Here is a 72,089-nt window from a genome sequence, read left to right as displayed (position 1 = left end):
TTCCTTCTTGTTCCAGTCTTCTGTCTCACATCTTTCCGGCCTCCTGGTTCCTGTCTTGTTCTGTCATTCTTTACTCCAGTCTCACAGTCTTACTCCGGTCCATCCTGAGCCGCCCCTCTCGGTACCGGCTACCGTGGTACTCGAACCCCTGGGCCTGCTCCTAACGGTCCCTGTATAGGGGTCGGTTCCACCTGGCAGCTCGCCCGGGGCCCCTCGGTGCCACGGTCCAGAGGGTCCACTCCCAGGGTTTCCTGCTCCAGACCACCCACGCTAACATACAGCCACAAAATTTGGCACAGTCACACGACTGGACCCCGAGAGCGTCATAGGCTATGTTGTGAGGTGAAATTTTAACCCTGCGTGTTCCAATTCACCAAATAATTTTGCCCGTATCTACAATGGGGAAAAAGTGTGTGTGTATCAAGCCCTGCCCCTCATTATGATGTCATAATGGTTGCCATGGCGACGCTGATGTCATTAGGTTGCAAGGCCCGCCCCTCATTATGATGTCGTAATGGTTGTCATGGTGACGCTAATGTCATAAAAGGTTGCAATGGCGAGATGCTGTCACAATGGTTGCCATGGTGACGATGATGTCTTAATAGGTTGCAATGGTGACGGTTATGTCATGACGGTTGCCATGGTGATGATGATGTCATAATGGGTATTTGGGCACGGGACTATGGGATGGAGGATGTGTGATGGGTATATGGGCACTGGACTATGGGATGGAGGATATGTATGACGGGTATGTGGGCACAGGACTATGGGATGGCGGATATGTATGATGGGTATATGGGCATGGGACTATGAGATGAAGGATGTGTGATGGGTATATGGGCACTCGACTATGGGATGGCGAATATGTATGATGGGTATATGGGCATGGGACTATGGGATGGAGAATATGTATGATGGGTATATGGGCATGGGACTATGGGATGGAGGATGTGTGATGGGTATATGGGCACTCGACTATGGGATGGAGGATATGTATGATGGGTATATGGGTACGGGCCTATGGGATGGTGGATATGTATGATGGGTATATGGGCACGGGACTATGGGATGTAGGATAGTTATAATTTGTTATACAGTTGTGACCAAAAGTATTGACACCCCTGCAATTTTGTCAGATAATACTCAGTTTCTTCCTGAAAATGATTGCAAACACAAATTCTTTGGTATTATTATCTTCATTTAATTTGTCTTAAATGAAAAAACACAAAAGAGAATGAAGCAAAAAGCAAAACATTGATCATTTCACACAAAACTCCAAAAATGGGCCAGACAAAAGTATTGGCACCCTCAGCCTAATACTTGGTTGCACAACCTTTAGCCAAAATACCTGAGACCAAACGCTTCCGGTAACCATCAATGAGTTTCTTACAATGCTCTGCTGGAATTTTAGACTATTCTTCTTTGGCAAAACTGCTCCAGGTCCCTGATATTTGAAGGGTGCCTTCTCCAAACTGCCATTTTTAGATCTCTCCACAGGTGTTCTATAGGATTCAGGTCTGGATTCATTGCTAGCCACCTTAGAAGTCTCCAGTGCTTTCTCTCAAACCATTTTCTAGTGCTTTTTGAAGTGTGATTGGGTCATTGTCCTGCTGGAAGACCCATGACCTCTGAGGGAGACCCAGCTTTCTCACACTGGGCCCTACATTATGCTGCAAAATTTGTTGGTAGTCTTCAGACTTCACAATGCCATGCACACGGTCAAGCAGTCCAGTGCCAGAGGCAGCAAAGCAACCCCAAAACATCAGGGAACCTCCACCATGTTTGACTGTAGGGACTGTTTTCTTTTCTTTGAATGCCTCTTTTTTCTCCTGTAAACTCTATGTTGATGCCTTTGCCCAAAAAGCTCTACTTTTGTCTCATCTGACCAGAGAACATTCTTCCAAAACGTTTTAGGCTTTTTCAGGTAAGTTTTGGTAACTCCAGCCTGGCTTTTTTATGTCTCGGGGTAAGAAGTGGGGTTTTACTGGGTCTCCTACCATACAGTCCCTTTTCATTCAGACGCCGACGGATAGTACGGGTTGACACTGTTGTACCCTCGGACTGCAGGGCAGCTTGAACTTGTTTGGATGTTAGTCGAGGTTCTTTATCCAACATCCGCACAATCTTGCGTTGAAATCTCTTGTCAATTTTTCTTTTCCGTCCACATCTAGGGAGGTTAGCCACAGTGCCATGGGCTTTAAACTTCTTGATGACACTGCGCACAGTAGACACAGGAACATTCAGGTCTTTGGAGATGGACTTGTAGCCTTGAGATTGCTCATGCTTCCTCACAATTTGGTTTCTCAAGTCCTCAGACAGTTCTTTGGTCTTCTTTCTTTTCTCCATGCTCAATGTGGTACACACAAGGACACAGGACAGAGGTTAAGTCAACTTTAATCCATGTCAACTGGCTGCAAGTGTGATTTAATTATTGCCAACACCTGTTAGGTGCCACAGGTAAGTTACAGGTGCTGTTAATTACACAAATTAGAGAAGCATCACATGATTTTTCGAACAGTGCCAATACTTTTGTCCACCCTCTTTTTTATGTTTGGTGTGGTATTATATCCAATTTGGCTTTAGGACAATTCTTTTTGTGTTTTTTCATTTAAGACAAATTAAATGAAGATAATAATAACAAAGAATTTGTGTTTACAATCATTTTCAGGAAGAAACTGAGTATTATCTGACAGAATTGCAGGGGTGTCAATACTTTTGGCCACAACTGTAACTTACCACAGTTAGTTACTATGCCCGGGCAGCGCCGGGCTCTTCAGCTAGTATATATATATATATATATATATATATATATATTACAATGCTGTGCAAATTAATTGGGACAAAGCATTTTTTTAAGTAAAATCGTAAGCTGGCTACCAGTCAGTGATTCAGACCAGTCTTAACTGCTTTGAACAGGTGTGGGTGCCTGTTCAAGGCAGTTAAAACTGGTTTGAATCACTGACTGGTAACCAACTTATGATTTTACTTAAAAAAATGTTTTGTCCCAATTAATTTGCCCAGCACTATATATATATATATATATATATAATATATATATATATATATATATATACAGTGGGGAAAAAAAGTATTTAGTCAGTCAGCAATAGTGCAAGTTCCACCACTTAAAAAGATGAGAGGCGTCTGTAATTTACATCATAGGTAGACCTCAACTATGGGAGACAAACTGAGAAAAAAAAATCCAGAAAATCACATTGTCTGTTTTTTTTTCATTTTATTTGCAGATTATGGTGGAAAATAAGTATTTGGTCAGAAACAAAATTTCATCTCAATACTTTGTGATATTTCCTTTGTTGGCAATGACAGAGGTCAAACGTTTTCTGTAAGTCTTCACAAGGTTGCCACACACTGTTGTTGGTATGTTGGCCCATTCCTCCATGCAGATCTCCTCTAGAGCAGTGATGTTTTTGGCTTTTCGCTTGGCAACACGGACTTTCAACTCCCTCCAAAGGTTTTCTATAGTGTTGAGATCTGGAGACTGGCTAGGCCACTCCAGGACCTTGAAATGCTTCTTACGAAGCCACTCCTTCGTTGCCCTGGCGGTGTGCTTTGGGTCATTGTCATGTTGAAAGACCCAGCCACGTTTCATCTTCAATGCCCTTGCTGATGGAAGGAGGTTTGCACTCAAAATCTCACGATACATGGCCCCATTCATTCTTTCATGTACCCGGATCAGTCGTCCTGGCCCCTTTGCAGAGAAACAGCCCCAAAGCATGATGTTTCCACCACCATGCTTTACATTAGGTATGGTGTTTGATGGATGCAACTCAGTATTCTTTTTCCTCCAAACACGACAAGTTGTGTTTCTACCAAACAGTTCCAGTTTGGTTTCATCAGACCATAGGACATTCTCCCAAAACTCCTCTGGATCATCCAAATGCTCTCTAGCAAACTTTCAGATGGGTCCGGACATGTACAGGCTTAAGCAGTGGGACACGTCTGGCACTGCAGGATCTGAGTCCATGGTGGCGTAGTGTGTTACTTATGGTAGGCCTTGTTACATTGGTCCCAGCTCTCTGCAGTTCATTCACTAGGTCCCCCCGCGTGGTTCTGGGATTTTTGCTCACCGTTCTTGTGATCATTCTGACCCCACGGGGTGGGATTTTGCGTGGAGCACCAGATCGAGGGAGATTATCAGTGGTCTTGTATGTCTTCCATTTTCTAATTATTGCTCCCACAGTTGATTTCTTCACTCCAAGCTGGTTGGCTATTGCAGATTCAGTCTTCCCAGCCTGGTGCAGGGCTACAATTTTGTTTCTGGTGTCCTTTGACAGCTCTTTGGTCTTCACCATAGTGGAGTTTGGAGTCAGACTGTTTGAGGGTGTGCACAGGTGTCTTTTTATACTGATAACAAGTTTAAACAGGTGCCATTACTACAGGTAATGAGTGGAGGAAAGAGGAGACTCTTAAAGAAGAAGTTACAGGTCTGTGAGAGCCAGAAATCTTGATTGCTTGTTTCTGACCAAATACTTATTTTCCACCATAATATGCAAATAAAATGAAAAAAAAACAGACAATGTGATTTTCTGGATTTTTTTTTCTCAGTTTGTCTCCCATAGTTGAGGTCTACCTATGATGTAAATTACAGACGCCTCTCATCTTTTTAAGTGGTGGAACTTGCACTATTGCTGACTGACTAAATACTTTTTTTCCCCACTGTATATATATATGTATATACTTTAAGCCTTTTAGAGGTAATTTTACCTTCAACTTGCTTACTTGATCAAAACAACAGTAATTTTGACCAGGGGAGTCCAAGCTTTTGCATGCCATTGTCTAGTGATCAGTGGAGGAGAATGGTGACAAAAGGCTTACAGTGAACAGTGGTTTGGATGGTAACAAGAGGCTTGTAGCGAGTAGTGTGGGGATGGCAATAAGAGGCTTAGAGTGAACAGTGTGGGGAGTGATTGTACAGAAGAAAGATGTGCTGGATGCAGTGAAGAGCTGGAGGCGGAGAAGGGGTTAACAGGATTTACTGAACAGGTAATTAAACAAGGAAAACTCCACGCAGGGAGGCAAGACTAGTAACGGCAATGACGTGAATTGCACACAAACACAATGCTCGATAGAAAGATATACAAAAGCACAAGGTAACTTATCGCTTGCAGTTCTTGCAGGGGAGAGGCTGTAAAATCTCCCGACGGCGTCGCAAATCGTGGACAAAGTCTCTGGCTTTGTTACGGAAGAACGAGAAGCACTGTCTCCCAACGGTGCTGATGTATACAGTTTTGCTTGGCTTTCGTGCACTGGAACGTGGAAACAGTCCTTTGTGTGGATTCCTCAGGGATGGTGCCAAACAAGAACCATGGGCATGTTCACAGACCGTGGTAGCGGGCGGTCCTCAGGACTAGTCTCTAAGAATGGAGCAAGTCAGCTTATCTGTATCTGCAGGCATGAAAGAGCTGTCCAAGAAGGCAGGGTCAGAAGATAACTCAGTTGTATAACAGTCAATCTTAGAGTAAGTATGCTGGGGAATGGATGGCGTGGAATTGGCAGTCGGAGCAGGGGAGAGGGAGTCAACCTTCTCCTGTCACTTTCCCGCCAAGTCTGACCCGTTCCCACGCTCAGTCCTTTTTATATTCCCCGTGCCCCCTGCCGCCCAGTGTGAAGGTTCTTCCCTCCCAGAAGAACCCTCCCCCGGCAACAGTGGTGACAGTCCTGATAGTTCCGGCCTCAAAGGGCACTGGAATCTGCTGACTCTGTCTCGGCTCATCTTCTTACATGATGGTGACAAGAGGTGTATAGTGAACAGTGAGGAGGAGATAACAGAGGCTTATAGCAAATAGTGGGATTGAGATGACAGAGGTTATAGCAAACAGTGGGGACTGGTGACGAGGCTTATAGTGAACAGTGAAGGGTGGGAGAGGATGCTATTGCAGACTTATAATGAATAGGTGGGTGGAAGCCATTATATGGGGATTTATAATTAATTAAGGGGTGGGAGAAGATGCTGTCAGGGATTTACTGTATAATGAATTAGGAGGTGAGGGAGGATGCCAAGTACTGCATCCTCCAACACCCACCAATTCATTACAAGACCCTGATTACATCTTCTCCCACCGCCAATTTAATTTGATGCTATCGGGGACTTACAATCAATGGGGGGCAGTATACAGGATCTTATTAATTGTGGGGGAGTAGATAGGACAGCGACATAAGGTCTAGGATTTGCAGCAGAAAATCCTTCTGCAAATCCTGATGTGTTGACTGGAAGAACACTGCGTAAAATTCACGTTTATGATATGTGCTTTTACTGCATATTTTCTGCAACTAATCCATATGTAAAAAATGCAACATGTGAAAATAAACTTAACATGTCTTGGGGGTGAATGACAGTGACTGATTTATATTTATAGTGGAAAAAGCTTTTCGGAGGCGCTTCCCTCTAGTAGTTGGAATCCCAAATAGACTTTGATTCAGGAGCAACCTCCAGGTGGTTCCAGAGTAACAATATTACACTTGAGTGTTTACAATTAAATTCATTCTAAAAATATTTTTTAAGTGCTCATGCACTAACAGCATAAAAAAAATTTAAAATAAGTTTAAAAAAACACAACGCGTTTCTGCTCTGAATGAGCCTTCCTCAGGTGTATGAAGTGATGTGGCATATGGGGAGTTTTATCTACAATCCCGTCAGATGTGGGTGTGGTTACAATCCTGAAACCTCTTGTCTTTCCTGAATTGTTGAAAACATTTTATTGATATACAGTGGGTCCGGAAAGTATTCAGACCCCTTTAAACTTTTCGCTCATTGTTTCATTGCAGCCATTTGGTAAATTCAAAAAAGTTAATTTTTTTTCTCAGAAATGTACAATCTGCAGCCCATCTTGACTGGAAAAATCAGAAATGTAGAAATTTTTGCAAATGTATTAAAAAAGAAAAACTGAAATATCACATGGTCATAAGAAGACACTCATATTTAAGTCACATGCTGTCCAGTGGCGTAACTACAAAGTTATGGGCCCCGGTGCAAACTTTCAAATGGGCCCCCCATGCCAAAATACACGCACATCTCCGCTCCGTACACCTCGTACACCCACGGCTCCGCTCACCTCGTACACCCGCGGCTCCGCTCCGTACACACACGGCTCCGCTCCGTACATACATGGCTCCACTCCGTACATACACGGCTCTGCTCCTTACACCTCGTACACACCTCGTATAAAGCCATATAGAGACAGACCTGTGCACTCCACTGTGCACTATAGAACTGTATCATGAGAGAGAGACCTGTGCACTTTACTGTGCACTATAGAGCCATATCATGAGAGACCTGTGCACTTCACTGTGCACTATAGAGGTATATCATGAGAGACCTGTGCACTATAGAGCCATATCATGAGAGACCTGTGCACTTCACTGTGCACTTTAAAGCTATATAGAGAGAGACCTGTGCACTTCACTGTGTACTACAGAGCCATATAGAGATAGACCTGTGCATTTCACTGTGCACTCTAGAGACCTGTGCACTTCACTGTGCACTATAGAGCTATATAGAGAGACCTGTGCAGTGTGCATGTGGCGCCCCTGAGGGTTCAGTCGCCACAGAGGTACTGCACCTCCTCCTGAGGTGTGGTACTTCACCATCCAGGTAAGGTGGAGACACTTAACCACACTCCAACACCTGCATCCCACACAACATAGTAGTGTAGCAAAGCACCCTTTGGTGGCTCCCTGCTTGGAACACGAAGAGTGCTGGGAGGTTGGTGGAGCTTAGTCTGCACCAAAAGATTGGGAAGAGTTTAGGATTTAGTCAGTCTGACAGAGGAGTGAGTCTGACAGGGTCAGAAGGAGAGAGAAGATCCCCGAAGTGGGATAGACGAAGGAAGTTCTGCAGCGGACCTCAGTGACCTGGGTCTGCTGGCACAGGAAAGAGACATTGAAGGAAAGCCTGACTCTTTATAAGAAAGATAGTTTTGAACGGAACGTAAGGAGAAAAGGAGGACTGAGGATTAGGGTAAGAGCAGAACCCTTCCCAAGTTCACAGTGCAAGGCCGGGGTCCGGTCCCCGAAGTTGTATGGATACTAATGGTCCTGCAGCAGACACCGGAGGAATAGAAGTTGTCACCACTTTATTCCCACACAAGACTTGGGAGCACAACAGCAATGTGAGTGAGCTGGGACTTAGTAGCAAGGAGTCCCCGAAGCAGGCTACAGCTGTCTGCCATACAAGTAGAGTTCATAGGAACATCAGACAGGAGGAACTCCAGTGTAACTCAGTACTGAGAGTACTTCACTATAGGCGCAAAAAGGGAGACGTTCAGAAAAGGCACATGTTGGCGGAGTGTTGGAAGGGAGCACTTCATCTTGCCTGGAGGTTGGCTGGGCTCCTGACCCGGAGGACACAGCACAGATGCAGGCACTTGTACCATCACAGACTGTGAGTAAAGCTTTGAAACTACATGCCCTGGTGTCCTCTGCTTATTCCTGCGCCAACACACTCCACACTGCTACATCTCTGTGCCTAACACTGCACCATCTACGTCTTCTTACCTACACTGCCCTACCTGTGGAGGGCCACAACATCATTGCTGCACCACACCATCTGTCTGCTGTGTCGGCTTAACATCTTCATTGCTGAACACCACAGGTGGCATCACGAATCATTCCTATACCAAATTTCAACCATTGCCCACATGTGCAATGCACATTTCTACTGTCTGCAATGGGTGCCCAGGGCCACAGACCAGGTCACAGCTGCTGTGACAAAACCCCCCTCTTAGTGATCCACAGGCCCAGTACCGAGTACCCCACCAGCCCTGGGAGGGCAACCCATGCACTATAGAGCGAGACCTGTGCAGTGTGCACTACAGAGCCATATGGAGAGAGACCTGTGCACTTCACTGTAGAGCCATATAGAGAGAGACCTGTGCAGTGTGCACTGTAGAGGAAGACCTGTGCAGTGTGGACTATAGAGCCATATAGAGAGACCTGTGCACTATAGAACCATATAGAGAAAGACCTGTGCAGTGTGCACTATATAGCGAGACCTGTGCAGTGTGCATTATAGAGCAAAACCTGTGCACTATACGTTAGGCGTCGGATTTCTGTCGCTGCACAGCGAGAATCCCAAGCCTTACTTCCGGCGGTCTCCCATTCCTCTCCAGCCGCAGAGGAGCTTGCTCAGCAAACTCATCAGTCCCAGCGCTCTGCCCAGACCAGCTCCGTGGGTTTACTTGCTGCTGCCACCTCTGGCACAGCTATGGCAATGCATGCTGCTCAGCAGCGAGATTCCCCAGGGACTAAGTCCTCATGTTGGGCCACTGAGCGTGCCCGTGGTGTGATCTCCCATTGGAGATCGAAGGTCACGTGCTCAGGTCCTGCTCGCGTTTGGATTGGCCCATCCGAGAATCCAGGAAGGTCCCGGATGCTCGCGGCTATAAAAGGTTCGCATGGCCGCTCGGCCATGCGCTAGGATAGCCAGTATTTTCAGACTATAAGGAGTGAGTGATGGATGCACGTATGAATGTCTCTGGTGAATGACTCATTATGAAACCCCTACCCTTGGTATGCATGTGTTGTGCAGCCTAGCCTGCTAGCGCCCAGGCTTAGGCGTAGGTAGGACAGAGTTGAGTCAGATATTAGTCACTATCAGTGACTTGGCACGCCTCAGAGCAAGTGCTCCGCACTCCTTAGCCAGCGTCTATAGCGGCGTTCGTGGCAGCGACGCCGCACGCTCAGTGGCCTAGAAGGACTCTAACCCTGTCCCTTGGGGTGGAGTTCTGTGGCTGTTTACTGTGCGCTCTATGGCCGGGCTCTGTGAGCTAAACAGGCTCCGGCATTTACTTTCAAGCGGCTGTGCGGTTCTGTGAAGTAACAGAATCCGCTCCTGTTCACACTGGGTGACGTAACCCACGTGTGACTGTTTTCACGCCGCTCTTCTCTTCCGCCATTACCTAGCAGCAGTGGACCACCTCTGCACGGTGGACCCCGGGCTGCGAACGCACTCTCTACTATTTTATAATCTGGTGCGTTCCGCCAGCCCTAACACTATAGAGCGATATAGAGACCTGTGCACTTCACTGTGTACTATAGCGCCATATCATGAGAGACCTGTGCACTTCACTGTGCACTATAGAGCCGTATAGAGAGAGACCTGTGCACTTCACTATGCACTATAAAGCCATATAGAGAGAGATCTGTGCAGTGTGCACTATAGAGCCATATAATAGAGAGAGACCCGTGCAGTGTGCACTATAGAGCAAGATAGAGACAGGTGCAGATCTGTGGGAGTCGGACAGCCAGCAGCAGGAGGACGCAGCAGTCACACAGGACACTTGCAAATTTGAGGGACCCCACCTCACCCTTGGCCAGCAGAAGGAGGATGCAGCAACAGCTTGCAGCTCACACACTCAAGGCTGAAGGACCTGTGGACACGCCTCTCTCTGGATCACGCGACCTGGTGACTGCATTCATTCAATCCATCTTCCCCCAGGACCTGCGGTGAGGCCTTCCTGCTGCGGGTCACATGGTACGGTGATGTCTTCCTTCTCCTTCACTATTGGTGGACGGACGGGCCCCCTAAGCAGTCGGGCCCAGTCTGCGACCGCTATAATTACGCCTTTGATGCTGTCCATTTCCTTGTCATCCTCCTTGAGATGGTTCTACTTCATTGGAGTCCAGCTGCATTTAAGCAAACTGATAGGACTTGATCTGTAAAGGCAAACACCTGTCTATATAAGACCTCACTGTCACAGGGCACTGAGGGGTAGACAGGTGATGTGGAACTGAGGCCCCTGAACTGCCCCTCAGGCTAAGGGGTTGCCCTGTCTTTACTTAACTTGGGGGTACACTTAAAGGTAGTGAGGCCCAAGTCCCCGACCTGTCCCTGTCTCCTGTTTAGCCCTGAGCTAAACCCCCAACCCCCTCCCCAGGAGGTGAGACTGGTAAAATGTGTACTACACAAAAAACCCAAAGGAAAGATACAACAGACAGGGTAAAAATAAAATAAAACTTAGCTTGCTCTGCTGCAATGCTTCTTGACAGCAGAGATAGCCACTTGACAACAGCAAACAACTGAAGCACCACAGAACTCAGCTCCTGAACTCCAGTTTGGTTGGTCTCCCAAGAGCAGGTGTATAACCAACCCTGATCTCCAGCACCTGCACTCCTTTTATAGGAAGGAGGGGGAAAGTCAGCACCTGCATAAATAATTAAACACATGCAGTTTCCATGCAGTAAACCCGGTGGCTACCGGGGGCAAAAACTCATATTAACCCCGATGACCAAAAAGGAAAAAAGGTATAGATAAGAGGAGATCCAGATCTGACAGATCCAAAAAATGGATCATGACAGTACCCCTCCCTCAAAGAGGGGCCTCTGGACCCTCAAGAAAGCGTTTCACCAAAAACACCTATGATGAGGACGCCTGACACAGTTTAGTTCACCTAAGTAAACACCTGACTCACAGGTTCATGGCAAATGCGGTTATGTAGATGTTCCAGAGGCGACACATCTCCAGAGCGCTGACCTGGGGAACGAATTGTGTATGGGCATGACAGAGGGTAACTCCAGCTGGTAGGTCGCTGGGCCGAGAATGGCAGACACCCGATAAGGACCGATAACTCGAGAGTTCCAGAATCCAGCAGCACACTTCCACCGGATGTGATTGGTGGACATCCATAAGAACACGTTCACAGACAGGTCCGGACCTGAACGTTTAATACCACTCACGCGTCTGCCACAAAACGGTGAACTCTTTGATGGATTGACAACAGAGGCGTCCCCCTGTGTCACCACACTCACACCGCCACGATTTTCAGCGGAAACCACCACCCTCCGCTGACCCCTCCTACGAGGACTCCGACTACCAGGGTTGGCTACTGGTGAGGGTTGAGACTTGTCCCTACTCCGGGGCAGTACCTCTGCTGCCTCCACTGAGGGAGAAGGGAACGGCTGTAGCAGGACGGTGGAGACAGTTGCCCCTGGGCAGCAACCCTCACATGACCGCCCCCAGCTGACAACTTCCCCAGAGCACCAATTTATCACCGGGTTGTGTTTCTTTAACCAAGGGAGGCCTAGCACGATGGGTGATGGTATTCCGCCCAAGACGTAGCATGACAGGGACTCCTCATGATGAGTCCCTATACGAAGATGTATATTGTCCACTACTTGGGTAAGGCTCCCCTGGCTTATTGGGACTGAGTCAATGGCCTGGACGCTTAAGGGTTTGTCTAGCATCCTACACCTGAGGCCATGGGTCTCGACAAAGTGGGCATCCACCAGGTTGACTCCAGCTCCACTGTCCACAAGTACCGGAAGGCCTTCAGTTTCCCCACCCACCGTAACCTCTGCCGATAGGGTACACTGAGGGGAAGAAATGGAGGAAATATACGCTCCCTGGTTGTCTCCCTTCACACGACCGGGGGGGCTGCTTCTTTGGTGATACGGAAGATTTGGCGCGCACTGGGCAGTCTCCTATAAAATGGCCAGTCTGCCCACAGTAAAAACATGCCCCCACACCTCGGCGAACCGCAGGCAACCCCTTCTTGGAAACTACTACTCCAAGCTGCATGGGTTCCTCCGATTGTCCAGATGAGTCCTCCTCCCTAGCAAAGACTATAGGGGGCACATATGGTGTATGACTCTCCCTGAGGAGTTTATCCACCCGAATGGCAAGGGACATGGCGGCCTCCAGCGACCTGGGGGCGGTGTACTGCACCATAGTATCCTGCAACTTCGGAGACAGACCCTGTACAAATTGACTCCTCAGTGCAGGGTCATTCCACTGCGTGTCAGTGGCCCATCTCCTGAACTCTGAGCAGTACTCCTCAACAAGCCGGCCTCCCTGCTTGATCTTACGGAGTTGGGATTCTGCCAGGGAGACGCCATCAGGATCGCCATACACCAGTGCCAGAGCAGTAAAAAACCCATCTACTGACCGTAAAGATGGTGAGCCGGTTGGCAGGGAGAAAGCCCAGGCCTGGGGATCACCGCTAAGCAGGGAGACAATAATTCCCATGCGCTGTTCTTCACTCCCTGAAGAACGATGGGTGAACCATAAAATATAATTTACAGGCCTCCTGAAACACCATAAACTTGTCTCTCCCACCAGAAAACTTGTCCGGGAGAGAGATCTTAGGTTCTGGTTGGGCCTGTACCTGAGCTGAGGCCCAGGTCCCCACCAACTGCTGCAGTTTTTGCACCATCTCACCTCGCAACAACTTAAACTCATCGGTGAGAGACTGTAGCATTTGGGCGAAGGCCTGCATTTGGGACATGGCTCAGCAGGCAAAATGAGAGGGTTGGTTATAATGTTACGGGGCACTGAGGGGTAGACAGGTGATGTGGAACCGGGGCCCCTGAACTGCCCCTCAGGCTAAGGGGTTGCCCTGTCTTTCCTTAACTTGGGGGTACACTTTAAGGTAGTGAGGCCCAAGTCCCCGATCTGACACTGTCTCCTGTTTAGCCCTGAGCTAAACCCCCAACCCCCTCCCCAGGAGGTGAGACTGGTAAAAAGTGTACTACACAAAAAACCCAAAGGAAAGATACAACAGACAAGGTAAAAATAAAATAAAACTTAGCTTGCTCTGCTGCAATGCTCCTTGACAGCAGCAAATAACTGAAGCACCACAGAACTCAGCTCCTGAACTCCAGCTTGCTTGGTCTCCCAAGAGCAAGTGTATAACCAACCCTGATCTCCAGCACCTGCACTCCTTTTATAGGAAGGAGGGGGAAGTCAGCACCTGCATAAATAATTAAACACATGCCGTTTCCATGCAGTAACCCCGGTGGCCACCGGGGGGCAAAAACTCATTAATCCCAATGACCAAAAAGGAAAAAAGGTATAGATAAGAGGAGATCCAGATCTGACAGATCTAAAAAATGGATCATGACACTCACAGCTCACAGTGCATGTCAGACCAAATGAGAATCATGAGGTCAAAGGAACTGGCACAGAGCTCAGAGTCAGAATTTGGGCAAGGCACAGATCTGGCTAAGTTTACAAAAGAATAACCTTAGATCTCATCTCCTGAGATCTTGGTGCTAAGATCTCCATCTGCGCATGCGCCGCCCCAGCAGTTTTTTATGTTAAAAAAATAATTTTAGAATAAATATAATTGTAAACTCGCAAGTGTAATATTGTTACTCCGGAACACCACCTGGAGGTTGCTCCAGAATCAAGGTCTTTTTGGGATTCCAGCTACTAGAGGGAAGCGCCTCCAAAAAAATCTTTTTCCACTATACAGCTCTGGCAAATGTAAGCGTCTTGTCACCATCTCTGCCCCTACTGTCACTATACACCTCGCCACCATCCCGCCATTGTTCACTATAAGCCTCTTGTCACTATCTACCCCACTGTTCACTGTAAGCCTCTTGTCACAATTCCCCCCACTGCTCACTATAAGCCTCTTGTCACCATCCTCACTGCTGTTCACTGTAAGCCTCTTGTCATCTCAACACCCCCCACTGTTCACTGTAAGCCTCTTGTCACCAATCCCTACTGTTCGCTATAAAGGCCCTTTTACATTTAGCGATGCACCAGCGATCCGACCCGGTCAGGATCGCTGGTGCATCGCTAAATGATCGCTAGTGAGCTTTCACACAGAAAGATCTCACAGCGATGCAGCAGCGACACAGCGCACGATCCTCACCTTTCACACACAGCGATCCTGACGTCCTCCCGCCAGCGTCGCTCGTCGTCACAGCAGGAAGCCGACGACGAGAAATGGAGCCGGACATTCTCGCGCGATCAGCGATAACCAGCGGGGGAGCCGGTCAGAGGTAAGTATCACACATAGCGATATTGCTAGCGATATCGCTATAACATCACAAAATCGGTGACGTTATAGCGATATCGCTATGTGTAAAACCCCCTTAAGCCTTGTCATCTCAATCCCACTATTTGCTATAAGCCTCTTGTCACCATCACTCCCCACACTGTGCACTCTAAGCCTCTTATCGCCATCCCCTCTCTGCCCGCTTCAAGCCTCTTGTCACCATCCCAACCACTGTTCACTATAAGCCTCTTGTCACCATTTCCCTCCACTTATCACTAGACAATGACATTTAAAAGCTTGGACTCCCCTGGTCAAAATTACTGTTATTTTGAACAATTAAGCAAGTTGAAGGTGAAATTACCTTTAAAAGGCTTAAAGTTAAAGATGACACATTTCCTTGGTATTTTAAGCAAATACCGTATTTCCATTTGGAGCAGTGAATGGAACAGGACTAACACTTCTCCGTCCTATTCGGATGGTCAGCAAGCCACGAAGTTGGAATCCAACACCAACAAAATCATTGTTAGAGTTGTACCTAGTCTGCACAAACCCTACAGGTGAGCATATACATACGCATCACCATTGTCATTTTAAAGTTTTTTTTACTGCGCTTAGGTGGGGCTATCTTGTTTTCTCTCTCCCCCTCTTCAGCTTCCTCCAATCATACATCTGATTTATATAGGAGAGTGAAAATGTTAGTTAATGGGGTGCACAGCGCTGGCTTATGCATTTATATTTTGAGTGGTGCATAGTTAGTATATTTATGGTGGGGCACCTACTTGTATTCAGGAGCGCAGTGCGGGTTTTTTTTGTTATTCAGTAGATGCAATATATAGGACCTTGTTATCTTAAGTGCTGCGGTACTCATCATGACAAGGTGAGTCGTGGCTGGGAGATGTTGACAGGATGGTGACCGACTGCAGAGTATGTCCTATGAGGAATGAATAAAGAATCTGGGAATGTTGAGCTTGCAAAAAAGAAGACTAAGAGGAGACTTAATAACTGTCTACCAATATCTGAAGGGATGTCACAGTGTAGAGGAATCATCCTTATTCTCATTTGCACATGGAAACACGAGAAGCAATCAAATTAACCTGAAATGGAGAAGATACAAATAAGATATTAGAAAGCTTTTTGACAGTGAGGGTGATCAATGAGTGGAACAGGCTGCCACAAGAGGTGGTGAGTTCTCCGTCAATGAAAGTCTTCAAACAGAGGCTGGACAGACATCAGTCTGAGATGGTTTAGTTTATCCTGTATTTAGCAGTGGGTTGGACACGATGACCCTTGAGGTCCCTTCCAACTCTAACATTCTATGATTCTATGGCAAGAAGGTCTGACCAGATGGAGAATAAACAATAGAAAATGGCTTTAATCAGACAAAAAACGTCAGCAGTCAATGGATGTAAGTATTATTCTTTATCTGTACTGTGTGACTGGGAGTAATTCTGTTGTTTGTAGAACAACCTCCCTTAGACTACATTCAGACATTTGCATCGTATGTTTGTGTGCTATCATATTTTTTTATCATACTGCATACAGACTCAGAGTTACATAGATCCATTCAAATATTAATGACAATCACGGCTCCGAGAATGAGATCTGTGACACTCAGAGCATGACCATTTCTGATCCGATTTTGAGGATCAGAATATGACATATTCAATAAGTCTGTGTGCTGAGGAGAAAGAAATCAGGCAGCACAAACATGCTTCACCCAGATACAGGAATGTAGCCTTAGGGCTCATACCAATTTGCGAGAAAAAAAACGGTCCGATTTCCAGACCGATAAAACAAATGAGTGCTATGCGAGTGTCATGCGAGTATAATGCGATTTTTAAATGCAAAATCCATATGACATTCGTATGCAATGAGTTTTTTACGGAGATAGAAGGCACAATCAGAATTCATTTGTGCTAGCTCTATATAAAGCCATTTACCAACATGTGTGATTGATTGCTCAGATTTTTTTGGTGTCTTTTGGCATTACCACCAAGCATGGCTGCTACTAATCTGAGTCTTGATCCTACTGTGGAGCTCCTCGGCAACTGGGTGTTATCCCAGGAGTATGGTGTGGGATATTCCCCTGTTGTTGGCGGTGTAGATTTTGGGTGCTTCCACTCCTCAACCAGCGTCCTATAAAAGGGCATTTTGTGCGACTGTATGGAGATCTACGGATGCATCGCAACTAATTTTTTTGCATACACGAGGATGTCACTTGAGACATTTGACATTCTACTGGCTGAACTTCGTCCAGCCATCACTTTTCAAATGACACATATTCGCAGATGCATTTCAGTGGAAGAACGGCTTCTGTTAACCTTGAGGTAATTTTTTTTTAATCACATATGTGAAACATATTAATGTATATATTGAACATAGCAAATTAACATTGTTTTATGTACTATGCTAATATTGTTTGTGATAATTCTTATCACAAATTTAATTAGAAAGTTTGCCATTCCTCTACATCAGGTGTGGCCAATTAAATATCCCAAGGTGCCACATGAGACACCGTGACTGTTGTGGATGGCCAAACCAATTGTCACGGTCCATTTTTGGAGCCGTGGCAGATTGTGGATTCTTATAGAAACCTGTTTCCTTTTTCCCCCGGTGGCCGCTGGTGTTTACTACAACTGTAGTTGTTTTTGGTGCTGGTTTTGCCCCAGGTGGCCGCTGGGATTACTACACGTGTGAATTAACCAACAGGTGATGACTACTCCCCCTCCTTCCTATAAAAGGTCGTCATGTGCAGTAAATCACTGTTGGTAATATTGTTCATTTTCTAACCAACCTTGGTGAAGACTGGACCTGCCTGGTGGAGAGGGGGTTCAGCTTGTCTGGAGCAGTGGAGTTGCTGCTGGATGCTGTTCGGATCCTTTCTCTGTTGCTTGGAGTTTAGCAGAGCAAAGCTAAGTTTTGGGTTTTAGTTGCTTTAACCCCGTGGTGTCTGTTTTATTTTCCTTTGTGTGTTATTGGGTGCAGTTCACTTTATTCCCTGTCTCACCTCCTGGGGAGGGGGTTGGTGGTTTAGCTCAGGGCTAAACAGGAGATAGGGACAGGTCGGGACTTGGGCCTCACTACCTTCAAGTGTACCCCCAAGTTAAGGAGAGTCAGGGCACCCCCTTAGCCTGAGGGGCAGTTCAGGGGCCCAGGTTCCACGTCTCCTGCTTTTTTCCCTACTGCTCCGTGACACCAATAGGCTGAAATTAATTTCACTCAATGTTAATATCAATATATTATTATAATATTTTTGTTAAGAATATTTATTGTATCAATTAATATTGAGCAGAATTAAGTATGCTGACATTCGGCTATAGCTTTGGAACCAGTGTACAGCCACTCACTATGTATACTGCATGAGCCCTACAGTCTACCCATGTGCTGCATGTCACACCCATAGCCTCCCCATGCCCACCCAAACATCCCATACATACAGCTCTGGCAAAAATTAAGAGACCACTTCCAAATGTTCAGTTTGTCTGATTTTTCTCTTTATAGGTATATTTTTGAGTAAAATGTAAATTGTTCTTTTAGTCTGCAAACTTCTGACAACATGTCTCCGAATTTCCAAGCAATAAATTTTGGTTTTTTTTTTCTGAAAAGGAGACAGGGTCAAAATTAAAAAAACAGTGCTTTCAGACCTCAAATAATGCAACGAAAACAAGTTCATAATCATTTAGAAACAACAATACTAATGTTTTAACTCAGGAAGAGTTCAGAAATCAATATTTTGTGGAATAACCGTGATTTTTAAAAAGAGCTTTCATGCGTCTTGGCATGATTGCCACCAATCTTTCACACTGCTTCTGGCACAAAAGTTTAAGCAGCTTTTCATTGTTTGATGGCTTGTGACTATCCCTCATCCTCTTGATTTATGAGGTTCAGGTCTGGAGAATGAACTGCCCATGACAGGGTTTTGATGTGGTGGTCTCTTAATTTTTGCCAGAGCTGTATGTTAAAACATAACAGCACATAGTACCCTTGATTCCACTCCCCAGTGTTCTGCTCCTGTCTTGATGTCTCTGGTGCGCTGACTCTCCGCAGTACACAGCTGAGGCGATGAAAATACATCATTGTGTCAGCTGTTTCACGCACTGATTGGGGTAGGAAGTGGCCGGAGTCCCCTCCTCAACCAACGCAGTCAGCGAAGATGGAGACAGCGAGCGGGTCGGCGTGGTGTGGCCTGGGGACCTCTGGTTTCCAGTCCCACGGCTGTCTCTGTCTGCGGGCCGGGCTGAGACAGCCATAGGGCTAGATGTGGCCCACAGGCAAAACTTTGGCCATGTCTGATATACATCAATGTAAACCTTACCTTAATTTGTAACTGTCTATCCATTTTTAGGTTTCTGGCTATGGGAGAATCGTATGCTGCCCTCCATTTAGAGTTTCTTCTTGGCCGAACTACCATCTCCAATATTGTGAAGCAGAACTGTTCACAAATATGAGATTGCCTCAAGGAGAAAGTGATGCCAGAGCCAACACCCGAACACTGGGAACGCATTAATAATGGGATTTATGAGACTTGCCAGTTTCCCAATTCTCTGGCGCTTTAGATGGGAAGCACATCCGGGTCAAGAAGCCGCCGAACTCAGGGTTCCTATACTACAATTATAAGGGATTTTTTTTCCATTGTATTGTTGGCCTTAGTAGATAGGAAATACAATTTTGTAGATATAAGGGCCTATGGAAGAACTGGAGATTCTCAAATCTTCAATTCTACCTTTATGGGTCGGCGGCTGAAGGACAATCAAATGGGTGTGCCACCCCCAAGGATTCTTTCTTCCTTCTTCCAGTGGTCAACCAATGCCCTATGTGATAGTGGCTGATGAGGCTTTTCAACTGATGCAATATGTAATGAGGTCTTATCCTCGACGGGGTCTGCATATTTAATTACCGACTTACTCGGGCACGGCGTCTTGTTGAATGTGCCTTTGGCATCTTGACCGCAAAATGTAGGGTATCGCTCTGTGCCCTCCAGTTAAGCAAACAAAATGTTAACAATGTAATCAAGGCCTGTGTAATCTTGCATAATTTTACACGTCAACATGATTTCCTGTGTCTAAGGATGGCATTGGAAGATTACCTAACGATCAGGGACAAATTGCACAGGTTTTGCCCAGAGGCAGACAGCACTCAGGCCTCAGAGTTCGTGAACTTTTTGCTAATTATTTTGTAACCCCTGAGGGAGCCATACCCTGGCAAGGAAATGTTGTCCCATGATTTTTTTTATTTATTGTGTATTGATTATGTTTATTAAAATAATCATACTATTTTTTTTAATTTTTGGCCACAATGCCCTAACATTTTTGTTAAAAATAAACACATATATTGCTGAACAAACAAACTTTAATTTTTATTTGAGTAACAAACAAACACAAGCAGCCTTTATTTTGGCATAACTAAGAACTAGCCAAAGTTGGCAATGCTTGTGGTATTAAAGCAATACCAAACATTACAAATCCAAAAAAGAATGTTGGGATGTGGAGGGTGAGGTTGGTTTGTGTGAGGTTTGGGTTTTGGAGGGTTGCTGTGTGGTTGGAGGCAAAGGGACATTGTGTGCTTGGGTGTGGATATGTGGATATGAGGTGGGTTGATGGCTTCCTGACTGTGACTATAGGCTTCAGGTAGTCCATGTGCCCAACCAGGAGCATTTTCAGAATGCTAAGATAGTCTTGGTCTGCGATGGACAAAAGGCCCTTGCTATTGTGCTCCTTAATGCTAACCTTCACCATGGCCATAAACATCTGAAAAGCTTGTTTGTGGCCCAAGGTGGTACCAATCAGTATAAAAATAGGATGGAGCAGATGATGAATTCATTTGTGGGCAAGTATGTTGATGCATCGATGTGTGGTGGCCATGGACTTGATGAGGTTCATGGGGATGCGGATGCTCAGTGTTTGTGGGATGACTTCTGTTAATATGTTGAACAATGTTTTCACTGTGGACTGTCTCAGTCTGTTGATCAGTGGATGAAGGAGAATGTATGGAGGCTGGTGATAATGGTGCTGGTGTGAAAACAGTGCTGGCTGATATTTGTGAAAGATTTTGTGTTTGAGCCCTTCTTTCTATACATGCAAAGATGGGTTGTGGGTTATTTGGCGGGATGGCAGCATTATTAAGGTGCAATATGGCAGCTTTAGTAGGCAGCCATAATTGCTGAGGAATTAGCCCTAGGTGCTGCGCCAAACATTGGCCAAATGCTTCCTCACCATCGTCAGATATTGTGTGTGAAATGTAGTCAAGCACGCAAATGTCAACCTGACGTCAGATGGCTACACTTTGGTGCTCTCACCTTCTTCTTAATCGACGCGGAATTACAATCGCTTGGGGGGAGATTTCAAGGGCCAGGGTTTGGCTGCTGCTTCTTGCATGCTCCTCTTGATCAGTCGGAAGTTGAGCTTGGGATGCAGGAATAAGCTCCTCCTCTGCAGATGGGCGAGTAGCATTCTCGTCTGCTGTTACTGGTCCTTCATTTTGGGACTGGGCAGGCTCCGCCTCAGAGGCTTGGTCAGCTTCCGGTAAGCTAGATTCTGTTCTATAATGCAGACACATATTGCAAAATGTATGTGCAAATTGATTTAAACTAAGGACAGTTTGACAAAACACAATGTTCTTACAGTCTTAAATCCATGACTGGTGCCAAAAAAATTCAGCTATATATGACCTTTTTTTCCCAATTCCTGAACCACTTTTCTGGCGATTCTGCGGCTCCCTCCTGTACTGATCCCGACAGCTTCACCATCTGCGTTGCACATCATTCATTAAAACAAAAAAATAAAAAAGGTGGGACATATTAAAAAAAAAAAAACAACAAAAAAATACAAAAAGAAATTACATTGTAGGGAACACTTGGCCAGACAATACATCACAGAATAGCAATGTTAAATTAAGAAACAATTAGGAAAGAGTATCCTGCCAGCAAGCTAAGATTGAATGATAAAATATGGCAAGTACTAAAAGGTGGATGGTAAAACAATGTTACCAATAGCTTGCATTCAACAGTCAAACAGCAAGGTATTAAAAAAGGGCAGAATGGCAAATGAGGCTGGTAAGCAAACAGTATGGGAACAAGTAGAGAGTGAAAAAACTCATATGTACATGTGTACGACCCAACACATGACACAAGGGTGTTTTTGTAAGAATTTTTGTATGGGTGTAAAGAATAAACATTTTCTAGTACAGTTAAAAAAAGAGTGGCACTTTAAAAGTTGCAAAAGGAACTTGCTTTCTGGGTTAAATATAAATGTTCACTAAAACAAGGCTCTTTTAATAAAACAGCTTCTACATATAGGAAAAAAAATATTCAACATTACTCCTTCCCAGCTGCACCTCTGGTGCACTTTTGGCATAATTCAGAAACAATTGCCAAAATATACACTGTATGTCCACAATGCGTCGCTTAGATTTCGGTTTTGATAGTTGGGGGTCTCATGAATCCCACAGTTCAGGCCTCTCTTGTACTAGCACCAACAGCATGTCAACATTAATTGTACAGGACATGGCGAAATAATCACAGAACTTAACTCCATGAAGATGGATCTCATGGAATGCTTTTCTGTGACTGGTTTTTCAACCATCCCTCACAACACTTCCTTGTGTGTCATTTCCTGTTCTATTTATTGGAGCATGTTCATGGTTTCATGTTTTTTTGGTGTATCATATTTTGTACACATTTGTGTTATCCAGGACCAGGTTTAGTGTATCATCTGTCATAAGCACGGGACCTTGGGTGATGTGTTATTGTCATTGTAGTTTTTAATGGTGTTTTATTATGTATGGGTCTTGTTGTGGTCTGTCATCTAAATAAAATTGTTATACATTTTTCTATAATAAGGTGGGCGCTATTCTTATGCATTGGTCTTTTTCCTCTCCTCTTTTTAACATGCAATCACCATCGGGGGTAAAGGGGTTAATTCATTCATTGTTTGCCTATAGAAAGTAATTTTATTGGCAATGCCCTCATAGGTTTATGTCCCGCCACAAACAATGATTTTTTAAGCTTTATTTACAGTCATTTCACCCCAAGAATGAGCATTGTGCCTGTTCATTTAGATGGCCGATAGTGGGGAGTGAGCATTCCTACACATGCTTGTTCCTCAATTATTATCTAAATAAGCATTAAATATTTTACCACCGAAGATCTTTGTCATTGTCTAGTTTTACAGAAGAGCCATATTACATGCAGTATGATGTGAAATCCCATAAACCTGTCAGCAGCAGTTACAAAGCATGCATATGCTATATTATACTTGTTACTCAATAGCAGGATCAGATGTGAATTCATAATCGCTGCCCCTGGAGAGGTTCATTCATGAAAAACAGCCCGTGGGTACAGGGACTCCAGGGATAAAGACTTGAATCTCCGCTAGCGGATGTATGAATCTGCTTTTTTCCATATCATGGAAAGTTTTGTCTACATGGCGGATTTCTATTGGCTGTACTATAGTTTCTCATTTCCAGTCCGACTTACTGAAAAAAGCAACATCAGGCTGAAAATTATAATTTTCAGCCAGTTGAGTGGTTACAAAGACGTGACTGCTGCATGCGTACTATTTTCTTTAAAAGACATCGGCTCCATATTTTTATTGCTATCTTGCTATCTATATTGTCTTGAGATTGCATAGTCCAGGGTTTATGCAGTGTTCACATTGTGCAGATTCTGGAACATGTGGTCCTTGTCATATTGCTTTCATAATGTGACAGTATTTAACAGAGAGGATTGTGGACTAAGGGTGGTTTCACATTAGCGCTTTTTAAGCGCACGCACGGCCGGGGGTAGCTCCGCCCCCGAGCCGGCTCTCTGCCCGACGTGCCCGCCCCTTGCTTGTAGCGCCGCCTCCTAGCGCACAGCGGCGCCTGCGATCGGCGCACCCTATCTTTAGCATAGGGTGCGCAGATCGTGCGCAGGCCGTGCGCTAGTTGCGCTTTGACCTGCGCTGCACACTTTTGACGGTGCGCCGTGCGCGCCAAAATCCGAAAAGTTTGATTTTGGCGCGCACAGCGCACCGTCAAAAGTGCGCAGCGCAGGTCAAAGCGCAACTAGCGCACGGCCTGCGCACGATCTGCGCACCCTATGCTAAAGATAGGGTGTGCCGATCGCAGGCGCCGCTGTGAGCTAGGAGGCGGCGCTACAAGCAAGGGGCAGGCACGCCGGGCAGAGAGCCGGCTCGGGGGCGGAGCTACCCCGGCCGTGCGTGCGCTTAAAAAGCGCTAATGTGAAACCACCCTAAATAATAAAAACTAGCTGTTTTTTTTTATTTTAGTCTATATTGACCTTTATGTAAAATATGTAACTCTGAAAGAACTCGCTAACTACTTCAAAAGAATGGGTCTACGAAGGAAAAGGAAGCCGCCTGGTATCTCTCTGTGGAACACAGCATTAAGTGTGGACTCCTTCAGGTGTCAGCCATGATAATAATTCTGGGAGAGGAAAGTGAATGATTTTACTGGAACTGTGCTAGTAAAGTAGAAAGGTCTCTGAGTCTGAGGAGATCACCCTCTGCAGTTATAATATTGATGCAAGAACTATCAGTCAATTACAATACCCTGCTACCATTTATATGCTGATATTCTTATAACCGGGGGTATCCAGACTATTACTGGAGGGGAAGGAGCGTGTTGAACCTTATCCCTTGTCTTCTATAACTGTACCAGTAAAATAAGAGTTAATATCATTGTGATACCTGGTCACTAGGAATAAGTGCATTTTTGAGATATCTATTCTCAATAATTCTTAAGTACTGCTTGTTGATTACTAGGATACCTGTTTAATTGTACATTTGAATATAGATTTCACAGTTTGTTAAAGGGGTAGATGCTCTCTTACTCTTCAGATATTATAATAGCCTAATACTACTGCCTCTAAAGTTGTCACACTAATACTAACCCTAACCTGTGACAAATTAAGGTGCTAAAAAGGGGGTTCTCTGTTACTGTTTTCGAGGGAACACCTTTAAAGCTTCTTTTTTGGTTGACGATTTATACATACCAAAGATTAAAGGCCTACCCTTTAAAATGGTGAAAAATGAGGATGAATGAACGCATGGAGATCAACATCCAACACTGCGGAGACACCATCGTTTCTCAACACAGTGATTCTAGAGCAATGCCCCATCCCTTGTGGGACATATGTAAAAACATGCAAAACACAAGCCGCGGAGACACCATCACATGATTCTCAACGCAAGCAATGACTAGCCAGGTCTTTCCCCGGGAAGGAGCAACCGCAGGAAGGGCAGTCCTTTAAAATGGAACCAGGAAGCTTTAAAACAAAAATACCCGGTAACAAAAATGCCAAAACAAAAAACGCTACTAGCCAAAGATTTCATGAGGATTCAGCTAATCTAACTAGCCCCATAAAAACAAGATCTCTTAAGGGAGAGAGGATATCTTCTAATTCTTCTAACTCATCTAAAGGTACACCTAACACTTCATATAACAATGCTGTAAAAGGGATAACAGATCAGAGAGATCCGTCTTTTGGCTCTCACCAATGTCATGCTCATACACGGAGCAATTCTAACCCAGTTAAAACGCATACAGTTCATAAGGCAGAAGATAATAAAATGTATGTATCTCAATCGAATAAGAGAAAAGAACCAGACCACCAAAATTTGGGAGAAGGTGCAGCAGCATCTGATTCTGATTGTGAGTCTGTAGACTCTTCCCCAAATAGCACCCCTATTAAACAACTCACTAAGGATGTCATACACTCTCGTTTGCTCCTGACCCGTCATTCTCTGATGTTAATTACAACGACTTTTTGACATCAGAAAGGCAGGTCACCGAAGGAGTACTCGCAAATTTTTGTAAATCCATCAGCGAGTCCATCCAACTTGGATTCGAATCTCAGAAAAATGATTTACAGGAAATCCGTAATAAATTCTCTCAAAAATTTGAAATACATGAAGAGAGAATATCAAAAGTGGAGGATAAGACGGAATCGCTAATAAAACAAAATTCTGATTTAAGAGCTGAGCTTTTGTCCGTAAAAGCCAAATTAACAGATCTGGAGGACAGAAGCAGGAGAAACAATCTCAAGATAAGAGGGATACCAGAAAATGTACCACAAGAGGATCTATCAGGTTATACGAAAACAATGTTTAAAAAAATCCTCCCCTCACTGACTGATTTATAAATCACAATCGATAGGATTTACCGCCTGCCCCGCCCAAGAGGTATCTCTATAGAAAAACCAAGAGATACTATACTCCATTTACATTTCTTTGAAACCAAAGAAAGAATCCTAAAATGTATCAGAGAGAAAAATTCCCTCCCCACTCCGTATGAGCAGCTAAAAATCTTCGCTGACTTTTCAGAGTCGACTATGGATGCAAGGAAAGCCTTTAAAGAGACCACAGCTAAACTAAGGGAACTAGGGATTTTCTATAGATGGGGCTTCCCAACAAAACTACTTGTCCTGTATAGAGGTAAAACTGTCCCACTCTTCTCCCCAAAAGATGGTCTCGAGTTCCTACAGGAGGACCCATCTAACAAAGATAAAGGTTAAATAATGATGTATCATTGATGCTTGCCTTTTCTTTCTATCTGAAAAATGTTATAAGGTGTCTTAAGAAAATGATGTCATATTACTAAATAATATATTTATAGCTTCATGGGAACTAGCCACAATTTGGCTTTTTTAAGTCCCCAAAAAGGAGAGGTACCACATTTTGTGGGTTTCCTCCAGGAGGACTCTATTGGTCAATTTCTCTTTTGGTGTTCACAGTTTTGTATTTCTTTGTTCTGTAAGATAAATTTCTGTTTATCTTTTCTTTTCCAAAAATTTTATTTTTGATTTGAACAGGGAAAGAAGTTGGAAATGGAGGGGTTCTAGCCCTTTCCATTAAGTCCCCAGGTTGGTAAGTAGATGGCATTCCAAATAGGAAGACATGAAAATAAAAATTCTTTCACACAACGTTAAAGGCCTGAACAGCCCACACAAGCGTTACAAAACTTGGAAGGAGTTAAAACAAACTCAGTCAAATGTAGCTTGCCTACAAGAGGTTAAATTAACCAAAGATAACCACCCCTACTTTCAGCACAAAGACTTCCCCCATATCTTTAAGGCTCTTAAAAACAAAAAGAGTGCTGGCGTAATAACGGCCATTAATAAGAATATTCCCTTTCAGTTGGTTGAGGAATTTGTTGATCCACAAGGAAGGTTTCACATTCTTATTTGCAAACTGAATTTCAATTTATGCACAATCGTAAACATTTATGCCCCTAATAGTGGCCAACTTTACTTTTTTAATAAGCTGATGAGGAAAATCAATGACGTCAAAAAAGGTGATTTAATACTAGTGGGGGACTTCAACTTGGTACCAGAGAGAAATATTGATTCGTCATCCTTGTCTACATCTATGTCAAACCGATCCCTTGGTAACTGGATCAAACAAAACGAGTTGTTTGACATCTTTAGATGTCTCAACACCTCTTCAAGAGAATATACCTTTTACTCTGATGTATACAAAACATCTTCAAGAATAGATTTAGTATTAACCAATGTCCTTTCCTTAACAAAATTCAAAAAAATTGAGATTTTGGAGAAATCCTTCTCAGATCATGCCCCAGTGTTAACAGTATTTGAGTCAGGCCCACCCATGAGCAATACCTTTTTATGGAAGGTTAATCCCACTCTTTTAAACAATCAGAAGTATAGAGACATCATAAAAGATACGATTAACAACTACTTTAATGAGAACTCTATGGAGGAGACCGACCCCTTCACTCTATGGAACGCCCACAAAGCAGTCCTTAGAGGGTGTCTCATACAATTATCTGCAAGGTACAAAAAAGAAAAAAGAGAAAAGATTACCAATCTCCAAACCCAGATTGCTTCTAAAGAAAAACAACAAAATAACCTATCTGTCCCATCACAGGAGATTTACTTAGAGATCCTGCGACTAAAGGCCCCTTTACATTTAGCGATGCACCAGCGATCCCGACCACGATATGACCCGGTCAGGATCACTGGTGCATCGATAAATGGTCGCTAGTGAGCTGCCACACAGGCAGATCTCACAGCGATGTAGCGATGCAGCAGCGGTCGTTACTTACCTTTCAGACGCGGCGATCCTGACGTCCTCCTGCCCGTGTCTATGCGTCGCTCGTCGGCACCAGCAGGAAGCGCCCGACGAGAAATGGAGCTGCACGATCTCACGCGATCAGCGACAGACAGCGGGGGAGCCGGTCGGAGGTAAGTATCACACATAGCGATATCGCTAGCGATATTGCTGCTGCGTCACAAAATCGGTGTGGCTTTAGCGATATCGCTAGCGATATCGCTATGTGTAAAGGCCCCTTAAGACAAGAATTGAGATCTGAGATTTTATCAGAGTACGACTCTATCATCAGGGCATCAAAATTTAAAACCTACGCTTCAATAAATAAACCCACTAAATATATGACAAACAAAATAAAGCAATCTTGGATAAACAGGAGGATCGTTAAAATCAAATCCCCTTCAGGAGAAACGAAGTATCATCCTTCGGATATCGCGGAAATCTTTGCTGAATACTTCCAAAACCTCTATAATCTGAAAAACGACCCATCGACCACTACCCCTAACAAAAAGGAGATTGACCTTTTTTTTCTGACCTGAACCTCCCCCAAATAGAAAATATAGACTTAAATTTACTAAACCAGCCATTTAAAGTAGAGGAAATCATAAAAACCAGCAATAACTTAAACAAAATAAATCCCCAGGACCTGATGGGTTCACCAACGAATATTTTAAAACATATGTAAATATCACCTCCCCTCATTTAAGGTCATTATTCAACCATGCCTCACAACTCAGATCATTCCCGAAGGAAATGATGGAGGCTTCCATAATAATGATCCCCAAAGAAAGTGGAGACCAAGAAGAGGTTAAGAACTATCGTCCGATATCTCTAATAATCACTGATATAAAGATATACTCAAAGATCCTAGCAGACCGCTTAAAGAACTTCTTACCTCATCTCATTAAAAACGACCAAGTAGGTTTCATCTGCGGTAGACAGGTTACGGATGGCACGAGAAGGGTCTTGAACGTATTTAATATGGCTAAAATTTTTAGGTCTCCCTCTCTGTTTATTTCATTAGATGCCCAGAAAGCCTTTGATAGGGTGAACTGGGACTATCTAAAGACTACTATGTTGAAATTTGGGTTCGATAACAAATTTATTTAATCGTTTTTTGCATTATATTCCAACCCTAATGCAAAAACTTACATCAACAACCACCTCTCCAAACAATTTTACATAACTAATGGAACAAGGCAAGGGTGTCCCCTATCACCCTTATTGTTCGCCATAGCAATTGAACCCCTAGCTGAAAAGATTAGACAGAACAATTCTATTGTGGGCTTGAAAACTAAGAAATATCACCATAAACTGAGCCTATTCGCTGATGATCTTGTATCGGTCACCGACCCTGCAAACTCTCTTGATGCTCTTATGACAGTACTAGAAGGTTTCTCCAAGGTCTCTTACTTTAAAATAAATGCCCAAAAATCCAAAATATTACAATTTAATCTAAGTTCTCTAGAATCCGAAGCTCTTAGAAAACAAACAACCTTCCAATGGGAGGACAAAGAGCTGAATTATCTGGGAATCATTTTTCCTAAAGACTTAAAATCTATTTCCTTTAAGAACGTAGAACATCTCTTTGGAGTACTCTCTAAAGATCTCTCCAACTATAATAGGTGTAACCTGTCCTTGATGGGAAGAATACTAGTGATAAAATCGTATATACTACCTAAAATACTTTTTCTATTCAGAAACATACCTCTCACCATCCACACCTCATTCCTAGTAAGAATCCAAAAAATAATTAATTCCTTTGTATGGAAAGGGGGAAAACCCAGAGTTGCTATAAAAATTCTCTATAAAGAAAAGTGTAATGAAGGCCTGGCACTCCCGAACATCCGAGCCTACTTCCAGGCGTCACTTATCTTACAGAGCCATCAATGGTTTCGAGAGAATGAATCTCCTCTCTGGTTAGATTTAGAATTAGATCAATATGGGGATAAATCTATTTCAGACATATTTTTCAGACATTTATTATCACCTACAATTAATGACCATCACCATCCAATTCTGAATTCTATTTTTACCACTTGGAGGGATATAACAAAATTAAAAAAGAACGTTAACAGACAGAACAGCATAAAAAATTTTCCTCTAAAATTGCTACTTACGTTTTATAAGTGTCCAATCCCAGAAATGTGGATTGAGTCAAGAATTAGTAGAATTGGGGATATATGGGAAGGCCAACACGTCTTACCCGTCAGTGAGATTAAAAGTAAATTTAACATTCCATTTACCCAATTCCTGTCTTATCTTATCCTGAAAGAAGTCCCGCAGAAACTATTAAACAGCAGAGCCTTAAATCTTGGAATAATTGCCTCCACGTTTACAAATATCAACCACAAGACGATTTGGAGCCTCAAGAATGTCTACTCCTTCTTTAATGATGATACTGAATTTGTTAAAAATGCCTATATACAGAAATGGGAATTGGACCTTAATATTAAATTGGATGTGGAACATTGGAAAAAGGCTATCAAATTATCTAATGCCTCTACAATTTCTACAATTTTGCAGCAATCTTTCTATAAAACACTGATAAGGTGGCATTACACCCCAATAAGATTGCCTCACATAAGTACTAAATATTCTTCCCTATGCTGAAGAAACTGCGGCCTCCCAGGTAATTTATACCACATCTTTTGGGGTTGCCTGAAATTAAAAAACCTTTGGAAAGAGTTCACAGATCACATAGGTATCCTATCCGATAAAAAAGTTAAAGTTACACCACAATTAGCATTACTTTCTTTGAACTCCGAGGAAATTAACCCTTCAATAAGGTATGCTATGTTACACATCTTCTTGACTACCAGAAACACATTTGCATTCTGGTGGTTAAAGTCTGACCTACCTTCCTTCTCTGACATCTTAGATAAAGTCCGAGCCCATAGCTCTATGGAAAAAAGATTTGCCTTCATTAATAATACCTTAGCTTCCTACCATACCAAGTGGGACTCAAAATGACTTTGTATTGTATTGTTATGTCTTTACCGTTAGACTTAGTGGTAACTAAATAGTGTTTAACATAAAGGGACATTAGAAGGATAATACTGAAACGTATTACTGCCTTAATACCTAATGTATGAGAGTGAAATGATGTTAATTTTCTTTACCTGTATTTTTCTTTATGTGTGAATCAACACTGTAGAGCAGAGTTCTCTACTTTTTACTTTTCTTTCCTTAATTAACCCTTCCTTCCTTTCCTGTAAAATTTTGAAAATTTAATAAAAAAAAAAGAAAAAAGAATGGGTCTATGCAAAAATCAGCGTGTTTTCACGGACCATGTGTCCGTATGCAAAACACGCAGACATGTCCGTTTTGACTCGGACACACGGGCCGCAACACGTACAGCACACGTACAGCACACGGAGAACAGTGTACACTGTCCTCCGTGAGCATGGACGGCCGCTGGGGAGTAGCGCTACTGTAAGCACTGTTCCCCTGCATGTGGTGCTGAATGCGACTGTCATTCTCCCTGCTCTGCTGGCAACAGTGCGAGCAGGGAAAAATGAATGAAAAAAACGACGTGGGGTCCCCCTTATATTTTGAACCAACCCTGCAAAACTAACAGGTGGGGGCTGCTATTCTCAGGCTAATAAGGGGCCATGAATAGCAGCCCCCATCTGTTAGTTTTGCCGGGTTCGTTCAAAATATAAGGGGGACCCCACGTCATTTTTTTTCATTCTCGGGTACCTGCAGGCCGGGTACGGAACTAGAAAGGCTGCATCCTCTGTTCCCGGAGGGGAAGCCTGAGTGGAGCGGACCTTCCCCTGCTGCATGAGGGAAGCATGAGTGAGATGGAGCTTCCTGCTGACAGGAGGGGCGGGGAGAGCCAGAAAAGGGAGCGCAGCAGCAGAGAAATAAAAGGAAAAGGAGAAAGCCTGCTAAGCAGAGTAGTTTTGGCACCAGGGAAGAGCAGCGCACAGAGTGGTGAGTGGCACGCTCTGCCTTCCCTTCCCTCAGAGAGTTCCGGCACTGTAGCAGATGGCATAGAGAGGGCCCCGTCACCTGCAGAGCCAAGCGTGTACAGTAGCACGCCGGAGAGAGAGACCGCTGCAGAGCAGTGCAAAGTGGAGCAGAGCAGGGCTTTATACCAAGGGCAGAACCGAGCCATGTACATAGAGCTGAGACATGCACACCGAGTAGAGCTGAGCCAGCCATGCAGCAGCAGTGTGCAACCTAGTGCCAGTCGTCGCCTGCCACCAACAGTGGGGACCAGAGAGAAAGGGATGTACAGAGTGAGTCTGGTGACTGTCAGAAAGCAAGGCACAGAACACTCCGTGTCCGTGAGTATAACACACTTGCCCCATACGAGAGACCAAGGAGAGGACAGACCCTTGTACCCTGACCTTGGCGCTAACAACTCCTGGGCCACATGGGGCCCGTACCGGATCGTGACCCCTTTTACCGTCAGCCACTTTGGGCTCGCTTGACCGAGACTGTGAGGTTGCCGGCACCATTGAGTTTGCAGCAGGAGCTGCAGTATTAGGACTTCCTTATACGTTTGCTAAGATCTGACCCGTTGTATTGTACTGTACCTTTACTCTTCACCTCCCTGCCTGGAGTATTTCTCCTGTAAATAAACCTGTTAACCCTTGCTCTGTTGCCTGTGTTCCGTCACTGCATCCCGCATTCCTGCTTGTTATCCTCTTACATACCTAGCCAGAAATGGGTGTAAATGGACTGATCTTTAACTGGTTAACATATTGTACATATTTATGTTTTAGACTGTACATTAGAGAAAAGTGTTATATACTATATAATTTTTTTTATGTTGAAATAAAGTTTTCCATATCACAGAGGGAAGTGAATGAATAGCAGCACCAGTGTTAAAGCATGTAATCCTTTGTGCGGAGTAGTTGAGCCAGATTATAAATCCTTTATCAGCATTAATGTCCAATTTGGAGGTGCTCAGCATATATCAACATGTAGATATAAATAATTCAGAAAAAAATATGCGGCACTCACCATGAATGAACCTTGAATGAAAAGTCCTTTATTTCATGACTTTCATCTTAGATGGTAAGGTGCAGAGGGATGCGGGGAGAGAGGAGAGAGGACGACAGCCATTTCGCGTTACCACGCTTCAATGTGTCCAGGGTGCGGCATACTTTTTTCTGAATTATTTAAAGTTTTTAATATTTTTACAGTTTTCTTCTAATTCTTTTATAGTTCAGTTAATACAAAAAAATAATGAAAGTAGCACTACCGTTATGTTTTTGATTAGATAGTGAAGCATAGGCCATTATTAAAAAAATGTAGAGGTTCTTGTGTGTCTTTTGCAGTGTTTTCACCTATTCAAATTAATCTGAAAAAACTCAAGTAAAAATCCAAAAAGAGATGCAAAATGAGTTCAAAATAAGTGTATTTCCCACAGCATTATTTTCTGCCAACACTCTGAGTATTTGCAGCAAAAAATCAATGTGTGCACATATCCTTACTGTCAAAGTTTTATTTTTCTTCACCACAGACAAATGCATAGAAAAAAAGAGCATAAAAAATGTAAGAGGTGAACAAGCCCTTAGTTGATGTGCCATGTCTGGGTTATATGACATTGTATCACATTGTTGATGCTTTTATCTTATGGTTGACAGTGATAGACCAGTGACATACAGTCAGGATTGGACTAGACAAGAGAACAGGGAAATCCTCTATTGAGCCCCTATGGAATAGTGGGCCTCATATATAAGCAGTACTTAGTACAATATAATGGAATCACCATGTACAGACAAAGGCAGCATCTTATTAATTTAACAATCTACCCAGTTAATTGTTATATAAATTAGTGATTGAGGATTGTGTCATATTTGCATGTAGCTGAAAAGTGGAGCCCTGGAATTGGTTACTGGTGGGCCCTTGGCTCCCCAGTTTGACTCTGCATACAGCTTATGTAATGTCATAGTCATGTAGGCGGTTGGCCCTTGCTAAGAACTGAATTACACTGTGACTTTAAGAGACAATGCTCCCCTCTGATTTGTGTGCACTTGGACTAGTCCTTTCTCCCCTGCAACTTTCTGTGTTTTGGTTTTGAAGAAGAAGTAGGAAGTATGTCAGTTCAGAAAGTGAAGAGAGAGCATCATGCCAGTCAGAGTCAGGCAGGACAATAAGTGTGCTTTAGCAATGAGAGACTGGTCAATGAACAGCTTCAAGGGAGAAGATAGTGCTTGGTTACCACGGGACCGATCATCAGGACCGTGTCAGAAGGAAAGAGTCACATCTCACAAGCAGGATAGTTTTCCCCGAGCACCTATAATCTGAAAGAGAAAACAACACTGTGATAACATTAATCTCTCAACATTGAAAGTAGTAAAGAGACTTGCCCGGGTCTGGAAGAAGATGGATCAGTTAACTTGAAGGAAGAGCTCAACATAAACTCGGCTACACTACATCAGAACCAAGCAGCAGCTACCAGACTTTCTTCTAAGCTACAGAACTGTGAGTGAGACACTGATGTTCAGCTGTGTTAGGGTGTAGAGCAGGCTTCTTTAGCTCGGGTGCCAGGGCCGGATTGGCCATCTGGCATTTCTGGCAAATGCCAGAAGGGTCGGTCCCACTAATGAGCCGCTCGATCACCTGTACTCCCTCTTCAGTGTGCACGTCGGGCATTAGTTTGCCTTGCACACACAATCCGCTGCACTAATGAAACCAGCAGGAACCAGGAGCAGCGCTGTGCTGTTCTGTGCCACCTCTTGTCCCTGCTGATTTCAATTCTGCAGCGCGATCATGTACACAAGCAGGGGGGCTGTGCAGTTCCTTGTGCAGATGGTTTATGCCTCCCGGCATCCCGGCATGTACTGTACGTACCATAGAAATGTACAAGTGCCGGCCTGGCCATCCCAGCATTGCAGACACACACAAGATGATGTGAGTGGATGTCACCTGCGAGCTGGTCGGGCTGAGAGGAGCTTCTGCGATGGGGTCAGCATTGCTGGGGGCCGGAGCAGGAGATCTCTGGCAGGGTTGGATCTTGCCTTGTTGTGGTGTCTGCAGTCGCTCTGAGGCAGGTGAGATGATTTATTGCCCAGCTTGAAGCTTGACACAGATCGTGTCACGGTATCAGTGGGGTCATCGGCTGCAGTGTCACCCCATCTGTGTTGCAACAACGACTCCCAGTCCCAGAGTGGCTGCAGACAGCTGTATACAGAGTCATAGGCTGACTGCTCCTGAGCCTGGCCGCAGGACATCATACACTGCATATAATATATACAGCCATCATATATTATTATTATTTATTTATATAGCGCCATTAATTCCATGGTGCTGTACATGAGAAGGGGGGGTTAAATACAATGTTATAGATATCGTTAACAGTAAACAAATTTACAATGACTGAAGTGGTGCAAGAGAGTTAGTGCCCCGTTACATGCTTCAATGTCCCAGCGATCCCACCAGCGATCCCACCAATGATCCGACGTGGATGGGATCGCTGGGACATAGTTAGCTGATCGCTGGTGAGCTGTCACACAGACAGATCCACCAGCGATCAGGACCAGCGAGCAAGCTGGTATCCAAGGTAAACAGTGGGTAACTAAGAGCCACGCGGCTCTTAGATACCCGCTGTTTACCTTGGATACCAGCGTGCACATTGGTTTCCAGGATAAACAGCGGGTTATAATAATAATCTTTATTTTTATATAGCACTAACATATTCCGCAGCGCTTTACAGTTTGCACACATTAACATCGCTGTCCCTGATGGGGCTCACAATCTAAATTCCCTATCAGTATGTCTTTGGAATGTGGGAGGAAACCGGAGTACCCGGAGGAAACCCACGCAAACACGGGGAGAACATACAAACTCCCTGCAGATGTTGTCCTTGGTGAGATTTGAACCCAGGACTCCAGCACTGCAAGGCTGCAGTGCTATCCACTGAGGCACCATGCTGCCATGCGGCTCTTAGATACCTGCTGTTTACGTTGGGTACCAGCTCCCAGCGTCGCTGATCGTTGGTCTCTCACTGTCACACACAGTGATGCGTGCTGGCCAGCGGGAGACCAACGATCAAAAAATGGCCCAGGACATTTGTGCACGATTAGCGATTCCGGTGGGGGGGGCCGGTCGCTGATGTGTGTCACACACAGCGATTTCGCTGGCGAGATCGCTGTGGCATCACAAAATCCTTTAGCAGGGAGGCCACAGAGGAGAGTGTTGCAATAGACAAGGTGGGAGATAATGAGGGCATGTACAAGAGTTTTAGTAGATTGAGGGCTGAGGAAGGGACGGATTCTGGAAATATTTTTGAGTTGGAGGCGACAGGAGGTGGCAAGAGTTTGGACATGTGGTTTGAAGGACAGGGCAGAGTCAAGAGTTACTCCGAGGCAGCGGATTTCAGGTGCGGGGGAGAGTGTGATGCCGGTTACCATAATTGATAGATCAGGTAGGGAAGATACGTGAGATGGAGGAAAGATAATGAGTTCAGTTTTGTCTACATTGAGTTTTAGGAAGCGAGAGGTGAAAAAGGAGGATATGGCTGATAGACACGACGGGAATCAGGTCAACAGAGAGGCGACATCTGGGCCAGAGAGGTTGATCTGAGTGTCGTCTGTGTACAGGTGGTACTGGAAGCCATGGGACTTTAAGAGTTGTCCTAGGTCAAGAGTATAGATGGAAAAAAGTAGGGGCCACAGGACAGAGCCTTGGGGGACTCCAACAGATAGAGGGGGGGGATGAAAAGGTACTGTGGGAGTGGGAAACGCTGAATGTGCGGTCATAAAGGTATGAGGCAATCCAGGACAGGGCAAGGTCTTTGATGCCAAGGGAAGAAAGAATTTGTAGCAGTAGGCAGTGGTCGACTGTGTCGAAGGCAGAGGACAGGTCGAGAAGGAGGAGGATGGAGAACTGTCTGTTAGCTTTGGCTGTGAGTAAATCATTAGTAATTTTGGTCAGGGCAGTTTCACTGGAATGGTGGGGGCAGAAGCCAGATTGGAGGATGTCAAGGAGGGAGTCAGATGAGAGGTGGGAGGAAAGTTGAGCATGTACATGCTGTTCAAGGAGTTTGGAAGCAAACGGGAGCAGTGATATGGGGCGATAGCTGGACATAGCAGTTGGGTTAAGGTTTGATTTTTTGAGGATGGGTGTTATGGTGGCACGTTTGAAGGCAGAGGGGAAGGTACCAGAAGATAGGGATAGGTTGAAGAGATGGGTTAGGGCTGGCATGATCATGTTATTGAGGTTGGGGAGGGATGGAGTCAAGTGCACAGGTGGTGAGGTGTGTGTTGTGAATTCCCTTGCTCAAAGTTCTGACTCGAAGCTCTCTCTGCTCCCTTTGGTGGTTCCTGAGAGTAGTGCAGCTGGCCAGGTGGATGGAAGTTCCCCACCTGACAACAATAATTGGGAACCTGGAATTACTGGCTGGGAACATATAATTGAGCTGGCTGCTCTTGGAGGTTGCTGGTGATTTCCTCCGTGTGCATTTGGAGCTCTTTTGTCCCGTGCCTGATCTGCATGGTTCAGCTAAGTGATTCTTTTGCTAATCCTTTGCATCTAATCTGGTTGTGTTCTTTTTTGCTTTCTGTTTTGCTGCTAGGGTTCAGTGTACTCCCTGCTGGGGGCAGCGCTGGGCCCTGCTTCATATGTTGCAGCTTGTTCAGTCCCCTGTTATGTTAGTATCTTTTTACTTTGCTGCTAGGTAATACCAGAGTTCTGATTTAGCGGGGGTGAGGTCGTGTATCCTCAGGTTTTTTGTATATCAGAAGTGTTGGACTTTTTCAGGGTTTTGTGTGTGATTGCAGACAGAATCTTTTCTGTCCTGTCCTGTCTAGACAGCTTGGGCCCCACCGTTTGCTATCTGTTCTCTGCCTGTGTTTGTGTCTCATCTTTTCTCACCGACAATATATGTTTGGAGGCTGTCTATTCCTTTGGGGATCTGCTCCGGGGCAGTTTAGATTTCATCTTTCTGTCTTTAGGCTTAGTTAGTCCTCCGGCTGTGATGAAGCGTCTAGGGCATCGTAGGAACGCTCCACGGCTACTGCTAGTTGTGTGGATAGGATCAGGGGTCTGCAATCTGCTTAGTTACCAACCTCTCTGGTCTTCTGGTGGCTTAGCCTGTTCCTGCCATCCTCCTCGGTGACCCATTCATAACAGGTGTGATTTGGAAAGGAGATGAATAAGCTTTCCTTCAGTGATGTTGGAGAGGGAGGTTATTAGGGAAGGACAGAGGTATGGTATGTGGAGTGGATGGAGTGATGGAACAGTGAAGGTTTGCCTTGTTTGGTCGATCTTATTTTTGAAGTAGGTGGCAAAGTCCTCAGCAGAGATGAGTGGAGTTGGAGGTGGCATTGGTGGGAGGAGAGAATTAAATGTGCTGAACATTTGATTTGGGTTGTGAGATAATGCAGATACATGGTTTGTGAAATAGATCTGTTTAGCAGAGGTGAGGGCTGATTTGAAGGCAAGTGTAGCTTTTTTGAAAGCAGTGAAGTCGTCTGGCAGGCGTGTTTTCTTCCAACGCCGCTTAGCAACCCTCAATGCTTGTCGAAGTTTTTTGGTGAGGTTGTTGTGCCAGGGTTGCCTATTGATTTGTCGCACTTTGCCATGCATGAGAGGGGCAACTGAGTCTGTGGCTGTTGTGAGGGTGGCGTTGTAGAAAGCGGTAGCACTGTCCGTGTTGTGGAGTGAAGATATGGAGGACAGAGGTAGAAGAGAGTCTGAGAGTCTGTGAGTGTCTCGGTGTGCGAGGTTTCTGCAAGGATGTGCTAGTGGCTGGACATGGGGGGCAGGTGAGAAGGATGAGGATGAGAAGGTGAGTAGATGGTGGTCAGATAGGGGGAAGGGAAAGGTTGTGAGATTGGGTAGGGAACAGAGGCGGGTGAAGATGAGGTCTAATGTATGTCCATCTGTGTGGGTGGCTGTGGAGGACCACTGAGTAAGTCCAAAGGATGAGGTAAGTGACAGGAGTTTGGAGGCTGCTGGCTGGTGGGTGTCAATGGGGATGTTGAAGTCCCCCATGATTATAGTGGGGATGTCAGCAGAGAGAAAGTGGGGGAGCCAGGTGGAGAATTGGTCGATGAAGGCAGTGACTGAGCCCGGTGGTCGGTATATGACAGCCATTTGGAGATTAGAGGGAGAGTAGATACAGACAGAGTGAACCTCGAAAGAAGGGAGGATAAGGGAGGGTGGGGGTTGGAAAGGGTTGAAGGAGCAGTTTTTAGAAAGGAGGAAACCCACTGCTCCACCATGTCTGTTGCCAGGGCGAGAAGTATGGGTAAAGTGGAGGCCGCCATAACTCAGTGCGGCCGGGGAGGCCGTGTCAGCCAGATCTCAGTGAGGGCCAGGAAGGAAAGGTTGTGGGAGGTAAAGAGGTTGTGGATTATGTGGAGCTTGTTGCAGATGGAGCGGGCATTCCAAAGTGCTCCAGAGAGAGGGTGCGGGAGGGTGGGGGTCAGTGGCACAGGTTTTAAGTGTGAGGGATTGCGGTAGTTTCTCTTAGTGTGAGAAAGATAGGGGTGAGGATTAGTGGGATGTATGAGGCGGGGGGGGGGGGGGGCAGGATTGGGGGATATGTCGCCAGCAGTGAGAAGAAGCAGAGAAAGGGAAAGCAGGTGGGTGAAGGAGAGTGGCCGACTTGTATTGTATTTTAGTAGGAGAGGTCTGAGGTTAAGGAGCAGGTCTGCCATTGAAGCGAGGTGGGGGGGAAGAGAGAGGGGGAGATAGTTATTTTGTTCATGGGTGCAGGGGTTTGAGGATGGCGGAGGAGAGTGAAGATTAGTGGAGCAAAAACGGTGAGGGCAAATGTGAGCATGGTTAAATAGCAGGGTATGAAAAGAAAGGCAAGTAAAATAAGAAAGCAGTGATTATTCTTACCTTCTGACCGATTTCTGGACTATTTCTGGCATATTTCTGATGTAACACTTTAAAGATGTCACACTTCAAATGATGTCAAATCTGACCAAGGTCATATCTGACCTGCTCTGTTCAACTTATACATGATAATATATATTATAATATAATAATATTATATCATGTATGTCCTGTAGCCAGGTCCAGGAGTGATCAGTCAGTGTACATATCATAGTATACATAGTGCACATAGTACATACAATGTACTGGAGAATATGTCACTCCTATATTATATACTATGTGCACAGACATCTGATGTTATTTACAGGATAATATGTGATGATATAAAATCTGATGTCTGTACTCAGAGTAATATATATAGCATGACATATAATCCTGTATATAACATTCGATGTCTGTACACATAGTATAGGATATATTAGGGATATAATATACTGTGTGCACAAACATTGGAAGCTACATACGGGGAGATATGTGACTGGTGTAATATTTGATGTCTGTAGCCACAGTATACAGTAGCATAGCTACCTATGGGGTGGAGTGGATGGTTACCCAGGGCCCCAAGCTCAGGGGGGCCCACCCAGAGCTACACTGCCCCTGATTAATCAGCATGTATAATGCGTATATACAGTTAAGCCCTGTGGTAGATCTCCTGGCACTACTGCTCCCTGTTCTGTAGACTGCTGATTGCTTTATGCCTCAGGTCTACAGAACGATGCACGCTGAGGACATCAGAGTTCTGGCACATTGCTGTCATGGCGCAGCACTGGGACTCTGACGTTTGGTGCGGGAGTCGGCGCTGTTACAGCGAGTAGCTTTGCCATAGGACTCGTCAGGATCCTGGGTTAGGTGAGTTTATGTTTTTTTTTTTATTGAAACTTGTGGTGTGACGTTGGGGCATCATAAACAATGGGAGAACCTTATACATAGTGTGAGGGACCCCGAAACTGTGTGCGAGTCCTCATACATTTTAGGGACTATTTCAGCAGCCATTATATAACTTGGGGACTAATGCAGGGGCCATTATATAGCTTGGGGACTAATGCAAGGGCCATTATACAGCTTGGGGACTAATGCAGGGGCCATTATACAGCTTGGGGACTAATGCAGGGGCCATTATACAGCTTGGGGACTAATGCAGGGGCCATTATACAGCTTGGGGACTAATGCAGGGGCCATTATACAGTTTGGGAGCTAATGTGGGAGGGCATTACATAGTTTGGGGACTAATTTTGGGGCCACTGTACAGTTTGGGAGCTAATGTGCGGGGTTCACTATACAGATTGGGAGCTAATGTGGGGGCATTGTACAGTTTCGGGACTAATGCTGGGACCATTATACAATTTGGGGAGCATTATACTGTACAGTTTGGGAGCTAATGTGGGGGGGCCATTATTCAGTTTGTGCTCTAATTCTGGGACCATTAAACACTTTGGGGACTAATGTGGGGGCCATTATACAGTCGGAGTGCTACTGTGGGATTCTTTATTCAGTATTTTGGGGGAGCATCGGGGACATCATGCTATGTGAGGGGAAGCTGTGGGCCCTTCATACTCTGTGAGACCATCACACTGTGTATAGTGGAGACGTGGAACCACCGTACTGTGATTGGGGAGCTGTCGGACCACCATACTGTGTATAGCGGAGATGTGGGACCACCACACTGTGTACAGTGGAGCTGTGGGCCCATTATATTGTGTAGAGGGCAGTTGTGGGACCAGTATATTGTGTATAGAGGAACTGTGGGTCAATTATGCTGTATAAAGGAGAGCAGTTTGCACATCATAATGTATATAGAGGAGTTGTACATTGAGGACTCATGGGACATTAGTAGATGTTTAAGTGGGCGCTAAGGAAGCAAATTTGTTATAGGGGCACTCAGAGTACAATGGCCATCATATGTGCACATGGGGCAATATTATTTTCTAGGGGAATAATGTGGATACTGTTTTCTAGTGCTTTTGCACAGTGCATTAATATTCTTTGTGGGGGCAATTTTACCATCTAGAGGGCACAAAGGAGGCATTGTTATTTGGGGCAGTAAGAGGAGCTCAGGTATTGTACCACACAGCAGCTGCAGTAATAGGAACATGGCAGTGGCTCAGTATTGGGGAATCAGTAGGATGCAGCGCTGGGGTCCTGGGTTCAAATCAAGAGCAATAAATAGGACTGAGCTGTAATACTGGACGCAGCTGTGACTGTATGTTATATAGTTGTGTTACATGTGTGGGGAGGAGGACCCCCATATAGTGTTTGGGCCGGAACCAAGGGGACCGCCATCAGAGTTATTGAAGGAAGCACAACAGGGGAATTACAAAGGGAGACATGCGACTGAGGTTGTCAGGGCAACAGGGGGAGGGGCTAGGGTAAAAGGAGCAGGGGACGCGCTGAAGTGGCAGTTGGGGAAGAGAGAGAGTGAAGGCAGGACGCAGGGTGACTTGCAGGGGCACCGAGAGGAGCTTGCGAGGAGAAAGCAGCCGATTTACCGACAAGAGAGACTGTACCCAGAGACTGCTCCCCGCTCCCGTTCTAAGAGAATTATCCCCGCTAACCCCCGCCTTGGAGAGAGAGGATCTATACCTCCGGTTGTGGCCGTGAGTACCGGTAACCAGGCCTCAGAGACCTGGGCCCTTCCCCCCAGCCTTCCCCCATCACGCCGCCCCGGCCATCATCGGCCTCAAGATACGCCACCTTGTCACAGGCGGGATTAAAGGCTCACTACCCTGGCTTAGGAAGAGACTCCTTGGTAAAGGACGGCTACAGGCCTTTCTGGGGAACTGCGTCATCACCGCGCGCCACCTCCATCATTTACTTCAGGGCCTGTTGAGCCCCAACGGCATTGTTTTCTTCAGGGCCTGTTGCGCCCCAGCGGCAGCATTTTCTTCAGGGCCTGTTGCGCCCCAGCGGCAGCGTTTCCTTCAGGGCCTGTTGCGCCCCAGCGGCAGCGTTACCTTCAGGGCCTGTTGCGCCCCAACGTCCCCGTTTCCTTCAGGGCCTGTTGCGCCCCAGCGGCAGCGTTTCTTTCAGGGCCTGTTGTGCCCCAGCGGCAGCATTACCTTCAGGGCCTGTTGCGCCCCAACGTCCCCGTTTCCTTCAGGGCCTGTTGCGCCCCAACGTCCTCGTTTTTCTTCAGGGCTTGTTGCGCCCCAACGTTATTATTTTCTTCAGGGCCTGTTGCCCCCATCGACATCACTTTCCCCAGGACAGCCGCCTCAGCGACCTCAACGCGGCCACGCTACCTAACCCAGCAGTCCCTGGAAGGCTAAGTGAACCTATATTTGGCTAAGATTGTTGAGTCCCTGCGTGGACTGTTTGGTGTTGTTCTTTTTCCTTGTTTTGTTCAGCCTAGCCCATCGGCTAGAGTTATATAAAAGTAACTTCGAAAACCACCATTCGTTTAGTGTCTCGTCACTGCATCCTGTGAACCTGTCCGACCCTACATTTGGCGTAGTCGGCAGGATGCAGTCTCCGAGCATAGACGGTGGTGGCACAGGTCAGGGGAAAGCTGTAGAATCTGTAAATAATGAGGGTCCCCGTACTAGCCTTTCATTGGGGGCCATGCTGAACAACCTGCCTAGATTTTCCGGCTCCAATACTATGCTATGGAGCTGGACAGAGCGAATGCGGGGGCTCTTTCGGATGCACCCAATGACCCCTGACCTGGAAGCTGAAGTGGCACTCATGGCCCTAGACGGGGTGGTGCGGAGGTCAGTGATGTTGAAACCTCCGGGGCACCGCAACACTTTTGAAAAGGTGTTGCAGATAGTGGAACAGACCCACGGAGATCCCACTGATGTGGGAGAGTTAAGGACCCGTTTGTTTAGTCGGATGCAGGCAGAAGGGGAGACGATTACCCAGTATATGAATGTGCTCCAAGAATTGCATACGGCTATTGAAAGAAAAGACGGGGTAGGGGTAGGACCTGTTGACATTACCCTACGTGACCTACTGGTGACTGGACTGCGAGATCCACTGCTAAAACAGGCATTACGGGAACAGATCAGAATGAATCCCCAAATAGACTTTTCAGAAGTGGGAAGTCAGGCACGGGTTCGGGAGCAAGAGCAGGGGATGGCGGTCCCCGTGGGGAAGGTCCGAGGTGTGGAGGCCTCCTCGAACACAGTTGAGGAACCCCAGTTGGTGGAGGAGATGAAGCGAGAATTGAAAAATATTAAGAGCGAGTTGGCTGAAGTAAAGAGAAGAACCGAACCAGAGACTGAACGACCCAGTGTTAATCCCGGTCCCTGGGGGTCACGTTCTCCGCGGGGTGGTCAACCTATACCGGCCCGGTGTTATGAGTGTGGAGAACCAGGCCACTTCGCCCGAGAGTGTCCGTGGCGTGGGAGATACCCACCCCGGCGGCCATTAAACTAAAGGGCACCGGGCTGGGGGCACGCCGCTCGGAGACGAAAACCACAACTAGGGGTGGTGGAAGTCCCGAAGATTTGATAGCAAAGTGTCCAGTAGTTTGGGCAGAAGTAGAGGGCCGGGCCGTCCGGTGTCTGGTGGACACGGGGTCCCAAGTAACCACTATGCCCGCAGCGTACTTTCAACAAAACTTTCCAGAGGCAGCAAGGCCCCAGTGGGAACCCATGATTAGACTAGTAGCCGCTAACCAACTGCCGGTCCCGGTTGCCGGGGTAGTGTGGGTGCAGATGACGTTGTGCGGTAAACCCCTCGGCCGCAGAGGGGTGGTGCTGACTCAAGGAGAAGCTGATCAACGACACCCCGTCACCCTAGGCATGAATATTTTAAAAGAGTTTGGTAACCTGTTGCTTAATGATCCCACACAAAGGACACTGAAGCAGTGGGGTTCTCGCACAGCTCAGGGACAGGTATTCCAGCAGCTGGTGCGAGGTGCGCGGGTGCATCAGGACTGCCAGGAGGGTGAGGTTCTGGGTAAGGTCATCGCGTCAGCGGCACCCCTGCTTGTGCTGCCTCCTGGACAGACAGTGGTGGCCCTGCCAATTCGGGCCCCGATACCTTTGGAGGGCGTAGAGGTGCAAGTGGAGCCGTGTCACTCAGAGCACTTACCTCCTGGCATACTGGTGGCTCGTTCCCTCGCTACGGTGCGAAAAGGAACCGTCCTGGTCCGCTGCGTTAACCTTGAAGACCGAGATACCATCCTGAAAGCACGGACTGTACTGGCCAAACTAGTAAAGCCTTTAGAAGAAGTGCTGCCCGCTCCTGCGGTTCAATTACGAGTACACCCCGAGGATCCTTGGGAGGTAACAATACGAACCTTACAGGCCCACGAAGTCTCGACACAAGAGAAGGGCCAAAATATTTTGGAGCAGATGCGGGCCGAGCTTTCTGGACTAACTGCGGCCCAACCTTCACAAGTAAAAGCATTGCTGGGACAGTACCACGAAGTATTTGCTAGCCGTGAGGACGACTTTGGGTGTACCACTGCCATCACTCATGAGATCCCCACAGCAGGAGCGGCCCCTATCCGAGAACAATATCGACAGATCCCGCCACAACTCTATCAAGAGGTGAAAACTTTGCTGGCTCAGATGCTGCAAAAAGGGGTGATACGGGAAAGTCAAAGCCCTTGGGCGGCCCCCATCGTGTTGGTCCGGAAGAAAGATGGTACACTACGATTCTGTGTGGATTATTGTAAATTGAATGCTTGCACTATTAAAGACTCATACCCACTGCCCCGCATAGAAGAATCTCTGTCTGCATTGGGCAAAGCAACATATTTTTCGACCCTGGACTTGGCCAGTGGGTACTGGCAGGTGCCCATGTCAGAAGAGGACAGAGCTAAGACGGCGTTCATAATGCCCATGGGACTGTTTGAGTTTAATCGTATGCCATTCGGGCTGGCCAACGCCCCCGGGACCTTTCAGCGATTGATGGAGCGATGTTTAGGAGATCTCAATTTTGAGGCCACGTTGATCTACCTGGACGACATCATTGTCTATGCCGCCTCCTTCGAGGACCACCTGAAGCGGTTGGGACAGGTACTCAGGCAGCTGCAAAAGTACGGGTTGAAGGTGAAGCCTCAGAAATGCCACCTATTTCGCTCTCAGATTGAGTATCTGGGTCATGTCGTTTCGGCAGAGGGTGTGAGGCCGTCCCGAGAGAAGGTTGCTGCTATCCAGGAATGGCCTACCCCCGAGACGGTGAAAGACGTGCGGGCTTTTCTGGGGTTAGCTGGATATTACCGTCGTTTCGTGAAGAATTTTGCATGTCGAGCTCGAGCCCTGCATGACCTGCTGAAGGGGGCTCCCGCTGGGGCCAATGGGCGAAAAATGCAGTGGCAACACCCTCAGGAAGAGGCCTTCCGAGATCTTAAGGCTGCACTCTCGGATGCCCCAGTGTTGGCTTATGCGGATTTCTCTCAGCCGTTCATCCTGCACACTGACGGGAGTCTTCACGGGCTAGGGGCTGTGTTGTCACAAGTTCAGGATGGCCGGGAGAGGGTGATCGCTTATGGAAGCCGTTCACTCCATGACTCTGAGCGTAACCCTGACAATTACAGCTCTTTTAAGCTCGAGCTCCTCGCAGTGGTGTGGGCTATGACGGAGAGATTCGCAGAGTACCTAGCGGGCTCAGAGGTGGTAGTGCGAACTGACAACAACCTACTGGCTCATTTGGAAAACGCCAAGTTGGGGGCTTTGGAGCAGCGATGGGTGGCCCGAATGGCGAAGTACAATTACAAAATTATTTACAAAAGAAGGGCCGAGAATGTTCATGCAGATGCTCTTTCCAGGATTCGACATACAACTCCCGGACAGAATCGAGATGAAGAATTAGAAGGAGAGGAAATACCGTTCGCTCTTACCGCTGCCGTGCTCACCAATGTTGATGCAAAAGTATCTTCCCCAGAGGCCCACAGGGGCATCCTGGAACAATCTCGGGATAAGTGGATACAACAGCAACAAGAAGATGAAGAAGTTGGACTTCTCCGGACATGGGTCGCCGCTGGTCAATTACCCACTGATACTCAACGACAAACTTTGACCCAAGACCTGTCACTGATGCTGCGACAATGGGAGAGACTGATTATCCGAAAGGGACTACTGTACTGTAAAATCACTTCGCAAACTACCTCAACGACTGTTTGGCAGGTGGTTACACCCGGAGCTCAACTACACGAGCTGGCTCAAGAGGCTCACGAAAAAGGGGCCCACTTTGGAGTCAAAAAGACTTTGCAATGGTTACAACAGAAAGTTTATCACCCACGCTTGTCGGCTGTTGTGGAAGAAGTTTGCCGTATCTGCCGCTTATGTGAATTGGCCAAACCGCCTGCTCAGAGGGCCGCAACACAGACGATTGTGACTTCAGCACCCTTTGAGCTCCTGACGGTGGATTATCTGCACATTGGTCCCGCATTCCAGGGATACGAACACTGCCTCGTCATGGTGGATCATTTCACCAAGTTCGCTGTGGTCACCCCTACTCGAGACCAGACCGCGGAGTCAGCCGCCTCCGCAATTTGCAGAAACTTTATACAAGTGTACGGCTGTCCTCAACGTATACATTCCGACTAGGGAGCATGTTTTTTGGGGAAAGTTATGGAGGAACTACATCATCTTTATGGGATTGATAAATTCCGGACCACACCATATCACCCGCAAGGGAATGGGGCTTGTGAGCGATTTAATCGGACATTGATTCAAATGCTACGCACTCTGGAGAGTGACAAGAAAGCTCGTTGGACAGAATATGTTTCTGAATTAGTGTGGGTTTATAATAATCGGGTACATCGAGTTACGGGCTATACTCCTTATTTCCTGCTGTTCGGACGAGAGGGTAAGGGGATCACGGAGGTAGAGTTGGACCCCGAAGAGCCTCGGCCCTGGACCGGAGTGTCATCTTGGGTCCGAAATCATCGCCACAGGCTGCAAACTCTTCACCGAATTGTACATACCAAACTTCAAGACTGGGAACACCCAGGGAAGAATACAACCTCCCCTCCCCATCTCCAAAGCGGGGACCTTGTGCTTGTACTAGATCAATATCCCCAGAATAAACTGGAGTCACGTTGGGAAGAGAGTCCTTATCGGGTACTACGCCGTATCCATCCAGAAGGACCTGTGTACGAAATACAGCCCGAGCAGGATGAAACACTGCCCACCCGCATTGTGCATCGTAATATGTTACGCCCGTGTATTTCCACCGACCCAAAGCAACTGGAACCTGTCCCAAAGACATCCGAACCGGAGTCCATATGCTGGGACTCGGAAGACGAGGATTTCCCTCCAGTTCCCAAGGGCCCTCCACCCAATAATGAGCCAGTTGACACAATTAACCCACCAGCACCATGCAGCCCACCGACATCCACCACCCCAGAAGATTCCACCCCAGTCGAACTTAGACGCTCCGAGCGGTCAACAGCCGGCAAACCCCCCGAACGATATGAACAAGATCAGTTCGTATGGCAACGAATATTAACACCTTTACAGGCCAATCTTAATAGACTTACTCCCTCGCCCGAGGACTGGCGAGCTTACAGGGTGGGGGAATGTGGGGAGGAGGACCCCCATATAGTGTTTGGGCCGGAACCAAGGGGACCGCCATCAGAGTTATTGAAGGAAGCACAACAGGGGAATTACAAAGGGAGACATGCGACTGAGGTTGTCAGGGCAACAGGGGGAGGGGCTAGGGTAAAAGGAGCAGGGGACGCGCTGAAGTGGCAGTTGGGGAAGAGAGAGAGTGAAGGCAGGACGCAGGGTGACTTGCAGGGGCACCGAGAGGAGCCTGCGAGGAGAAAGCAGCCGATTTACCGACAAGAGAGACGTGAGAGACTGTACCCAGAGACTGCTCCCCGCTCCCGTTCTAAGAGAATTATCCCCGCTAACCCCCGCCTTGGAGAGAGAGGAACTATACCTCCGGTTGTGGCCGTGAGTACCGGTAACCAGGCCTCAGAGACCTGGGCCCTTCCCCCCAGCCTTCCCCCATCACGCCGCCCCGGCCATCATCGGCCTCAAGATACGCCACCTTGTCACAGGCGGGATTAAAGGCTCACTACCCTGGCTTAGGAAGAGACTCCTTGGTAAAGGACGGCTACAGGCCTTTCTGGGGAACTGCGTCATCACCGCGCGCCACCTCCATCATTTACTTCAGGGCCTGTTGAGCCCCAACGGCATTGTTTTCTTCAGGGCCTGTTGCGCCCCAGCGGCAGCATTTTCTTCAGGGCCTGTTGCGCCCCAGCGGCAGCGTTTCCTTCAGGGCCTGTTGCGCCCCAACGGCAGCGTTACCTTCAGGGCCTGTTGCGCCCCAACGTCCCCGTTTCCTTCAGGGCCTGTTGCGCCCCAGCGGCAGCGTTTCCTTCAGGGCCTGTTGTGCCCCAGCGGCAGCATTACCTTCAGGGCCTGTTGCGCCCCAACGTCCCCGTTTCCTTCAGGGCCTGTTGCGCCCCAACGTCCTCGTTTTTCTTCAGGGCTTGTTGCGCCCCAACGTTATTATTTTCTTCAGGGCCTGTTGCCCCCATCGACATCACTTTCCCCAGGACAGCCGCCTCAGCGACCTCAACGCGGCCACGCTACCGAACCCAGCAGTCCCTGGAAGGCTAAGTGAACCTATATTTGGCTAAGATTGTTGAGTCCCTGCGTGGACTGTTTGGTGTTGTTCTTTTTCCTTGTTTTGTTCAGCCTAGCCCATCGGCTAGAGTTATATAAAAGTAACTTCGAAAACCACCATTCGTTTAGTGTCTCGTCACTGCATCCTGCGAACCTGTCCGACCCTACACATGCACCTCATTTCTTGTAACCTACAAGTGCACAACATGTTACAACTCACCATATGACAAGTGGGCCTGTGCATCTTCACATGTCAGGGCTGAATTTTAGTCCAAGTCCTGCCCTGTAGGGCGCTGTAGCAGCGCGGCCCAATTTTCAGAAACCAGGTAGGAAGGTAAAATGAGTAGTTTGTAGAAATTGGTTATACTGTTTGTATTGAACATTGTATTGCCATAGCTGGAGCACAGCTTGCGTACATGCTCCAGCTATCTCTCCTTGTATCTATTATTGCTTTTGTCATTGCAATAAGTGTTAGTCTTATTTTCTGGCATATAATCTCTGTCTTTCAATAAAGCTGGTGTTTTGTTTCTTCCTCCTTGTCTACTGTATCACCCGACGGTGTTGTTCAGGCACTGTTAGGGTATGTGCACACGTTGCAGATTAGCCTGCGTAATTTTCTGCAGAGAATAGAGCCTATTGGGTTGTTCACATGTCAGTGTATTTTTGCAGACTGTGTGGTTTGCGCAGATTCAAGGAGACATGTTTTGATTTGAATCAAAGCTCAATCTCGCCAATGCAAGTCTTTTGGTCTGAAAAAAATCAGAAAGCACTCGAATTACATCTGTGGGCTGTTCTTTTCTGACTGTTTGATAGGAGAAGCTTGAGAAAATTTCATAATTTCTTTCGCATATGAGAAACATTTATGAAACTCTTAACGTTTATATTTTCTTCGGAGTGTTCCCTTTATGGTGGATCAATTGATAAAATACTAAATATGAAGAGAATTTCAATTACTAACAGTGACCACAACCTTGATATTCAGTCCCAGTTCCTGGGGTACATATGCACTTACTTGTGCTAGATTTGTTATGCTACCCAGGTGTAAATCCTGATTAAATTCTCTATAATGGTCTTTGTTGGAGTATGGAGGGTTACACGAGCAGATTGACCTTCCGCACGTTAATAAAATAGATACCTATATTTTCTAAAAAGTATATGTGTGCTACCAGCACTTTAGCAAAAAAAAACAAAAAACCCCAAACCGGAAAAAAGGATAGAAATGGAAGGGGGGGGGGGGGGGGAAGGACTAATTTGACCATATGGTACTCGTCGTGAATCTCTATATAAAGAAAATATGGATAAAGATGAAAACTGATGCATGGATGTAGTATGTACATCCTTAATTGTATGTTTCATAAAATGTAGATAGAAATAACAATAAGTGTATTAAAAATAAATAAAAAATAATAAAAAAAAATTAGGACTAACTGATTACTGGAACACTAGCATAATTAGGGTGTCTAGTGGATCCCTCCTTACACTGCATCGCTTATCACTCTATCAGTAGCTGCTGCCTCAGCCAGACTGCGACAGAGCAATTACCAGAAGTAAGTGCATAGAAGTCCTACCAGGACTGACTGGCTACTGGAACGCTAGCACTATTTGTGGGTTTAGTGGACCCCTCCTTACCCAGCACTTTGTCATTTTTTTCAACAGTGGATATCGTCCCTGCACCGGCTCTAAATAAAGCCAACAAAGACCATTATAGAGAGTCTATCAGGATTTACACCTGGGTAGCATAACAAATCTAGCACAAGTAAGTGCATATGTACCCCAGGAACTGGGACTGAATATCAAGGTTGTGGTCACTGTTAGTAATTGAAATTCTCTTCATATTTAGTATTTTATCAATTGATCCACCATAAAGGGAACACTCCGAAGAGACTATAAACGTTAAGATACAACCAGTGAGTATGGTGGACATGCAAGGAGTGGTGTGACCTCTTGTATGTTTTATTGGTACCTTAATATATCATTGTTCCAATAGCATCAGCAGCTATCAAAAACGAGATCTCTACCATCAGATAACCTGCAAACTACTTACCACATAGACATCTCAACTTACACAGAACATTCTACAACAACTTCATTTTTAAGTAAGTACGTATAACTGCTGTTAAGTATTTATTTCCCTTTTTTTTTTTTTTTTTTTTTTTTTTATACATCTGCTCAGCATAGCGCGGTGAATCACTCAAATATACGGTTTGCTCAGACTTTATAACAGTAGCCGACACAGTCCTGTCTCTTCACCAGCTGCATCTGAGTTTTTTGGATAGGTAGCGCCCGTGTTACTTTACCGTAATTATTTATGAAACTCTGATGGTAAAAGCTGACATAATGACCAAACTGATGAAAATCTGATCAAACTTGTACCATTTTTCATATACGAGAAAAATCACTGACCTAATGAGATCTTAGTATGTTTTCAAATATGGTGCTTGAAAATATATTGTACTACAAAAGCACCATCTCCTGGTATAAGTAAATTACTACATATTTCATAGAAGTAGTATATTGTATTGATCAAGAAGCCCATGAGTAGTTTAAGAAATTTTCTAACTATTTTTGAAATTTGGCAAGAAGAAAGGAAGCTTTATTAAAATAAGAAAGAAGTTTATTTACCTCTTTGAATTTCCACTACTCCAGCTCTCCTGCTCTGGTGGTCTCCCAGAACTGCTGATGTCCAACCCAATCAATCATCTGACAATTGAGGCCATGGGACTGGTTACAAGGTCAGGTGCAATGAGCAATGCAGGTGAATGTCATTACTACTGATAGGAAGACATCCTCATATGGGAAAAACGTAAACAAAACCCCATAAATTCTGCTACAGTTTTATTTTTTTTAACTGAGCTGTAAAATGATAGGTTTTGTTTATTTTACATTACGGAATTAATGAGACAATATCTTATATTTTTATGGATTTTTATGTTTTAGTACCATTGTACAATTAAAACAAAGGGAGGACTTTGTGCTATGTAGTTTGCTTTTGAAAAAGAGCTTGGTGCGAGCACGAAACATGTAAAAATTAAAAATTACTGTTCCATTCTTGAACTGCATCCTATCTATAGCAGCACAGTCTACTCTGAACCATTAATCTCCATTTTCTACTAATCAATATGTAAAAGAGGGTTTACCTTCATTTACCAATGGGAGTGCAGCAGCTTTTATATTGATGGTCAATTACTGGAGTTGGCTATCATAACATTTTCACGTGAGTAACTCCATAACTCCCCTCTCATCTGTACTTTTCCATATGTGTGCTTGTCTACTCCCTTATTTTCTTTTACTTTGTTGTGACATGTTTAAAGAGATATTGCTCACACAATGCCACAAAGACCATTTATAATGATCATGGTACTTTCAGATAACTTGCTCTAGTGATGAGCGAGCATGCTTGCCACTGCTCAATGCTCGATTGAGTATTTTGGTTTCTTGAGCTCAATGCTTGGGTCTCCGCCCCGTATGTTTTGCGCATGGTAGACAGCCAATAAACATGCAGGGATTGCCTGACATACACGGTATTGCCATAGCTGTGTTGGCTAGTGGCATTACTGTGATTGACAGGCCATATCGCATCTAAACCACATAGTCGTCACCCTGATCCTTCTTCCTCCCACCATGGTGAATCCTACAAGACAAGTGATCCCAAACTTGGACACTCTGAGGAGTTCTTTACATTACCATTTATTGATTTTGGCCTCTTGTCCTGCATGTTTTAAGAGGTACATGAGGAGCTTGTGTGTAGGGATGCCCAAATATTTGAGTAGCCACAGTCAGAAGAAGACGATGGTGGAGAACAGCAATTGGTGTCTCAAGAGGTAGATGATGGTAAGACACAGTTGCCAACAAGTGATGTTGTTAAGTCAACAAGTCAGGAGGATCAGAGTGCAGAAGTGGAAGACGAAGTGGTGGGTGATGATGTAGGTAAGGTGACCTGACGGATGGACGGACGGACGTGTCAGTATAGAGAAAGGTAGGTTTGCACAGTTTAGACAGGTGTCAGTTACTACAGAGGGGAAACAGCTAGGAAAGTGTAGTGGGCGTGCAGTACCTTGGGTTGACCATTAGATGGCAGGGAGGAGTGTGAGCAAAGGACTTGACATCAGCTTAGGGCTTTAGAAACCGTTGGTCATGGGGGACGGAGTTACAGTGACAGGGGACCGGGAGTGCTATAAATACTGAGGGAGGGTTCCAGAAAGTTCCAGTCCCCAGGGGGAGCTCCAGTGACAGGAGGACTGTGACAGTCTGTGCGCTGTGAGGAGAATCCAAACCAGGGGGACTGAGGAGAGAGAACGTCAGGGGGGTGGTCCTGACAGGAATACCGCAAAATAGACGAGACACAGAGGTTATATCGACGAGGCACAGAGGTTACGAATACCGTGTTAAGAAAGACGTTGTGACCAGTGAAATTACTGTTGGTTTATGGGCCTAAGGCGGCCACAGTGACGGACCTGTCAAAAGCGTCAACAAGAGTAAAGGGACGGTACGTACATATATGTCCCTGGCGAAAGTGCGGTGTCCTGTGGTGTATTGTAACCAGAGAGCCTTGAGGAAAAATTGCGGAGTGCTTTGAGGCTGTCAGGCGGACAGTGAGTGAATAAAGCTTGGACCTGTTGCACCCAGAATCTGTCTCCATCTTGTCTCTGTTTCGTCTCTGCGCGGTAAGAAGAGGGACCACCCCCCCAGCTCAGCCACCGACCCTACATTTGGCGTAGTCGGCAGGATCGCCGCCGCTAATACCCCATCTTCTGTGACAGGCCTGCCTCAAGTAATGGAAAGAGATTTGGACTATGCTGCGTGGAGTGAAAACACCTGTGGATTACAACTGGCTTACCTGTGGATTACAAATTGGGAGCGCTGTGGTGACTCAGTGGTGCTGACAGAAGATCCGGGGCAGTACCAGGTGCTGCGCAAGATGGCGGCATTGTTACAGCACAGGGGAGAGGTCTGGGTGTTTGCAGTCATGTTGAATGGACTGGGGCCCCTTCCAACGTACCCCCGTGGACAGCAGTATGTGCCCGGAGGCCGTCGCTCCCATGTACTGGACCCTGGCAGATGGGTGGAAAGGCCTGCCAACTCCCCACCCAGCAGGAGGAGTGGCACAGAAGAAAAGCTTGGCTGCAGCTGTCTGGCGCCATTCGATTGCTGCCCAACGGACGGTATGAGTCGCTGCGGGTGTCGGGGCATCGGCCGCCTAGAGTGGCAATGGCGGCGGGAGATGGAGCTGTGCCAGAAGTCGCCCTCAGAGCCACGGGTGAGCATCGGGATACTGAGCTGGGGAGCGGAGCCTGAGCGGAGTCATCGAGAGCGGCCGCCACCAATACCTGCAGAGGACTTCTCAGCGGAGCCCCCGAGTCCGGAGGGAAGGCCCGCAGGACAGTGGAGTGAGGAACAGACGCTGCGGGGGAAACCGCGTGATGATGGGACGGAGGCCGCAGTGCCGGGGAAGGTGAGAGTACCCCCGGCCCTACCAGTGCTTCCGCAAGCGGCTCCCACCATTCTGCCGCAGCATGCGGCCCCCTGCGTACCGGAAGGCCTAGTTACCACGGGCCCCGTGGTGTATGCGGAGCTGAGCGAGGCCCCTGCTTAAGTCGTCCCTGAGCTACCCCGCCCGGAGCTACCAGTGCGGCACTCATCCAAAGAAGACGCTGCTGCGCTCCCCTTGCCAAGAGTAGCTGCCTTGTTGGAACCGGCCGTTACTCCAGCTCCGTTGGAAGTAGTGGATGAGGCCTGTCCTGAGGCTGCGGTAATGCCGATGCTGGAGTCGGTTGCGGCCGGCTTAGCGGATCCTGTGATTCCAATCCCCGAGGAACCGGTTGTCCCCATTTGCCATCTGACCCCAGTGGCTGCTGGGCCGCAGAGATCATCAGCAGTTTCTGTCTCACGGTCTTTCTCAGCGGAGTCCCACCCACCGGACTCCAGGGCCCGTGCTGTACCCTCTGTGTGGGTAGCAGAGGTGATCAAGAAGAAGAAGGCCAGGGAGCAGGAAGTGTGAAACCTGCTCCACACTCAATGAGAGACCGGCATGGAAAAGGAGAGATCTAGGGGACGGCTGGTCTATACCAATCTGGACCGGGGATACGGGTTTATCCGTGACGAAACAGGCCAGAAGGTTTACATTAATGTGGCCTCAATTTGCCATGGTCGGGCTCTACATGAAGGGGACTTAGTGTCCTACTATAAGGACTACTGCCCCCGCGGGTATTATGCGGTGGCAGTATTGGCGGAGCCCGAAGGAAGCGAACCCCCATAAAGAGGACTCTTGTGGACACTCCCTGCATCCCAGGAGCTCCACGGCGGTGGGGGCCCTTGCTACCGGCCGTCAGGAGATGGTCTGGACTGTCAGAATTTCGTTGCACCATTGTGCAGACCACGAGGACAGTTTTCCGTCCAGGTTACAGAAAATGTTTTTTTTTTTTGTTGCAGTTACTTTGCTTGACATGGCAGGGATGCGGAAAAGAGGGGAAGTGTCAATGACAAAGGAAGGGGGGAAGGAGAACATGAGATGTTGTATTGTTATATGTTGGTTTTAGAAGCAAAAGAAAATGAAAAAAAATATAAAAATGGGGTACTTGTGATATTGTAAAGTTATTTTGTTGTATAAGATGCACAAGTAAATGCAACAGGTCCGGGCAAGAGAAGGTCTGAGGGACTAACGGGAAGTATGAGATCCGAAGAGGGGTCTATGTGTGAAGAGGGTCTGGGAGACCGAGACGCCGACCATGACATGTAACTGAAAGATGGGTATAAGAGTTGGAAGACGTGAGAGAGACAGCTGTCCTAGGTCAGGTCCCCAACACCACGGACACCACTGAAGGAGGAAGGCGGGCGCTGGTAATGATCTGGTAGGTGTGATACCTCTATCATGGCGTACCGAATAGTGGAAGGTGACAGTAGGGGAGAGCAGGGGAAGGTACACGCCATAGAGAGAATATGGGTGTACCTAGCCCAATTTGAAAGACGTCATGTGGTGTGCGCGCTGGTGAGTAGCAGTAGGCTGCTCAGAGCATAGTGCTCCCAGTATGGTTCGGCCCCCCGCAGGTAGTGGGTTTGGCCCAACAGCTGGTCCGACAACAGAGTGTAGGTGAAGCTTCAGAACGATGAAGGCAGGAATGACGATTGTCGAGGATGACAATGGACAAAGGAAGGGGGAGTGGAGGTAAGGTGATCTGACGGACGGACGTGTCAGTATAGAGAAAGGTAGGTTTGCACAGTTTAGACAGGTGTCAGTTACTACAGAGGGGAAACAGCTAGGAAAGTGTAGTGGACGTGCAGTACCTTGGGTTGACCATTAGATGGCAGGGAGGAGTGTGAGCAAAGACTTGACATCAGCTTAGGGCTTTAGAAACCGTTGGTCATGGGGGACGGAGTTACAGTGACAGGGGACCGGGAGTGCTATAAATACTGAGGGAGGGTTCCAGAAAGTTCCAGTCCCTAGGGGGAGCTCCAGTGACAGGAGGACTGTGACAGTCTGTGCGCTGTGAAGTGAATCCAAACCAGGGGGACTGAGGAGAGAGAACGTTAGGGGGGTGGTCCTGACAGGAATACCGCAAAATAGACGAGACACAGGGGTTATATCGACGAGGCACAGAGGTTACGAATACCGTGTTAAGAAAGACGTTGTGACCAGTGAAATTACTGTTGGTTTATGGGCCTAAGGCGGCCACAGTGACGGACCTGTCAAAAGCGTCAACAAGAGTAAAGGGACGGTACGTATATATACGTCCCTGGCGAAAGTACGGTGTTCTGTGGTGTATTGTAACCAGAGAGCCTTGAGGAAAAATTGCGGAGTGCTGTGAGGCTGTCAGGCGGACAGCGAGTGAATAAAGCTTGGACCTGTTGCACCCAGAATCTGTCTCCATCTTGTCTCTGTTTCGTCTCTGCGCGGTAAGAAGAGGGACCACCCCCCCAGCTCGGCCACCGACCCTACAATGATGTCACTAACAGAACCTGGGAAGGTGCCATGCAGAGTGAAGCCAGAAGCGCAGAGTAGGAGGGATCCACAGCACCACAACAGGCAGGAAGAGGCAGTGGGTTGGCGAGAAGGAGAAGGTGGGTAAATGTTCCCCACATCATTCACATGTGGCAAGTTCTCAGGCCAAAAGTTAGGTATTCCCCAGTCTGGCATTTTTTAAAAGAAAGTATGCACAATAAAAGAATGGCCATTTTCAATCTGTGCCATAGATCAGAAGGGGCCTGACCGCTATCAGCCTGATCACCACCAGCATGCTCAGGCACATGTCAAGAAAGCACACAACCAGGTGTGCTGAACTCCTGGGTCCACAATCAGTTTCTGCGGATGACACCACTGCCTCTTCCCCTGTGTGATGTGCTTCCCAATCCCCTGTCCACGATGTAGGCACGGATGCCTCCCGTCCTGCACCATCAGCAATCACGTCCAATTCCTTGTCCCAGCACAGCATTCAGCTGTCTCTACCCCAGGCCTTGGAACACAGCCGAAAATATGCAGCCATTCACAGTCTCAAACACTAAACAGGCACATTTCCAGACTGCTTATCCTGGAAATATTGCTGTTTAGGATTGTGAACACCGAGGATTTCCACCAGTTCCTGCAACCCCTCTTCCCCCATCTCCGAATGTCATCTTGAAGCATGTCGTCCATATCAGTCACAAGCTGGAAGCACTGCATCCAGGGCCAGCATCCCTACCTGGTGCATCTGAGCAAGTGCCAGCGCCCTGGACAAACGGAGGGACCCACTCACCGACATGCTATGCGGCCAGTGAGTCAGGCGGGCCAAGTGCTGGCACAGGGCCCCACCCTGTGCATCATACTATCAATTTTTTCTGCATCCTGGATGCTGATACAGTAGAAAATAATGATGGGAGAGGGAGCATTTGCTGACGCTCCCTGTACCGTTATTCCCTCTCTGCTTTTGAGCTCTGTGAAATCTCAGTGCAGAGGGACCTGTGCCTAGAACAGGTAGAGATAAGTATTTGATTATTTATTTTTCATGTATAGAACAATATATTGGGCCCATTATACTGTATGGAGTAATATATGGGGCCCATTATACTGTATGGAGTAATACATGAGGCCTATTAAACTGTATAGAGTAATATATGGAGCCCATTATAATGTATGAAATATTATATGGGGACCATTCTACTGTATAGAGCAAAAAATGGGGCCCATTATACTGCATGGAGTATTTTATGAAGCCCATTATACTATATGGAGCAATATATGGGGCCCAGTATACTGTATGGAGCAATATATGGGGCCCTTTATACTATATGAAGGACTATAAGTGGTCGGCCCATAATGCTGTATTTAGCACTATCCATTGTTTGTATTGTTCATAATACTGTATGGAGACCATAATACCATATAGAGGACTATCTGGCACCCATAATACTGTATGGAGGACTATGTGATGTCCATAATACTGTATGAATGCCTATGTGGTGCCCATAATACTGTATGGAGGACTATATGGTGCCCATAATACTGTATCAATCCCTATGTGGTGCCCATAATACTGTATGGAGGACTATGTGGTGTCAATAATACTTTAGGGAAGACTATGTGGTGCCTATAATAATCTATGGCGGTCTCTGTGATACCCATAATACTATATGAAGGACAATGTGGTGCCCATAATACTGCATAGATGGCTATACTGTCCCATAAAAAATGAAAAGTATGCAGTCACTCTGTTTGACTGCAGACTTTTGAATCCCCCAGCACAGGCACTGGCACTAAAAGGATTCGCTGGTTTCTAAGCTAATGTAGAATTTACAATATACAGTTGTGCTCATAAGTTTACACACCCCGACAGAATTTTTGATTTCTTGACCTTTTTCAGAGAATATGAATGATAACACCAAAACTTTTTCTCTACTCATGGTTAGTGGTTGGGTGAAGCCATTTATTGTCAAACTACAGTGTTTTCTCTTTTTAAATCATAAAGACAGCCCAAAACATCCAAATGACCCTGATCAAAAGTTTACACACCATTAGTGTTGAGCATTCCGATACCGCAAGTATCGGGTATCGGCCGATACTTGCTGTATCGGAATTCCGATACCGACTTCCGATATTTTTTCAATATCGGAATTCGGCATCGGAATCGGAAGTTCAAAGTTGATTGACAGACTGACGTCATCATGATGCGCGGTGTGTGCGCATCATGATGCGCCGTCATTTCGGGCCTTCCGGGGGTCTCTGCCGGCCTGCCGGGGGGCTGTGCCGGCCTGCCGGGGGGGCTGTGTGGACTGCCCAGGGTCTGTACCGGCCTGCCGGGGGGCTGTGCCGGCCTGCCGGTGGTCTGTGCACCCTGTGGGGGTCTGTGCCGGCCTGCCGGGGGGCTGTGCCGGCCTGCCGGGGGGCTGTGCCGGCCTGCCGGTGGTCTGTGCAGGCTCCGGGGGGCTGTGCCGGCCTGCCGGGGGGCTGTGCCGGCCTGCCGGTGGTCTGTGCAGGCTTCGGGGGTCTGTGCAGGCATCGTCCGATGGGACTACAAGTCCCATCGGGCGATGCCTGCTACCATGACAGTGATTGACACATTAGCCAATGATGGGACAGTAGTAGTCCCATCATCCGGCTAATGTGTTAAATGTTAAAAAAAAAAAAAAAAAAAAAAAAAAAAATACTACATACATACTACATGCATGCTACATACATACATGCTACATACATACTACATACATGCTACATACATACTGCATGCTACATACATACTACATACATACTACATGCATGCTACATACATACTACATGCTACATACATACTACATATATACTACATACATACTACATACATGCTACATACATACTGCATGCTACATACATACCACATACATACTACATACTACATATATACTACATGCATGCTACATACATACTACATGCTACATACATACCACATACATACTACATACATGCTACATACTACATACATACTACATACATACTACATACATGCTACATGCATGCTACATGCATACTACATGCATGCTACATGCATACTACATGCATGCTACATACATACTACATGCATGCTACATACATACTACATGCATGCTACATACATACTACATGCATGCTACATACATACTACATGCATGCTACATACATACTACATGCATGCTACATACATACTACATGCTACATACATACCACATACATACTACATACATACTACATATATACTACATGCATGCTACATACATACTACATGCATGCTACATACATACTACATGCATGCTACATACATACTACATGCATGCTACATACATACTACATGCTACATACATACATACATACTACATGCATGCTACATACATACTACATGCTACATACATACCACATACATACATGCTACATACATACTACATATATACTACATGCATGCTACATACATACTACATATATACTACATGCATGCTACATACATACTGCATGCTACATGCATGCTACATACATACTACATACATACCACATATATACTACATACATACAATACATTCATACAATACATACATAGACATACAGTACATATAACATAGAGTAACATACTTACCAATACTTGTCACATTGTTCCCCGAAGCCATTGTCGTCTACGGAATAAATATTAACATAACAAACCACAAAAATACTCACCCACGATCCGAAGCAGTCCACGAGTGTGTCCCACGACGATCTTGGGTAGAGGCAATGGCATAAAGTGAGACTAGGGACTTTTTTTTTTTTAAGTGGCGGAGGAATACAGTGCGGAAGGATACCTACCTTCCGTCATTGGATTCCTGCAGCCCGTAGAGAACGGCAGCATCATCTGATGCTGCAGTTCTCTACCCAAGATCGTCGTGGGACACACTCGTGTAGTATGTATGTAGCATGCATGTAGTATATATGTAGTATGTATGTAGCATGTAGCATGCATGTAGTATGTATGTGGTATGTATGTAGCATGTAGTATGTATGTAGCATGCATGTAGTATATATGTAGTATGTATGTAGTATGTATGTAGTATGTATGTAGCATGCATGTAGTATATATGTAGTATGTATGTAGTATGTATGTAGTATGTATGTAGCATGCATGTAGCATGCAGTATGTATGTAGCATGCATGTAGTATATATGTAGTATGTATGTAGCATGCATGTAGTATATATGTAGTATGTATGTAGCATGTAGCATGCATGTAGTATGTATGTGGTATGTATGTAGCATGTAGTATGTATGTAGCATGCATGTAGTATATATGTGGTATGTATGTAGCATGTAGTATGTATGTAGCATGCATGTAGTATGTATGTAGTATGTATGTAGCATGCAGTATGTATGTAGCATGCATGTAGTATATATGTAGTATGTATGTAGCATGTAGTATGTATGTAGCATGCATGTAGTATGTATGTAGTATGTAGCATGTAGTATGTATGTAGCATGCATGTAGTATATATGTAGTATGTATGTAGTATATATGTAGTATGTATGTTGCATGTAGTATTTATGTAGTATGAATGTAGCATGTATGTAGTATGTAGTATGAATGTAGCATGTATGTAGTATGCATGTTGTATGTATGTAGCATGTAATTTTTTTTTTTTTTTTTACATTTAACACATTAGCCGGATGATGGGACTACTACTGTCCCATCATTGGCTAATGTGTCAATCACTGTCATGGTAGCAGGCGTCGCCCGATGGGACTTGTAGTCCCATCGGACGATGCCTGCACAGACCCCCGAAGCCTGCACAGCCCCCCGGCAGGCCGGCACAGCCCCCCGGAGCCTGCACAGCCCCCCGGCAGGCCGGCACAGCCCCCCGGCAGGCCGGCACAGCCCCCCGGAGCCTGCACAGCCCCCCGGCAGGCCGGCACAGCCCCCCGGCAGGCCGGCACAGCCCCCCGGAGCCTGCACAGCCCCCCGGCAGGCCGGCACAGACCACCGGAGCCTGCACAGACCCCCTGGCAGGCCGGCACAGCCCCCCGAAAGGCCCGTACAGACCCCAGAGAGGCTGTACAAGGGCAGGAAAGGGTTTTTCTTATTCCGATACCGGAAGTCCCATAGACTTGAATGGGACTTCCGGTATCGGAATCGGCGATACCGATACTTTTTTTAAAGATCGGCCGATACCATCCGATACGATACTTTGAAGTACAGGACGGTATCGCTCAACTCTACACACCATTTCTTAATTCCGTGTATTGCCCCCTTTAACATCAATGACAGCTTGATGTCTTTTGTGGTAGTTGTGGATGAGGTTCTTTATTTTCTCGGAAGGTAAAGCTGCCCACTCTTCTTGGCAAAAAGCCTCCAGTTCCTGTAAATTCCTGGGCTGTGCAGCATGAACTGTGCACTTCAGATCTCCCGAGAGAAAACGTTTTGGTGTTATCTTTCATATTCTCTGAAAAAAGGCCAAGAAAGCAAAAATTCAGCAGGGGGATGTAAACATTTGAGCACAACTGTATATATACAGTTGAAACCAGAAGTTTACAAACAATATAGAAAAAGACACATATGCTTGTTTTTCCTCAAAATCTGACATTAAATCAGAATAAACCTTTCCTATTTTAGGTAATTTAGGATTACCATAATTATTATTTGCCAAATGCCAGAATAATGAAAGAGAGAATGTTTAAAGGTATTTTTATTACTTACTGCAAATTCAAAAGTTCACATACATTAAGATTACTATGTCTTTAAACAATTCTAGACTGCCCATATGATGATGTCATGTGTTTGGAAGCTTCTAATAGTTTTTTTGGCAAAATATGAGCTAATTAGAGACACACCTGTGGATGTATTTTAATGCACACATGAAACACACTGCTTCTTTGTGTAGCATCATGGGAAAGTCTCAAGAAATCTGACAAGATATTCGGAAGAGAATTGTGGACTTGCACAAGTCTGGGTCATCCTTGGGTACAATTTCAAAATACCTGAAGGTGCCTCATTCATCTGTTCAAACAATTAAATGCAAGTACAAACAAGGTGTGAATGTCCAGCCATCATAAGGTTCAGGAAGGTGAAAGGTTCTGTTTCCCAGAGATGAACGTGCTTTGTTCCAATATGTGCATATCACCCCAAAGACAAAGGCAAAAGTCCTTGTGAAGATGATGGTGGAAGCTGGTAAGATTGTGTCAATATCCACAATGAAACAAGTGCTGTATAAACATGAGCTGAAAGGCCACTCTGCCAGGAAGAAGACATTAATCTAAAAAAAAAATAAAAAGCCAGATTAATATTTGCAAATGCACATAGGAACAAAGACCTTAATTTTTGGAGACAACCTGTGGACTGATGAAACTAAAATTGAACCTTTTGGGCATAATGACCATCGTTTTGTTTGGAGGAAAAAGGGAGAAGCTTAGAAGCCTAAAATCACCATCACAACTGTGAAACATGGGGGTGGCTGCATCATGTTGTGGGGTTGTTTTGCTGCAGGAGGGACTGGTGCACTTCACATAATAGATGGCATGAGAAAAGGGGATTATGTGGCAATACTGAAGCAACATCTCAAGACATAAGCCAGGAATTTAAAGCTAGGTCACAAATGGGTCTTCCAAATGAACAATGACCAGAAGCATACTGGTCAACAAAGTCAATGTTTTGGAGTGGCCATCACAAAACCTTGATCTCAATCCAATTGAAAATTTGTAGGCAAAGCTGAAAAGGCAGGTGTGAGAAAGGCAACCTACAAACCAGTTTTGTCTGGAGGAATGGGCCCAAATTCCGACCAACTATTTTGAGAAGCTTCTGCAAGGATATCCCATATGTGTGACCCAAGTCATTCAGTTTAAGGGCAATTGTACCAAATATTAATGAAATCTATGTAAACTTTTGACTTTGAAGTAATAAAAATGCCTTAAAACATTTGCTCTCTCATTATTCTGGCATTTGGCAAATATTATTAATTATGGTAATCATAATTAGTGATGATCGAATTTGTTCCGAAAACGATCGCCAAACATAAAGTCGGTACGAATATGGCACATTCGGATTCGGGAACGGAAACACGAGCAAAATTTTATAAAATCAGTAACATTTGCTAAAAATGTGGAAAATTATTTGCGTTGCCACGAAAGTATTTTCAGCACTTTAGCAACGATAATGGTGGTGTATCATGAATGTTTGGCACGTGTTTGATGAGTGGAGGGGGTTTGCCGAGCTCAGAGGCATGTCATTCTTGTAAAAAGCCATTTTTTTCCCCTAACTTTATGTGTGCACATTGCGGCTATCCAATCAGGGCACGGGAAACACCCACAATATCCTTACACAACGGCTTGTGTCATTGGCTGCTGAAATCACATGTCCCTCTCCATATAAATAAAGAACATCTTATTTTAGTGCCATTTTGGCACTGTAACAGCCCAGAAAGGCTGCTCCTGATGCTGGCACTGTTAACAGCAATATTTTAGTTAGTTATTTAGGTGTTTGTATATCAGTCAGATAGTGTAGCTACTGACCAGTGTGGCTACCTTCCAGCACTTTTTTTTTCTTTTTTGGACATTACTGAGGTCCACAAAGAAAGCCAGCAGGGCACGTGTTGTGCACTGCTTCTATTGTGCTCATGCATGAGTATAGCATTCTAATTAATATTTTTTCACTAGCTAATGTGAAAAACCCTTCTATATCCCAAATTTTAGCTAGTTAGCTAGGTGGTTGTATATGAGTCAGATAGCAGAGCTAGCTATTGTCCAATGTGGCTGTTAAATTTACCTTTCAGCATTTTTTTGTCATTACTGAGGTCCACAGACAAAGACAACAGGGAACATGTCCTACAAGTGTATTGTGCACCAATTCCATTATGCTCCATGCACGATTATAGCATTCTAATTAATATTTTTTCACAAGCTAAATGTGAAACAGCCAGCTGTATCCCACCTTGTCATTTAGTGTTGTGGTGATGTAAAACAGTCCGCAGACCTAAGGCGCATTAAAATTTTTTTTTACATTTTTCTGTTGCTAAATGTGAAACAGCCTGCTGTATCCCCCATTGTCATTTTGTGGTGGTGATGAGAACCTGTCTGCAGACCTAAAGCACATTAAAAAAATATATAATTTTTCAGTTGCAAAAAGTTAGACAACCCGCTGTCTCACACTTTGTCATTTGGTTGGGTTGAAATTATGCTGTAAAGGACTGATCTAGAGGCCACAAAAAATTCTTCTGTTATTAACTCCATACAGTAAGGGACCTAACTTTAAAATAGTTTGTAGCATCAAGTGTGTTATAGAGACCTGATCTAGAGGCCACAAAAATTCTTCTGTTCCTAGTGTCACACAGTAGGGGAACTGATTTTAAAATAGTTTGTAGCATCTAGTATGTTATAGAGACCTGAGCTAGAGGCCACAAAAATTCTTCCGTTCTAGAGACTAGGTTATTTATTGAGATGGAGTGTCTCCGCAAATAGAAATGCTGTGGTCTAGAAAGACACACCGCATGTCCGTAATTTTGGGTGTGACACCTGTGTCCCTGCATGCATAGTGGAGACGGTATTTCATAAAATCCCATCCACTATGCTGCAACATCTGGACGCTGCGGATTGAATGCTGGGGCTGTACGCAGCATTCAATCCGTAGCAAATCCTTGCAACATACCCTAACCATAACCCTAATCCCAACCCTAACCCTACTCCCAACCCTAACCCTAATCCCAACCGTAACCCTAATCCTAAACCTAATCCCTAACACTAACTTTAGCCCAATTGTAACCCTAATGGAAAAATGGAAATAAATATATATTTTTTATTTTATTATTTTTCCCCTAACTAAGGGAGTGAGAAAGGGTTTTTTTATTTATTTATTTTTTATTTTGATCACTGTGATAGGGTTTATCACAGTGATCAAAATGTACCTGGAATGAATGAATGGAATCTGACGGGTGCTGGCCGGCAGATCTCGGCACTGTGGTTTAAGTACCATTAACTACCGCCATTAAAAGGCATATCGGCGGTCGTTAAGGGGTTAAAATAGAACTCTTTGTCCTCAGTGATCTCAGCTATGCTGTTTTTTGGCACAGGGTTAGAAGAGGCTGGGTTTTTTATAAAGCTTGGAAATTGGCATCATCTGGCCTTTCCTAACAACGATTGTGAACGAGCCATAACCCTAACAGGCTAATTAAAGTCTAAGACTTTGGTCAAAGTTACCTGAGCACACAAATCTCTAAGGATGTCCAAACTTTTGCATTGGCTCATTTCAATTTTTGTGACTTTTAAATTGGAAAAAAAAAATGTCTAGATATATAATACAATCCAATGTACATCCACTGGCAGTATCCCCTGCTTAGATGTGGGATCTGGCAATGAGCCCGCCTCAAAGCCGGGACATGTCAGCTGTTTTGAACAGCTGACATGTGGCCGCAATAGATGTGGATGGAATCGTGATCCGCCCGTGGCTATTAACTAGTTGAATGCCACTGTCAAACTCTGACAGTGGCATTTAACAATCACTTCCAGCCATCCGGCCGGAAATACGCTCACTGATGACCTGCGTCACGTGATCACTGGTCACCGATGTGTCGGCATGACAACCAGAGGTCTCCATGAGACATCTATAGTTGTTGTTGATGCCAGATTGCTATGAGCACCACACGGTGGTTGACGCTCATAGCAAGTCTGTAATTCTGCTACATAGAGGCGATCTGAGCATCGCCTCTATGTAGCAGAGCCGATAGCTATGGCAGTTTCTAGCTGACATGCCCACCAGGGCCGTGGGGTACTCGGAACAGGGTCAGACAGTTCTTTGGGGAAGTCATGGGGCCGTGACCCGACTCTGTGGCCCTGGCTGTGCTGTAAAATGGGGATATGTATATGGGATTTAAAGTGACGCCAACTGTGGTGTTCGGCTATGGATGATGGTGACGCAGCTGGGATGGTTCTGCTTCCAGCGGGGCCCCAGGGCTACCGGTTCTGTTTATGTCAGGCTTCGTGTACCTTGTGGTGCAGGACTCAGGGTGCAAGAGATCACTGGAGGACGCAAAAGGTTGTAGTTTTTTCCTTTACTTGATTGCTGATAGCACAGACCAGGGCACTGGTAACAGATCATAATGGAGAGCCGGGCAGCCTGGAAGAAATTTTGGATACACCTAACCAGGTAGGTATGGATGCCTTTCTTCTGTGCTGTTCTCCCTTTTTCCTTGCTGCCTAACAGCTCATCCCCCTGCTGCTATCTGTCTCTCTCTGTTTTTAAAAACAAAACGTTGCCCCCATGGCAGACATCTCGAGCCTATCACAGGTGCTGCTCCTTTGTGTCGGCTCCAGGCTCTGGTATGCTGCTGTACCCGTATTAGATCGGGCCAGGAGACCTCCGGATTTAGCTGCGGGAACTTCAGTACCCACGCAACCACGGACTCCAGTATCCGGTTCCTAGCGCTCAGCTCTGGGGCGAGTTTAATTACAGCTCCACTCCCAGGTTCTGCTCGACTTCTCTCCTACTGACACCTGGTGTTAGGCTGGCGGAACGCATCAAATAATAAAGATGTTAATGAGGTGCATTCGCATCCTGGGGTCCACCATGCAGAGATGCAGAACTGCTGCTTGGTAATGGTGGAGGCTATACAGCAAATAATAAATGAACACACGCGGGTTAGCATCACTTGGTGTGTACAGGAGCGAGTTCTGTTGATTCACTGAACCGCGGTGCCGCACAATGTAAATGACGAAGCCTGTTAATCTCACAGGGCTCGGCTGGATGAGCGCTAGTATACAGATACAGGACTCTGCCCCAAGGACACGGGGTTAGAGTCCCTCTAGTCCACTAGCGCTCAGCGCCGCTGCAGCGGAGCCAGCAAGAGACAAATAGAGTAACGACGCACTAGTGTGCACTGCACCTTTCTGGCGGAAGCCACTAACCACCCAGACTAAGGAGGAAAGCACTAGACCTGTGCATGGCGCCACACTGGTGGATGCAGCCACTAGGTACCTTGAGTTGGATGGCACAATATGGCGCTGAGAGAGGTGCTGTGACTGGGAAGCACTGTGGCACTAAGCTTAGCCACTACAAGGTGCTGACTCAAACTAAGATAACCCTACAACATGCGTATCAAAGGGAGGGCTTTCATAATGAGTCATTCACCAGTTTCATGCATCCATCATCACACACACAAGTTATAATAACTGTCTATACTAGCGCATGGCCGAGTAGCCATGCGACTCTTTTATAGCGGCATCCTTCCGGGACCTTCCCAGTGGACCAATCTGAGCAGGAATGGGACCTACGCATGTGACCTCTGACCTCCAATGAGAGGTCGTCCCACGGGCATGCTCAGTAGGGGAAAAGTGGGACTTAGTCCCAGGAGCATCTGCTAGCTGCTGACTCACGCATGATACAATAGCAGAGCCAGGAGGAGCAACCAAACACCTAGCATTAGCCTGGGCAAGGTGCAGGGACCGACGTCTCTGCTGAGCAGCCTCCTCTCCGGCTGGAGAGGAATGGGAGACTGCAGAAGGCAAGGCTTGAGTTCCCTCCTGTGCAGAGGCAGGAACCCGACGCCTAACACCTGGTAAGGGGACCCCACATTGCTTCAAGACATGTCATTACTTCCTATGAGGGAGGCAATGCCACTGTGGCAACCGAACTCCTGAGGTGCCACATTCCTCCCTAGTGAAATTCAACATGCCCGGACTGAGGAAATATAAACATATTAACAAGTGAACAATCACAACTATTTACAAGATTTCAAAAATTAAAATTACAAAAATCAAAGCTCAAAAATATTCTTGGTGACTATTAGTCCATGCATCATTGTCCATTGTTCATTCCTGAGCCAGGTTGGTAACTATATACAAGTATTGTCCTGTCACAACAAGTCCAGTGACCCAATCGTCCATTAAATCAAGTAAAATAGGATTGCTCAAGAGTTCTTACAGAGTCTCTGTAGGCTCATATGTTTGACGATTACGTACTACTTACATTACATATTTATATATCTTATTTACACAATCTACTTACATGCGGAACCTTACGGGAATATGACCTAGGGAACTACGGGTAGACCTTCATAGCACTGGTGTAGTGCGCTCTCTATTGCCTGCGCTACGGGTGACTCTACGTAGCACGGACATACCTGATGTTCTATGACCACTGATGCTCACTGTGGGCATGACTGATTCGCTGCTGGCAGGGGGTGGATTCTCTTGCTCCACTGCTGGTGTGGCATCTGCTGCTTGAGCTCGCTGGTCTTGAGTCGCATCTCTTTCTGGCACTACTAGCTGGGGAAAGGTCAAAACGGGCACAACTATGGCCTGGCCTGGTTCACCCTTGTCCAATTTGAAGGGAACTCGCCGAGTACTGTGCTGATCTTTTCCTCCACCTCTTCCACTGGCTGAGGAATGTCTTGGTCTTCAATCCTTTCTTTTATATACACAATACGTCCAAACATTACCATATGGCACTTCTAGCTGAATATTTCAACAAACAATTTGGCAACAATTCACTGTATCAACCACAAAAAAGCGAACCATTTAATTAAATTAAAAATTTCCTTTTTATTGAAAAATTTATCAAACTTTTAAAAATGGCCACATATACATGAATCCATAGAAAATTACCCACAAGAGGGCAGCAGCGAAGAACAAAAATTAATTTCCATATTCCTTCACAGATATAATTCCAATTAATTTATAAAAAACTTTAAGTGCAAAAAAGCATCATAAATTATTACTGTAATCAGCACATTGAAAAAAAAAAATATATATATATTTACCCAAATGTTTGACAAGATGCAAAAAAATGATGACTGTGCAAAATCAAGCTAGCAATATTGCTTATACTTTATATTAAACTGCAACATTATCAAGCAAATTATCTGTATAAATTTGTCTAAATGTAATTATAGGGACAAAATACAATCTTGTTTCTTATTACACAACTACTGCTAAACCAAATTCCACTATGAACGCCCAAATAGCTCAGCAGAACGATGTTAGTAAATTACAAGATTACCAGGGATGAAAAAAAATCCAACTCCTAAAAAGAGCGCTCTGCTTGTATGCCTTTGTCCATATATAATTATGTGGACAGAGCTAAAAAATTAACATTAAGAGCGCCACAGCGTTTAAGTTAGAAACAAAGTCCCCGACAAAAAAAGGGCAAAAAAATGATGTTTTTACCTGAACAGGTGCCGATGAGTTGTGCCCCGCTGCTGAACCCTGCGCCCCGATGCGCGTTTCGCCCTACTGCTTCTTCCGGGGGCGTGGCGGTTAGGTTAGATGTGTTTTTTTTATATACCAGTCTAACCAATTACTGCCCTGATCTCCCAACATGTGACTACTCGTCATACATCATCCATCGCTATGGATACCTGATTCAAACAAGGACATACTTGTGTTTCAAAGTGGGGCTCCATGACGCATGCGCTAGTCAGACCACTCCATGTAGTAAAGGATACTTCAAAGCTCACGCTCAATGAAGTGCAGAGTGGATCTCCCGCTATCCATCTATAGCGCGGCTCTGAAGTAACAGGAGTGCCGACAGAAAACCGCATGCGTACCGCCTCACTTGAAACAATTTAGAGGAACTTTCACAGTACATAACTATAAAATATATCTTACAAATATCTCTATTTATATAAATATAAAGTGCAAATAGTGCAAGTGAAAAAAATAATAACATAATAGTGCACTAATAATTCAAAATATATAAATACATAAATTTCATTCATAATAATTAGTGTTGAGCATTCCGATACCGCAAGTATCGGGTATCGGCCGATACTTGCTGTATCGGAATTCCGATACCGACTTCCGATATTTTTTCAATATCGGAATTCGGCATCGGAATCGGAAGTTCAAAATGATTGACAGCCTGACGTCATCATGATGCGCGGTGTGTGCGCATCATGATGCGCCGTCATTTCGGGCCTTCCGGGGGTCTCTGCCGGCCTGCCGGGGGGCTGTGCCGGCCTGCCGGGGGGCTGTGTGGACTGCCCGGGGTCTGTACCGGCCTGCCGGGGGGCTGTGCCGGCCTGCCGGTGGTCTGTGCACCCTGTGGGGGTCTGTACCGGCCTGCCGGGGGGCTGTGCCGGCCTGCCGGTGGTCTGTGCACCCTGTGGGGGTCTGTACCGGCCTGCCGGGGGGCTGTGCCGGCCTGCCGGGGGGCTGTGCTGATGTCCGGGGGTCTGTGCAAGCATCGTCCGATGGGACTACAAGTCCCATCTGGCGATGCCTGCTACCATGACAGTGATTGACACATTAGCCAATGATGGGACAGTAGTAGTCCCATCATCCGGCTAATGTGTTAAATGTTAAAAAAAAAAAAAAAAAAATACTACATACATACTACATGCATGCTACATACATACTACATGCTACATACATACTACATGCTACATACATACTACATGCATACTACATGCATGCTACATACATACTACATACATACTACATGCATGCTACATACATACTACATGCTACATACATACTACATGCTACATACATACTACATGCATACTACATGCATGCTACATACATACTACATACATACTACATATATACTACATGCATGCTACATACATACTACATGCTACATACATACTACATGCTACATACATACTACATATATACTACATACATGCTACATACATGCTACATACATACTGCATACTACATACATACTACATACATACTACATACATACTACATGCATACTACATACATACATACTACATGCATGCTACATGCATGCTACATACATACTACATGCTACATACATACTACATGCATGCTACATGCATGCTACATACATACTACATGCTACATACATACCACATACATACATACTACATGCTACATACATACTACATATATACTACATGCATGCTGCATACATACTACATGCTACATACATACCACATACATACTACATACATGCTACATACTACATACATACTACATACATACTACATACATACTACATACATACTACATGCATACTACATGCATACTACATACATACTACATGCATGCTACATACATAC

At 45.7% G+C, this 72,089-nt stretch overlaps 1 long non-coding RNA gene across 5 annotated transcripts; it reads right to left on the bottom strand.

Annotated features, from left to right (window-relative positions):
• Positions 1 to 20,072: 20,072 nt before the first annotated feature.
• Positions 20,073 to 51,857, bottom strand: LOC141092660 (uncharacterized). 5 transcript variants are annotated; one of them, XR_012232870.1, is made up of 5 exons: positions 51,769 to 51,857; positions 49,367 to 49,895; positions 33,990 to 34,071; positions 21,362 to 21,486; positions 20,073 to 21,279 (listed from the first exon to the last, which is right to left on the bottom strand). It is a non-coding gene; the product is annotated as an uncharacterized lncRNA (long non-coding RNA). The 5 variants fall into 5 exon arrangements; XR_012232869.1 differs by having other exon boundaries at positions 20,073 to 21,486; XR_012232868.1 differs by lacking the exon at positions 33,990 to 34,071.
• Between the last annotated feature and the right edge of the window lie 20,232 nt (positions 51,858 to 72,089).

This window comes from Dendrobates tinctorius, unplaced genomic scaffold, assembly GCF_039654945.1.
Source record: "Dendrobates tinctorius isolate UK_male_01 unplaced genomic scaffold, ASM3965494v1 ptg000060l, whole genome shotgun sequence".
Lineage (NCBI taxonomy): Eukaryota > Metazoa > Chordata > Amphibia > Anura > Dendrobatidae > Dendrobates > Dendrobates tinctorius.
This window is presented reverse-complemented; position numbering and strand designations above follow the sequence as displayed.